The sequence below is a fragment of the Medicago sativa genome, chromosome 2 (assembly GCF_051527215.1).
Source record: "Medicago sativa cultivar Bolivia chromosome 2, Bolivia_mono, whole genome shotgun sequence".
Lineage (NCBI taxonomy): Eukaryota > Viridiplantae > Streptophyta > Magnoliopsida > Fabales > Fabaceae > Medicago > Medicago sativa.
The window spans coordinates 63,566,783-63,634,712 of NC_140750.1; the positions used below are offsets into that span (position 1 = coordinate 63,566,783).

Consider the following 67,930-nt stretch of genomic DNA (forward strand, 5'->3'; position numbering starts at 1 on the left):
ATGTTTTGTGTGATCATACTAATGCTTGCTCCTTAATTTTTCTTTTTAAGAAAACTTCATAAATTAACACACGGGTCATCGGCGTTGATGATTCTTCATCATATATATAAAAACATAGTGAATCTGGGTCCCAGTCATCACCATAAAATTCATGGAACGAGTTGATAACACAACCGTGTCATCAAATCTTGCTCCAACTGAATTTAGCTTACTCTTCACGAGTCAGAACCGACCGATACCTATAGAATTCCATTTAAATTTCAAGAATGTCAACTTCAATCACCCATATGCGCATACTTTTCTAAAACCATATAAACTTTATGATTTAACATCATGAAGAGCCTTAACAAGTCAATCAAGTAAAACATAGATTCGAGGGGTACTCATAACTCTACAAAATTCAAGAATCTTGTGATTCCACATAACTCTTCACTACTTTACTTCTTATCTCATGTCTTCACGTCCGTAACGTCCATTCCATAAACCGGAACCTCTAAACTCTTGGTCTAAGCTCCTTCTTAACTCTTGACACATTAACTTCCAAAGTCACCTTAAACCGAATTGATTCCATTAATGGTTGTCCATGCCTTTTTCCTTTGGAAACCTTAGGTTGTAATGTGCATTCGTTACTTGATGTTATAAAGGGTTTTTTTATTGCGTAGAAGATTGTGAAGACAACCCCCAATAGTCACTATGGACCCTAGGGACGAACTGACAGTTTTCGGAAAAACTGAAAATTTTGCCCCAGGTTCGCTCTCAGCGAAATCCTCTGGAGTAATTTCGCTAATAGCAAAAATTTCGCTATTGGCGAGTTTCTTCAGCTCAGTTTTCCAAAAAACATACTTTGCATAAAAATCTTATTTCTCAAATAACTCACTGCACATTATTCATTCCAAACATCATAAAAAAAATACAGTTCTTAACCTTGCATGACAACATTAACATCAATCGATACAATTCTCGGCACATTAGAAATTATTGCCTTAGTCGTTCTAACTCTTAACATAGATCCTTAACTTCTTCCGTTACGAATAGCTCATCTCATTACTTATACTACTATCTCTGAGAGCTTACTGGTTTCGTCAACATATGTCGACTTCTTTTTATCTTATAGCCTTGCTCTTACGTTCCTGAATACAATTCCTTTCTATATTACAATCCCGTTCCAACAACGACTCTTACAGAAACTCCTGGTCAAACTTAGATATTTCCAAATTCTTCTTTTCCGGGTATACGAAGTATCATTAACATCTCAACCAACGTTGTCGGAACATTCTATCTTAACATTGCTTTACATTCCCGAAGGACTCAAACTCCTACTGCCTAGTTCACCGGCCACCTTCTGGCACGATCAAACTCTTATTATAACTCACTCCGAGTTTTCACTTCTTAGTTCATCTTCATCACATACTTCATTCCTCCTGGGTCTTATTCAGCTCTCAGGCATCCTTCCTAACCGTCGAATGTTAAATTGAGTTGATCAGGCTCAACTAACAACAACAATTAGAACATTTACCCAGAACACAATGGTCCCACTACCTTAGTTGTAACTTAATGACCCATGGCACGATCTGAATCGACCTGCTCTGATACCAAATGTAACACCCATACTAAACGTACCTAGGAAGTTTAGCATGCGCGTTATAATCAGTACTGGATACATTAAAATTTACAACTTAAACTACATACGAATGAATATTATATACAACAATCACGTTCATACAACAACAAAACAATACATCTCGTCCATACATAATGAATATATCCTTAAGGGTACATGATATCCTGCCGCGGGTACGAACGTGCACTTGCTGAAATATCCATCCGGCTACCAGCTTGCAAAACTGCCCTGCTTATCTGAAACAAATAAGGATTGGGATGAGACATAATGTCTCAGTGAGTTCTACCTAATCCTAGGTTATAGGTAACCTCGGGGGAAACCTACGGTCACCACGTGTCTACAATACAACCTGCCGGTTGATTATACGTGTGTGGTCATGCTTTCCTAGACGGGCGTGCATACTAGCTCCGTCATAGGTTCTTCTTACTTGTCATAGGTCTTTACTAACTTCTTATGTGTCATGGCAGTTAAGGGGATCCTAAGACCGCTATGCCAAGATACACTAAACGCATCGAGGCCTAACATTACTTATTCATGACTCGATCCTAAACCGGACGATTAGGGAAACCTAAGATCGTCATCGGCATATCATTCATAGCTTGCTCTATTTGCATAAACTCGTATGTGTCTAACACCATATCATATCTTGACATACTAAGGGATTCATGCTATCATGCTAGTTCTCGACGATCTTCGTCAATGCTCTATTGCATATTCGTAATCATACATAGTCATATTTGTTCATTCATTCATTATGTTAGCGTTGAACAAACAATCATTATCTGAGTTCATTTTACGGATTAATCTCGGGTAGAGTAACCCAGAAAGTTAATCCCTTACTTGACCGATGAAAACCTAGCTAAGGCACATCGGACTCCCTCAGTGACGTGCGGGCCTACCTTGCAGAGCGTATCCTGTTCCCCTTGGAGAACCTCTCGTATCCCCCCTTGGATGGATAACGGAAAGACACGACACCTACTCAGTGACATGCGGCCTCCTTGCGGAGCTTATCCCATTCCCCTTGGAGAACCCCTTGAATCCAACCTAATGTGGATTACAAGAGATATGGCACCTACATCTTGTTTAATGGTCTTGACCATATATGATATTTTGTCTTAATACTTGATTACTTAATCTTGCTTAATCATTCTTGAAAGATTAAACCTATACATGCTTTCTTATTTACCTCGGATCCTTAATCGATCCGACTAGAGGTAAACTATATACTTGTTCGTAGTGAAGAGATTAACTTATCAATTCACGACTTAGCATGTGTACTTAAACCTTCTTGACCATATGCTAAGAGAATATACTTCGTGTCTTATCCTACCTAGGATTCTTACTTAACATTCTAGTTCTCGACAAGCTATGTCGAGGCTCTACATTCATTCCCTTTCTTAGTTCATCGCTACCCGAGTAATTCGGCTTAAACTCTCTTGTGCCATTCTTGCCATACATGCTAAGATTACCATGATTTTCATTTCAAGAATCATTTGATGTTATGTGCATTGCTTAGATGTTGTTTTGGGGTTATAAAGTTGTAAAACAATGAAAGAAAGGCTTCGGAATGCACCACCGGCCCTAACAGGAGCCAACAAGCCAAAAACTTGCTGGCTGGACAGAAGCATTTCGCCATAAGCAAAATTCATATGGGCTGGTTCTGTAAATTTCGCTATAAGCGAAATTATTTCGCTTATAGCGAGTTTCTTCGGGTCTGTTTGCAATTTTGACCCAAAACTCGTCCAAATCGATCCTGCAATGCTCCATATACATCCAGCAACATATAGTGACATTTATAAACATAGTTCATGTCAATTTAACATCTAATCAACAAGAATTGGCCAAAGGGGCTCTAGGGTTCTAAACCCCTAATTAACATAAATCCATGCCTTCTCACAAGAATTTACACATCCCAAAGGTAGGAAACTATCTATAGAACTCACCTAAACCAGTTTCTTGCAATTCCTTCAAGCTTCAAGCTCAAACCCTAGCTTTTGCTTCATCCATGATTCTTGTCTTTCCAACCAAACCATGCTTTAATCCCTTCCTCCACTTGTTTCTTGCTTGCTAAGCCACCATAATCCATGCTTGATCATATTATGAGGAGGTTTGGAAGATTAGGAGAAGAGAGGGAGGCGTGGGTTAGAGAGAAGTTAGAGAGAAATTCTTTCTCTCAAACCTAGAGAGAGAAAGTGGAATGGAAATGAGGGAAAAATGGCCCTTGTAGCCTTAAATACCCTTACGGCTTAATCGCGTCTGACAATTTCAAAAAATGAGGCATAACCTCATGCTTGACTGATATCATTTGATAAACATTCTCCATCACTAATGGCTCAACCCGTATTCGTCTGACATTACATATTAATATCTTCCGTCGTAGTTAACATTCTTCAACACTTAACCTCTGATACATCTGATGGGTAAAATTCTTATCGCTGAAAAGCGGGATGTTACAAATTTGGCTTTGTTCGATATATAGGATTAGGTTGTAGTAATTTGAATTAATTGACACATGTATTATTTTTTTCAATATTCTAGCTGCAGGTAAATAAATTCCATTTTTTTATGCAATCATGATTTGAAGACTTTTTTGGGTGGAATATGTACGATTAATGTATTTGCAATGCCTTCCTTCTTCTACCATTAATGTAAAGTTAAGGTGCAAAGCTTATGCATATAATTAATTTGTCGAAGTTGCTTCAGAATAGAAGGATACATTGCCATAATAACATATTTGGTATTATACAAGGGACTGTGGATTAGGGGTAGCATTGGGTGACATTGTGGTGTGGATTAGTGCATATATTATTGATTGTCTTGAAAGTACTAGCTGGGTTGTAACTTAAATCTTTTTTATTAGAGTGCAAATTGATGCTTCTAGCAGTATCACTAACACTCAGTTATTGTAATAAAAATCACAAATACACAGTTTATTATAATAAAAAATTGTTTCAAATTGATGCTTCTTGAGGTCTCATGTGAATCAATTAGATCATTACAGTGAGTCGTTGCCAATGAATTTTAGCTATATAATAATTTCTATTTCTTCTTTATTATTTCTTTTATATATATCATTTCCACATGTATTTTTTTATTGAACAGAGAAAAGGAACTTAGTAAAAAAAAGACATTGAAAATTAATAAAGCATGTTATAAGAAGAGAAATTCTTATTTATCCATTAATAAACTGTGAATTTACCTATCCGAGTTGACACCAATAAAAAATCATTAATTTTTGTTAGTGAAAGACTTAATAATTTTGATTGGTGTCACTCAAATGGATTGTAACGCCCGCACTAAACATATCTAGAAAGTTTAGCATGTGCATTATCTTTAGTACTGGATACATTAAAATTTACAACAATAAGTCTTCGAATGAATAAATATATACAACAATACGCGTTCGTACAATCAATAATACAACACTATCTATCCAAAACATAATAGAACACTCTTAAGGCCCCGTTTGGATAAACAGCTTATATAGATGCTTATAGCATTAGGGCTTATAACATTAGAGCTTACATCATAAGCTCTTATACTTGATAAGCTATTTATGTTTGGATATGTACACTAAAAAGTACTTACATAAACTGAAGTGTTTGGATGTGACATTACATAAGCAATTATCGAAATTTTAAATATTTTTAATTTAACAAAAAAATCAAAGAGTCATACCACAATTTTCAAGATTTTTTTTGATAAAATTAATTAAGATGTAAAAAACCATATTATAATATATTAATTATAATTATATATATAGTATAATCAATATTCATCCTTAAAAAAAATATCAATATTCATATAAGACAAAATTAACATTAGATAAGTATATAGTTACATAACAAAAAAATATTCATATAAGAGAAAATATTAATATTCAATTTCATTTTGTTACGTAACAAAAAAAATAGTAAAAATCTTCCTTAAAAAAAATCTTAGTTACGTGTATTAATTTAGTAAGATAAGTATATAGCAATTTTGTTACTCATGTACCGCCATAGATAACTAACATTATAATTAAAATATATGTTTTGAAAAAGTGGATCTAGAGAGAATCGAAGGAGGTTACATAAATTCATAAGCTCCTTGCTAAGTCGGAGGGTAAGCTGAAAATTTAGGCTTATTAAAATATGACATAAGCAGCTTATAAAACTATGATAAGCTATTTTTATTTATTTATCCAAACACCTTTAAAAAGGCTTATGGGAGTAGATATGCCCACATAAAGTTCATCGTATCATAGGCTATGAATCTTGTCTTTAATTCTACATGTCATGGCGGTCAAGGGAACCTAATAGCGAGTTTCTTCGTACCAGAAGTGCAAAAAGTCCAATTTTTTATGTTTTACCTCAATTCCAAGTAACCTAATGCACCACAATCATCCAGAATACATGAAAACCAAGGAAAATGGAATGCATGACAATATAAACATGTTTTCAAGCAACAATTAACATATAAGGGGTACTAACACAGATACACATAACTAATATTCATCAAGGTTTCACACTCAACTAAAGCATAATCCATGGGAAAAGAGTTCTAGCTAGAGAACTCACATAGATTTCTGGAAACTTCAAGCTTCTATGCATCTACAACCCAATCCTAGAACATGCAATGATCTCACAATCTTGAGAAGTTCTAACTAGTTTCACTTGCCATAATCTTCAAGTACATCCATTATTCATGCCTTGATCTTGCTAAACTTGTAAAACTTGAAGATTAGGATGAATGAGGGAGGGTTTGGGCTGAGCTTCCTAGAGAGAAGAGGGAGGAATTCTGATCTAAGAGTTTAAGAGAGAGAGAGAGAGAGAGAGAGAGAGAGAGAGAGTAACTTGAAAAATGAAGGTTTCTACTTCAAACACACTTAAATACCCTTCATGTGAAAGTACCATAACACCCTTCTTCTTGAACGTGCATAATTCGATACCGGTAATTGAACGTGTGTTTGATCGTCACTACATGATCACATCTTTCGTTAGATAGTTTTTCATGGACATTTATTCTCTTCCACACATTCGACTGATACAATTTCAATGCTGACGAGTGGGATATTACATGGATAAATTCTCCTTTTGTTAACGGATAAGAATATAAGAGTGGGAGCGACATTATAATTTGAAAGATAAGGGGAAATGAATAATATAAGTTTAGGAATTTTCTTTTAGGGGAAAAATAAGTTTATTATGAATTAAAAGATGTTGATGGCTAGGGAAAATTAGGGAGTTGAGTAGAGAGACAATGCGTAAAAATTGTAAAATAAGTGGGATCATGTAACATATGACACAAAAAATGGACAATAAAAGGTTACGGGTCATGCTAAGATAGACTAGACACATTGGTTATTTAAAGATCTAAAAAGTTATTTTTTTTTCCTTATAAATGTGTTATTTAAAGATCTAAAAAGTTATTTTTTCCTTATAAATGTGACTGTGAGGGAGTATACCATATGGGCACATGTTAAGGTTTCCACAAATAACAAATATTTATTAAGAAAAATTAAGTTTCAACTCTTTGCAAAATAAATTGGAACAATTTCTATGATAATGTGCCCTAAAGGTTATTAATATAGCATACAAGAAAATTGTTATGAATATGTTGATTCTAATGTTGCCTTCCAAGATCTCTTTGTAATAATAATAATAATAATAATAATAATAATAATAATAATAATAATAATAATAATAATAATAATAATAATAATAATAATAATAATAAATGACTTTGTGGTGAATTTGAAAAGATAACGAAGTTTCTTCACAAAAAAGTTAACGAAGTATTAGTAAAAAAAAGTTATAGGAGTAGATAATTAATAATTAAATGATAAATTTAGGTTTTTTGTCGATGAACTAAGAGGAATGACATATATCCATGGGAAACTTAAACAATAATAATTTTTTTACACAATTGTTATTTTTAGAAGACAAATGTATCTTTTGACATGGGACAAATGCTTGAAGGTCGTAGATGTGTTTGAAGAAAGTCAAAGCTTAGTAGAATTTAAGTGAAAGAGCGATGCAAATAGTATTTATTAGAATAATTAAAAAATATAATTAATGTTGTATTAAAAATTAAAAAGAACAATTTTGAAAAAATTTCTTTTTGCAAATTTATCACTAATTTGGGATGGAAAAAGTACTTGCTCTCAATGTTTATTGTCAAGATTATTTTATACAAAATAATTAAATACTCTTGAAAAAGAATGTAATATTCTAATTAAATTTAATATGTGTGTGTGTACACACATATTAGGGGAGATAATTAAGTTGTGAGGTCTTAAGACATAGCCTGAATTGTCTTGCCTTTTATACGGAACCAGGTTCTCTCCCATGAAAATTTAACTACATGAGGTCGAGTGGCAATCTCAACCACTCAATCTTTCTTTTTTTAACTCATAACTTCTTGCAACGAAAATAAATGGATGTTTGTGATTTAACTGGATACACTTTTCACGGAAGACTATCTCCACTCCTTTTATATGGGTTTGTTTTGATTTTTTACGTTGTTAGAGAAGCTAACCCTATTTGTACTTTTATTTTATTTTTAAAAAATACTTTATCATATTTTTGTAAAAAAATAATTATTAAAAAATAATAACATACATCAAAAACAATTTATGTTTTTATGAGTGAAAGCTAACTCGTGTGTGGCCCGAGTTCGAACCCTATGTTTTTCATTTCTAAAGTATTAATTTATCTCAAAATAAAAAATCAAAATAATATATAAATGACATAACATTTGTTCAATTTGCTACAAAATTGATTAGACGATTATCTACTTGTGATTGACATGCTTTTATTTTTATAAATAGACATAAAATATGCATTGTTTAATACTAATTTTCCCTTTCATATGTACATAGTATGGTTTTCCAATTCTAGAGCCACACATGACATCAAGTAGTAGTTTTGCATCTATAATGTTTGCCATTCTTGCAACTCTTGATGTGGAAGACCGTTCACGTTTTGTGGCTATTTTGTGGAGTATTTGGCGCGCCCGTAATGCATGCTTGTGGGAACAAAAATCTGTTAATGCTAAAGCATCTTGTGTTTTAGCTTTAGATACGGTTCAAGACTATATGTGGTGCAACCGTCTTAATACTGATGCGCAAATTGTTGATCGAACTTGGACTAAAACGCCGACAGAATGGATCAAATGCAATGTGGATTGTGCTCTTTTTGAAGCTGAAGGTCAATTTGGTGTCGGTATTTGTTTCCGTGATAACCTTGGACGTCTTCTCCAAGCTCACTCCATGACTTTTCCATATGTTGCAACAGCAGCCGAATGTGAAGCTACTGCTCTTCAACAAGCCATTCAAATTGCTCTTGACAAGGGCTTTAATCGAGTTGCTTTCGAAACTGATTGTCAGGTAGTTGCGAATGCTGTCCTCAACAACAATTTATATGTGAACGAACTTGGAAGTTTATTGTCTACTTGTAGGACTCTACTCTCATCTAATGCTAGTTATACTCTAGCTTTTATTAGGAGACAAGCTAATAGAGTCGCTCATAGTCTTGCTAGAGCGTCTATATTACATGCTAGTCCCAGTATTTTCTATCATCCACCTTATTGTATTCACTCTCTTATTATGGATGAAATGAAATGAGCTATCCTTTCCTCAAAAAAAAAAGTATGGTTTTCCAATAAAAAATAGATGATTGAATCTATTTTTATATTTTTGATTCTAGTATTACAATTGAAAAAAAAAACTTAAGTGTTTTTTTTAGAGAACCTTAGGTGCATTTATTAGTTTTTGTTTTTGTATAGTGATTAAAAAAAATTAGAAGCGGTAATTTTATAAATAATAGGGATACTAATGACTAAATTAGAGTTGTCTTAGATGAGATTTGAACTTTGTTATTTGAGGTTAAAAAGTCAAATTATATCCCTTAATATAATTATTAACTTAACTATATGTGATTTCTTTTAGGGTTAAATATGTTTTTGGTCCCTATAACTATGTCAAGTTTTCGTTTTAGTCCCTCAAAAACTTTCCTTCTTCACATTTGGTCCCTCTTTTAAAGTAAACTCATATGTAGATTTCATATTTTTGAATAAAACTTTCTAGAAAAATTCATAATATTATAAGAATCTCTCCAAAAAAAATTAGAATTTTTTAACAAAACATGAATTTAATATGAATTTGTATATTTTTTACGGTTAAAAATTCATATCTAATTTTTTTTAGAATATTTTACACATTTCTGAACAATTTCATTAAAAAAAATACAAAAATTAAATTAAAAATAGAGGTCAAAAGTAGTGATTGAAAATTTGATAGGGACTAAAAGTTAAAGGAAATTTTTAGAGGGACTAAAACGAAAAGTTGGTATATTTATAGGGACCAAAAACATATTTAACCCTTTCTTTTAATCTACTGTTGTCTTGAGTTTGTTATTGTTCTGGACCAGACCTCATGATTCAACGATCCAATAGTGACTCATCAAAAGCCTTACAACGACCCATCTATTTAAGATATGCAAACGATCACAACATTTTTCGAAGGTGCTCGCACAATACATTAAAGGCTCATCACGACACAATATCTTAATGACCCCATCAATCATCTTATCATCCAACGGTCATTACTGGCCTTCGATATCTATACAAGCATGACACCTCCGCCGCACACAAGTTACAAGATCATTTTATGCAAACTCATAAAGTTAAGGCTAAACTGTAAACACTTTTCACCCTCTCTTGAACAAATACTAACTTAAGTGTCGGAGCATGTGTCTGTTTTGCAGGTATTGTCGTCGCTCGCTCTAACCATCACCATGAAACTCATTGGAGCATCTTCTCCACTGTATCAGTCCTCAATCGCTCGAGTATCGTAACCGATTCATCCTTAAACTCTGTTCTCGAAAAGATCAGTTAAAATAACCATAAAAATTCTTATTTTAAGTTAAGAACCATGTGAAAAGCAGTTAAAATTTATATCACTTCAAATATACAAAATACTTTTTTCAGTAAAACATTTCCCGTGTTGGCACGGGTTTCAAACTAGTAGACAATACAAATTTGAAAGAGGTTCCGAAGATTAATAGGCAATACAAATAGGCAATAGTAATTAAAATAAATTATGTCCACAATAAAATAAGAAATGTCAAAGACAAGGGTGTACACATGTTTTATTCGTTTATTGTCTTATGTAAAGTTATGGTGTGGAGCAGACCAACTTCAAATACAGGGTTTTCCGTAAAAAAAACAAAAAATATAGGGTTTGAAAATTTTAGTCCGCCTTTTTTTAACTTCAAGGTACTGAGTTGTCTCGTGAATTTTTTTACCAATTTTTTTCATTGTTTAGCAGTGATTAATGTCTTGCGATTAACTTGTGAGGGGTAGGGTGAATTCTCTATTTTCAACTGATTTTTTTTTTTTCATACATAAGAGAATATCTAACCACTTGAACTTATCTATTGTTAGTGTCTAATCATTTTTTAAAATGTGTTAACCACTTGACGAGTTTGACTCGAGTTAACTCGGTCAAACTCGATAAACTCGTGTAAATTCGACCGAGTTTATGTCGAAAAAAAAATTAAGAAAAATTGCGCCGTTTTTTTGACCCATTTTATTTCAAAGCCCAATTCATTTAGAGAAAGAGGGAGGAAAAATAGTATGGGTAATAGGACTGATATTGGGTAAAAATATGGAACAAATGTTAATGGTGATGCTAGAAAAGTAAAATATAGTTTTTGCCAAAAAGTCATCTCTGGTGATTCTAGAAAAGTAAAATGATGTTATGGAACTTTAAAAAGATTGATCTTTTGAAGAAATTAACTATTTTATTTTTTGGATAGTTTTATTAACAACTTTAGGAACTTGTGAAACTTGCTTTTTTGGATGGTTAAGACTTAAGAGTCTTATGAAACTTATGATTTTGGAAGTTTATTTTGTATTTTGATATTTAGTTGAACATGATGTTTCATAAGACTCTTAAGTCTTAACCATCCAAAAAAGCAAGTTTCACAAGTTCCTAAAATTGTCAATAAAACTATCCAAAGGGTCATGCTAACTTGTGCCCTAAAGACACATGTTAAAGTTGTCAATAAAATTATCCAAAGGGTCATGTTAACTTGTGCCTTAAAGACACATGTTAAAGAACCCAAAAAGAGCAAATTTACATTGGAAAACATAATAGTTTGACTTTTAAGAAGTTGAATGCACGATTTTAAATACATATATTTCTATAATGAGTTCCTTAACATGTGCCCTTGAGGGCACAAGTTAATATTATATTAGTTTTTTTTTTGTGATGGCCGGGGTTTGAACCCCGGACCTTGCATATATTATGCATTGTCTATACTAACTGAGCTAAGCTCGCGAGGACATATTAGTTTACATATATATGTCATGTAAATAATAAATTTTAGCCTTAATTTTATTTCATTTTAATTTAAGGTAAACTCGTACGAGTTCTCGAGTCGAGTTTACCTAGGCAAAACGAGTTGAGGTAAACTATCAAGATGTAAAACCTTGGTTCCAATTTTGAACTTTTTAACTACACAAGCATTTTGTTTCTTTTTTCTAATTGAGATAAAAGAAATTAAAATAAATCATGTCCACAACAATAATAGTAATTATATTTATTTTTCCAAATAGGCAATTACAAATTGGAAAGAGGCTCCGAAGTTTTATCTCATTGATTTGTTAAGTCAAATAAACCAATGGTGAAAAATCAAAATATGAGCAAGTCTTTCTCATTCTAAATATAACAAACTCCATAATTAGTTAATTACCACACACAAACGATTGGACCAAGATTCTTGCACGCTCCTATATAAGACTTGGTAATATCCCATTGTTTTTCATCACAAGGGGAAATCAAAAAGCAGAACAATAAATCACCAAACAACAATAAATAAATAAATAAAATGGCAAGGTCATTTGCTGTCGTTGCTCTCATTGTTTCTGCTTTTTGCTTCTCATCTGTCTTGGCAGCTCGTGTTGCACCAAATGCTGTACCAACAACTAATGCAGCAGCAAATAAAGATGATTTTTTCATTGTTGTTGGCCAAATCTACTGTGATCCTTGCGGCTTCCAATTTGAGTCAAGGCTTAGCAAACCCCTAGCAGGTAATAACAACAATATTTTCTAGCCCATAATTTATCATCATATATATATATGTATATAATATATCATTATTCCTAGAAAAATGTTGAAATAAAGAGAGAAATTATAGATGAAAATGATAAAATTGATCAGCAAATTTAGCATCTCTAACATTTAGCGACGAAATTTGAGATGAATTTAATCTTTTTTTGTCTCTGAATTTCCGTCGTTATTTCAACTTTTTCCAGTTAACATTATGATTCTAGTAAATAAAAAAACTCAGATTCTCGACCGTCTAATCTTGATTAAATGATGTGCAGGTGTTAAGGTGACTTTAGAGTGCACAAAGGGAGACAACAATGTGACATTCGTGAAGGAGAGCACCACCGACGAAACTGGTACCTACAACATTGAATGTAAAGGTGATCACGAGGAAGAGGTTTGCAAGGTGAACGCCGTAAATGAAAAGGGAAATTGTAGAAAGATTATGGACAACGAATCCGACAGAATTGTCCTCACCAAGAACATGGGTGTTCCTTCCTTGGTTCGTTTTGTTAATGCCCTCGGATTCATGACCGAGACAGTTGATCCTCAATGTGGAAAGGTTATCACTGAGTTGGGTTTGGACAAGCTTGATGATTGATTAAACAATCATTCAACTATTCATTAAACCTAATCGAAAATTAAAATAAAAGCCACTCAATGTTGTGAACTTTATATTGGCACAATTGACCTGTATCTGTTTAAATTATTATTTCTCTGCAAAAATGTGTTGTTGGTTATTATGTGTAACTATACAAACTCATGTTTATTGAGTATTGAATGAGAATTTGGAGAGATTTGGTATTTTATGTCTTTGAGTGTTATTTTATTATTATTTCTAAAGAATTCTTCTATTATTCATTATTGACAATTGTGAACATTGACTAAATAACTAATTAATTACTTCCTCCAGTCGCTTATCAAAAAATAAATAAAATTTTAGCATCTTCGTTGGCAAGTTTATAAGGAATTGAAACTTGGTTTTATAACTATTTTTTAAGTGACTCACATAATGCAACATCACTCTTATGCAATTGAAGTGTATAGTTTGATCCAATAATAAAGGAATTAAACAACTATTGTGAAACTCACACTTTTAAAGTTTTTTTATATTTAAAAGTTTGAATTTAAAAAATAACTAACTTTTAGTTTGATGTTACGGTTAGGGTGTGAGCAGTAAGGACAAAACCGACTAAATTGAAAGTCCAAACCAAACCAAACCAAAAAAATATCTGACATTGTCTGGTTTGGTTTAAAACCGAACCGAACAAATCTAAACCGATCTAGTTTGATCGGTTCTCGGTTTTTCATTTCAAGATCCAAGAAACTGATGAATTGAACTGATGATAACTCCACTCTCTATTTTACTAATATTACTAGTGTATTGACCCAGTATTATCTGAGTTAGACATATAATTAAAGGTGACCTAAATTCTGTATGCATAGTATCTGCAGATATAATTCACCATGGGCCGGTACAAGAGAAATATCTTAATGGGTACACGCAAATAGAATGAAATAAACAATATGTTAAATACTCGTAAATCAATAAATGCATAGACGGAAGAAATTAATTGAATTTAGTAAAATTATTAACACATATAAAATAAAATAAACATATTTAAGTACCCGAACTCGTAGAAATCCATACCTGTTATTGAATTAGTAAAATTATACTATTGTCATATTACTTAAAAACTATATATTATACTATTGTCATATTACTTAACTAAAAATCTTCTCATCCTGAAATAAAATATAACTTGATTTCTATATTAATGATTTTTGTTTGATGGTAATTTTTTTTTTTGAGGGATTGATTGGTAATTAGTTGTTAAAGTGAAAGTGTGTGGTATAATATTTTTGTCTACATAAAATAGAAGAAATAAGTCTAAGAGGTGTCAGCTAAATGGTAAGAACTTGATTTCGTAACTTTAAGAGACGTTGTCCAAATCTCACTTGAAATAGTTGTAAAATGATCATTAGTGCCACAATTATTAATAATAAAATTAAAGGAATAAATACTACATAATTACAATTATTTTATAATAATGAACTTTTTTGTATAAAAATATCATTTTACCTTAATATCCACTATAGTACTCGTCTAACGAATATTCACACGAATGTGAGAACGATAAAAATATCAATTTCATCAAATAGAGAAAGTTAACTATCATGTATATATGTGGGCATCCATTATCATCCCTGGTAGTAGTAGTAGTAGTAATAATAATAATAATAATAATAATAATAATAATAATAATAATAATAATAATAATAATAATAATAATAATAATAATAATAATAATAATAACAATAACAATAATAATAATAATAATAATAATAATAATAATAATAATAATAATAATAATAATAATAATAATAATAATAATAATATAATAACAACAACAACCACTACTAGAAAAAGAAAAATTTGGGACGAAAATTAGTGAAGGAAAAAATAAAATCTCTCGCAAACTTCTTGGTCGCAAAATTTAGTGACGAAACTAGAGAGGGATTTCATGTTTTCCCTCACTAATTTTTGTTTTTTTAGTAGTGAACAACAACAACAACAACAATAATAATCCTCGGTGATACTTCCAATAAAATAAAATTACAAAGTTGGTCAGCTACCGTTTATTTATTTGGGTCTTCCTATTGGTGAAAATTTGTGTCGGTTATCTTCTTGGCATCCTCTGTTGGATAACATCCGTAAAAGGTTATCTGGATGGAAGAGTAAAGATCTTTCAATGAACGGTCGTCTTGATTTACTCAAATTTGTCTGTTCGTCTCTCCTTATTTATCTACTTTTCGTCTTTACGGCTCCCGCATGTATCATTTCTTTAATAGAATATCTTTTTAAATCTTTTTTTGAACGATAAAATCAAAGTAGATATGAATTATTTGTTGAGATGTTTATCCTAATGAGTTTTGTAAAAATAAAACATAGATGTTAATAAGAGAGTGAACATGGGCATAAACAACTGTCATTCATAATTGGATTACCTAAAAAAAGAAAAATTAATAAGAATGTAGTTCTATTGCATCAAACAGGCCTAATGTAAGATAAAAATACATGAACATCATAAACTTAGTTTTAGTAAATGTGAATCAAATATAAGGCTAACTTTTTATAGATTAAGAATGATGATTTTGACATTCAATAATTGATAGATTATTATTTAGAGACTTTCTAAAAAAGCATGATCAATTTTATGTTTGTTTATCGTAATAACAGTCATTTCTTTGAAGGAAAAAATTAATTTGTTTAAATACAATATAAAATGATTTTTTTTTTTAAACCAAAAGTAGGCAGCTAAGATACTGACCTACCAAAATATATTGATAGAAAGAAAGGAAGCAAAATAAAATGGAGGGGACCAAACCAAAACTCCATTAGAAATATTTAAATCTGAAAGAAGGCAAACCTAATTTGTTTTTTACAAAGTTAGTTCTAATAAAACTTGGTATTTCTTGCCAAACTGTTAGTTGTTGAAGAGATAAACCAAAATTAGCTAAAGTGTCTGCAACTTCATTCCCTTCCCTGTATATGTGAGTAACCATGGAATTCATTTGTTTCAGCTTTGTCTTCATATTGTTCCATCTGTTTCTAAGGGACCAAGGAATCCGACCCTCTTTATGAAAAGCTAAGACAACCAAGGAGGAGTCCGTTTCTAGCCAAATATTATGCCAATTGTTTTGATAAGCCAACTCTATAGCTCTTAAGGCACCACTGATTTCAGAAAGGTAAGAGTTAGAGTAACCAAGCGGTTCAGCAAAACAGCAAAGAAAATCTGCTTCATTGTTTCTAAAAATACCTCGACAACTTGAATTGCCTGGATTACCAATAGAAGCTCCATCAATATTGCACTTAATCCAAGAATGGAGAGGAGGACTCCAAATAACTTCTTTAATAGTAGGTGCCCTAGGATGATGGGTGGAAACATTGAAATACTTGATAATTGAAAAGTCCCGCATAGAATTAGAGGAAGCTTTGTTGGTTGCATTTCCAGCCAAAGAAGTGCTAGCAATAATCATTGAAATGGCAGACTTCCAGTTGAATATAAAATGAATTTATTGTTACAAAATTACCTTAATATTTTGATCCTTATTTTATCCCCCCTCTGAAAAGATATATTTTTTAAAAATCCATCCTTACTATATTTTCATTTGAAATTGTTTTCAGATTCTTTTTGGACATCCTCTTTTTTTTCCAAAAAAAAACCTATAACAAATAGATATAATATTTTTAAAGTGTTTTTTTCAAAGTTATAACAAATAGATAAAATATTTTGCCATTCAATAATTTAGAGATTTTTTTGTTTATATATATTGTGTTTGTTTATCATAATAAAATCCTTTTTTTATAAATAATTTAGTTCGTTTAATACAACTATTTAAAAAAAATTTGTGTTACAGAATCAATTCAATCTTCTGACCATTATTTTGTCGCTCCTCTAGATAGGATTTTTTGTTATAAAAGACACAAAATGATAAAAATATGTTGATGTGTCAAATAATTATGATAAGAAAAAATTATGTTTTTGTTGGCCATTAACTTTCATAAATAGATAGCAAATGATAGACTATTGCTTGATATTATTGATGATTAGAAAACTTTAAAATATAATGTGTAGTTTGTTGAGCTATTTATGCTACATAAATATTAAAAATATATTAACAAGGTAAATAAAACATTTAGTTGATAAGATCAAAGTAATATATGAAGTTTGTTGAGATATTTATGTCAAATAAAATATATTTTTTAGAAAACAGAAAAAATAATAAAAATATTAAGAATAAACGTGGAAGTGACATGTTGCATTAAAAAGCTTACTACACACACACACACACACACACACACACACACACACACACACAACTAAAAAAATATATATACACACACACTATTGATTGATCTCTCCTCACACATACTTATGATTAGGCCCAAAGTTAAAGTTCATCGTAAGATACTCCTTAATTCATTCACTTTCTCTCATCATCATTTCATCTCATCACTAAGGCTCTATTTCATATCTACTAAAAGAGAAACCATAGTCGTCAACCACACCTAACCCATTGTTCCTCTCCACCGTTGAGATCATTCATCTCTTGGTTAGTTTTATCATGTTTATGCCTTCAAACATTTGAAAACACATTGTTTTATCCATTGATTTATACTCAATATATGCCAATGTTTTCTATGAAATATGAAATACAAAGATCTATGAAATATCTTAGTATGATGTATGCCTGAAATACAAATCTGTGAAAATGTGATTTTTTTTTAATTGTATTTTCAAACAAACCGATCAACCGAACCGATTCAAATTGAAATCGATTAGGCTATCCCTATCTCTTAATATAAGACTTCTTTGTAATCTATAGATAATAATAAAGCAAGCTTAGTATTATGGCAAGTGTGACATTTGTCACCTAATTAGAGTGTTTGTCATTTCTAATCTTTCTATTATTAGTAAGCTTTCATATATTTATTTCTTTAATTTTTTTACCTTAATTGTGATTAATTAATTTATTTTTAAAAAATTGTTTGGGACCATTTTTTATTCAAAAAAAAATTGTTTGGAACTTAGAATGGCTATTATTCTACGTGTGTATTCAATTTCTTTGGCCTCATCAAGAATGTTCAACTCTCCTAATCACCCATTCCATCCTTTCGTCTGTTTTCTTATGCGAGCTAACCTTGGAACTCTAATTTCTAGGGACTCCAATTCCTGCCTATTATTACAGTTTACTTTCATCTCTGTTATTAGAGATAACTTGAGCAGCAAGTTATCCATTAGAGTAGTGTTCTTCTAGTTGCTAGCTTACATTGCTTAGCATACAACACACTACTTGTATAAATAACATTGTATTAATCTCATTCCAATTAATGAAAACAAGAGATTCATTCATTTTCTCTCTATTGATAATATGGTATCAGATTTTCTCTCTCATGAGAGAGAAGTTACGATCCTAACCGTTTTCTGTTACGGTCGCTTCCGCTCCAATCTTCATCTTCAACCACTGTTTTCTCTTCGTTTTTCCTCCATTGTTGCTCACTGAAGCTTTTCTTTTAGCTTCTTTGTTCTTTTTTTGCATCAATCGGTGACTTTTTCTTCATTTCTATCTCTTCGTTCTTCTCTTTGATTTCTGCGTTTTTTACGCGTTGATTTCTTTCTGTTTCTTCAATTTGCATCATGCCTCCTCGTCAAGCACCTATCATCATCCAAGCTGCACCAAATCAACCAGATGTTGAATCAATTTTCTACGTTCATCCGAGCGAAGGTCCAAATTCTGTTACGATCATCCCGAAGCTCAATGGCTCAAATTACTTGGCTTGGAGTCGCTCAATGAAGCGAGCTTTGGGAGCGAAGAACAAACTTGCGTTCATCAATGGCGCTCTTCCACAACTTGATGCTCAGGATTTGAACAGAGCAGCATGGGAACGGTGCAATCATTTGATACACTCATGGATTATCAATTCAGTTTCTGAATCCATAGCTCAAACTATTGTTTTTCATGATTACGCTTCAGAAGTTTGGGAAGATCTGAAAGAGAGATTTTCCAAAGCTGATAGAATCAGGATTTCTACTCTTCGTTCTTCCATCAATAATCTCAAGCAAGGAGGAAAGAATGTTTCAGAATATTTCACTGAAATGCGTACACTTTGGGAAGAACTGAATTCACACAGGCCTCTTCCAAAGTGCTCCTGTCTTCATCAATGTCGTTGTGAATCTTCAACTCTTGCTCATGAATACAAAGTTGAAGATCAAATCATGCAGTTTCTTGTTGGTTTAAACGACCAATTTTCTGTTATCAAGACTCAAATCTTGCTTATGGATCCTCTTCCTACTCTGAATAAGGTGTATTCCTTGGTGATACAAGAAGAAAGTAATCATGCACCTATTCTTTCCCTTCCTTCTGATGAATCCAATGTTTTGGTTAATGCTACTGATTCAAAGAAATCTTATGGTCGTGGTAGAGGATCTTATGGTAATCAAAAGAATTCTTCTAGACATTGCACTTTCTGCAATCGTTCTAATCATACCATTGACACATGTTACCTCAAGCATGGATTCCTTAATGCTAATAAACCAGCAAATTCCAATACTTTCACTCATGGATCCACTAATAGTGTTACAGTTGAATCTGGAAATACAAGTAACACTAAGCATGGGAATGGTCATTCAAGTTTCAGTATTTCTCAAGACAGATATGAGCACCTTGTGAGCTTGCTTCAACAAGCAACTTTGTTGCCTCAGACTGTGTCTCCTTCTGCCTCTACTTCTAACCAAATCACTACTTCTCAGGCTATTCCCATTGCTCCTCATCAGTCAGGTATACAAAGTGTTTTCTCTTGTTCTTTTCATGTTAATTCCATACCTGTTTGGATCATAGATTCAGGAGCTAATGATCATATTTGTTTTTCTAAAACTCATTTCACTTCATTCTACAAAATCAAACCTGTTCTTGTTACTCTTCCTAATGGTAACTCCATTTATGTGCATTATGCTGGCAATGTCTATTTCACTCCTCATCTATATTTGACTCATGTCTTATATTCCCCTGAATTCAAAGTCAATTTGATTTCTGTGTCCAAAATGTGTGAATCTTTGTCATGTAGTGTCAATTTTGTTTCTAATCAATGTGTGATACAGGATGTGACATCACAGAGGATGATTGGTTTGGGTGAAAAATCAGATGGACTCTACAAATTGTCCCTGCAATATGTTACTCAGAAGTTGCAACTTCAAAATAGTTTTAAGTCTTTACCAAATAAAGTGGCACAGAGTGCTTGTAATATTTCTGATTCTAGTTTTTCTAAGTCTCCAACTGTATTTGATAGTTCTAGAATTCCTAAATCTGCACTATGACACTTCAGGCTTGGTCATTTGTCTAACCAAAGATTATCTTCTATGAGTAATTTGTATCCATCTATCATTGTTGATAATAAAGCTGCATGTGACATTTGTCATTTTGCAAGACATAAGAAATTGCCTTTTCCTCATAGTTCTTCTCATGCTACTAGTAAATTTCAATTACTTCATTTTGATATTTGGGGACCTCTTGCTATTAACTCTATTCATGGTCACAAATATTTCCTTACCATTGTTGATGATCACACTAGATTCTTGTGGATCATATTACTTAAAACTAAAGTTGAAGTACCCCCTCCATATTAAAACTTTCATTGCCATGATTGAAAACCAATTTCATACAACACCCAAAATCATCATAACTGACAATGGTTCTGAGTTTCTTCTTCATGATTATTATGCCTCCAAAGGTATCTCGCATCAAAGGTCTTGTGTTGAAACCCCCCAACAAAATGGGAGAGTGGAAAGAAAGCATTAACACATCTTAAACATAGGCAGAGCTCTATTGTACCAATCCAAATTACCTTTGTCTTTCTGGTCATATGCTTTCTTATATGTTGTCTTCTTAATCAATAGAGTTCCCACACTTGTCCTTCAAAATCATTCTCCTTACCATTTACTCTATGACAATGCACCAGATGTCACTACTTTTAAGGTTTTTGGTTGCCTTTGCTATGCCTCATCTGTCCAAAGTCACAGAACCAAACTTGACCCAAGAGCCAGAAAGTCTGTTTTCTTAGGGTACAAGTTAGGTTTCAAAGGTTATGTTTTATATGATCTTCATACCAGAGAGATCTTTATTTCCAGACATGTTGTTTTTCATGAATGTGTCTTACCATATAAGTCAAATTCATCATCTCAAAGTCATGATTGGGAGTATTTCATATCTTTTCCATCTTCTTCAGATACTCCTTCTGATATAGATACTTCTTCTCCTTCACCTATCACTGACATTGTTCCCTCTTCTTCATCTTTCACTCCTACCATCACTCAACCCACTAATGACATTTCTCCTTCTCTCCCAATTAGAAAATCCTCCAGAAATAAAACCACTCCTTCCTAATAAATCATCTGCATCTGTTAATACTTATCATAATATTTCTAACCCTCATTCTCATTTCATTTTGTCTCTTCATGCTCACACTGAACCTAAATTCTATGATGAGGCAAACAAGTTTGAATGTTGGAGGCAAGTTATGCAAGTAGAGCTCACTGCACTTGAAAATACTGGAACTTGGAAAATCATTGATTTACCCCCCAATGTTAAACCTATAGGATGCAGATGGATTTACAAAATTAAGCATCATGCAGATGGCACTATTGAGAGATACAAAACTAGATTGGTTGCTAAGGGTTATAATCAGGTTGAGGGATTGGACTATTTTGATACTTACTCACCTGTAGCCAAGCATACCACCATCAGATTAGTGCTGGCACTTGCTTCATTAAACAATTGGCATCTTCATCAACTTGATGTTAATAATGCCTTCTTACATGGAGATCTTCAAGAAGATGTCTACAATGATATTCCTCCAGGTGTTTCCATCAATAAGCCAAATCAGTGCTGCAAGTTGCTCAAATCATTATATGGCCTAAAGCAAGCCAGTAGGAAATGGTATGAGAAACTGGCCTCTTTGTTACTTGCTCATGGTTATACACAAGCTTCAGCAGATCATTCTCTCTTCATCAAACAAAGTGTCCATCGGTTCACTGCCCTTTTGGTATATGTAGATGATATTATACTGGCTGGTAACTCCTTGGCTGAATTCACTTTCATTAAGAACATTCTTCACAGTTCTTTCAAAATCAAAGATTTGGGTCAACTCAAATATTTTTTGGGTTTGGAAGTTGCTCATTCAAAACTAGGTATTTCTTTATGTCAAAGAAAATACTGCTTGGATCTGTTGTCTGATTCAGGTTTCTTGGATTCTCAACCTGTGGCCACCCCTTCAGATCCATCCATCAAATTATATAATGATGCATCACCTCCATTGATAGACATTCCTGCTTACAGAAGACTTGTTGGCAGATTATTGTATTTGAATGCAACTAGACCAATTACACAGCAGTTAAGCCAGTTCTTATCAAAGCCAACTCAAACACACTACAATGCAACTTTAAGGGTACTCAAATATCTCAAAACATGTCCTGGCAAAGGTCTTTATTTTCCCAGATCTTCACTTCCCTACATTCAAGGATATTCAGATGCTGACTGGGCAGGTTGCAGAGACACTAGAAGATCCATTTCTGGACAATGTTTCTTTCTTGGGGATTCCTTGATCTCATGGAGGACTAAGAAACAACTCACTATTTATAGATCCTCTTCTGAGGCTGAATATAGGGCACTTGGAGCAACCACTTGTGAATTGCAATGGCTTTTATATCTGCTAAAGGATTTGCAAGTTACATGCACAAGAGTTCCTGTTTTCTATTGTGACAATCAAAGTGCACTTCATATATCAGCCAATCCAGTGTTTCATGAGAGAACCAAGCATTTAGAGATTGACTGCCACATTGTTAGAGAAAAGCTTGCAGCAGGAATCATGAAGCTTCTTCCAATTTCCTCACAAAATCAATTGGCAGATTTCTTTACTAAATCTCTTCTTCCTCAACCATTCAACTCTCTATTGTTCAAGTTGGGTTTAGTTGACATATACAAACCTCCAACTTGAGGGGGACTATTACAGTTTACTTTCATCTCTGTTATTAGAGATAACTTGAGCAGCAAGTTATCCATTAGAGTAGTGTTCTTCTAGTTGCTAGCTTACATTACTTAGCATACAGCACACTACTTGTATAAATAACATTGTATTGATCTCATTCCAATTAATGAAAACAAGAGATTCATTCATTTTCTCTCTATTGATAATACCTATCGCATTTTCATTCCCCCAATATATTTTGCCACATCATGCTTCACTCCCACATCAACATCAACTGGCGTATTCTTTTTTCTTCGAGGAACTCCAATATTAGTTACTCTAGCATGTAAATTAATCTTGGAACAAGATAGTACCTCCAATGGCTATTGTGCTTTCCAATATTTTCAAATCATCTTTTTATTTTTCTTTTCTTCTTCCCCTTTCTATTTCTATTTCTATTTGTCTCTTTAATTAGTTAATCTTGGTCTTCTTTTTGTGACTAACTCTTTTTTCACTTTCTTACTTCTCTGTTGCAGATTTGTGCCCATGCAAGTTTGTCTCACTAAAAGAAAATTGCGAGCAGGGACGGACGAGGAGATAGATAGATCTACAAAGCTAGACTAGATTCATTTGGGTTTCTTATTTTTTTTTATTAGACTTTGTTATTGTTGGTGTTGGATATTAGTGCAAGTTTTCTTTATTGTATAGATATTGTTACTATTTTGACAAATTATGTTGTGAACATAATGGTTGGCAAGATAAATAAACAATTTAAAGTGCTGAGAGTGAGAAAGCTATAGTGCTCTATAATGCCAATGTGACACTTCAAGAATTGACAAAGAAACTCAACAATGTGATATAATCAAAACAATCTGCAATGGAAGCAAGTGAGCCTCTGAAGAATCAAGTGAGGCTCTACGTACGGTTCTTTTCTATTGTCTTTTACCAATAAGAGAACCACTAAACACAAACCAACTTACAAAAAGATGATTTTGTCCTATTTATACGTATGGTTCTTGGCTCTACGTAAGGTTCTTGGCTATTCTTATGATGAAGGAAGGCTGGTTATATACTTTTGCTGTAGTTTCCATGATTGCTCTCCATTACTATCTTCATCACTTTTTGTTGTTTGCTCTCAAACTGCCACATTTTGTTTTGCATGTGTTATCTCTAGGAAAATACCAAAAGAATCTCTATTAGGTTTTGGGACAATAATATTAGCTCTAAGACAAGTTTTATTTTTGGACTTAATTTGTTCTTTGTTTTTCCAATTTATATTTCTTTTTTCTTTTCTTTAGTTGATTGCTATATTTAATAATCTTTGATCATGTCTAAAAAACTAGGTTTTTATAATTTTCTGTAGGTATGCATGTTTTCCCTTCTATGTCAGTTTTAGTGATAATTCTTTGGAGGTGACTCCTTTTATATCTTCCCATATTTCTATTTTTTTTCTTTGTAGAATTAATGTTTAATCAGGTTAGTGTATGTTACTTGATGTCACAACTTTATTAAAATGAGCTAATCTTTATGAGTTGTTTAAGTGAGAAAGATTTGTAGCAGAGGATGATCTTGCATTTTTCAAAATAGATAGGATTTGGCTATCTATTGATATGAACCTACTATTGTAACATATGTCTCAAAGTTGTCCGTCATATTTGTTTTTTAAATACAAAGGTGCCGTTCATTTTATTATTTTTTATAGAGGAAAATCAGGTTCAAAGCTATGGTAAAAATCAGTAGTCTAACGTGATTTTTTTTTTTTTGAGGTACCATTTTTTTGTTGTTGAAATGAGGTGCCAATTTTATGTGTTGTCTAATATTGGGTAGTAGTGTTAATTGTTAAACCATTGGCGGCTTTAACAACATGACGTTCGATCTTTTAAACTGTTGTTATTATTCTTAATATTAGGCACATATTGTGCTATGAGTATTAGAATGAATTTTGAAAATCTTCTTATTTTTGTGTGTGTATAGTATACTCATTTATGTCATATTTAAAGAAATTCAAGATAGGGAGTGTTAAGTAATTTACTTTTTAATTGCATTCAAAAACAATTTTCCCATGCCTAGCACGGGTATACACACTAGTAAAGAAAAGTATAAGACTTCTTTTCCACCAAAAGAAAAAAGTATAAGACTTCTTTATCAAATTCATCCATATTATTATAAAAAAATATGGTTATATTATATTAGTAGATAAAATAATGATTTTTTAAAATTTGTATTAATTTCCCAAAACCACCTATAATCGTTCATATTATTATTAAACTACTTTTTCTCGGTTGTTTGGTAAATCTGGAATTTTATTTCGGATCATTGTGCATCTTCTTTTACTTGGGTTTCTCATATCTTGTGTTTGTTGTTTCCTTAACGATGCTAGCTGGAAGTTGTGCCGTCGTGGTTTCACTCATATGGTTATGTTGCAAGATGGTAGCTGTTCACATCTCTAGTGACTAGTGTTGCTTGGTTGTTGTTTTAGTGTCCGTCTGTCACAGTGCCGGTGGGCGGTGATTGATCGTTTCTTTAGAATCGTAGGTTTAGATCTTTCGATTGAAGAGTTTGGGGGTGGTTCGTAAATCCATTTCGATCCTTCATGATTGAATTTGGATAGAGTGGCTGAAATGACATTTATTTTGATGTTTTCATAGTGAGTTGTTGGTGTTTGGACTTGTTATTGTGTTGGTCGTCGAGTTCAAACATCATTATCAAATATCCAACTTGGTAACGTAGATGATTGCTCTAGATTAGGATTTGTGGCTACTTTACATTATAGGGTTGTTCTGTATCACGCTTTTGGGTTGTTGTTTGTATTAATTACGTTGTGTTAGGTTTTTTTTTTTTTTTAGGGAATTGCGTTAGGTTTTGTGTCTTCCAAAGTCATTCAATTCCTAAGATCAATTCATGTGATTGCAAGATGCTAGGAACCTAGAGATAGGAAATTGAGGGTTATGATACATGAATTAACGTTCCAATATTGCTTCCGCGGTTATTCAATCACGTTAAGAGATTAATAGGGTTATAACTTAGGAAAGGGCTTTGATGCGAGAGATTGATCAAAGTCACTTAGTTAATTTATCGTAAAAACTGAGTAGTAATTGAGAATAGAGAGAGGTAGACTTTTTCATATAAAGCAATAGTGGATTCACCGACTTAACCATTCATCTCGACATAATTTTCTTTCAAACTCTTTCAACTTTAATCAACTCTGATTAAAACAAACTTTTTCTGCCTAGGGCAACCAAATATAAATTTTACACATCCTAACGTATAACGTACTTGTTATAATTGAAACTAACACAGTCCTTGTGGATCGATATTTATTACTACTTCGATAGTTTTTGGTACACTTGCCAGATATTTATCAAGTTTTTGCTTTGTACTTTTTAGTATTATTTAAATCTACATAGGGTGATGTAGCTTCTTTTACACCCATTTTCACTACATTTTAGCAATATATATCTATATATAGACACACAAAGGTGATGAAATAAACTATAATGCTAATTCCATACAAGGGCTAAATTTTTTGTGACCCTTGATTCAATTAGAGGTCATTAAGAAACCGAGCAAGTCTTTCTCATTCCAAATATAGCAAACTCCAAACGATTGGATCAAGGCTCTTGCATGCTCCTATATAAAGACTTGGTAGTATCATATTGTTTTTCATCACAAGGGGAAATAAAAAAGCAGAACAATAAAATACCATCAACAAACAACAATAAATAAATAAAATGGCAAGGTCATTTTCTGTCGTTGCTCTCATTGTCTCTGCTTTTTGCTTCTCATCTGTCTTGGCTGCTCGTGTTGCACCAAATGTTGCACCAAATGCTGCAGCAAATGGTGATGATTTTTTCATTGTTGTGGGACAGATCTATTGTGATCCATGCGGGTTCCAATTTCAGTCAAGGCTCAGCAAACCCCTAGAAGGTAATAACAACAATATTATCATACAACTTATATCTTCTAGCCCAGAAATTATCATCATATGTATTATGTATATAATATTAATATATTATTAATGCTAGAAAAATGTTGAAATGAATATTGAAATTAGAGATGGAAAAGATGAAATTGATTACCAAAATTGGCATCTCTAACATTTAGCCACGAAATTTGAGATGAGTTTAATACTTTTTGTTGCTGGGTTTTCATCGTTATTTCAACTTTCACCATGTCACATTATGATTTTAGTTAATAAAAAACTCAGATTCTTGACGGTCTAATCTTGATCAAATGATGTGCAGGTGTTAAAGTAACATTAGAGTGCAGAAAGGGAGACAAAAATGTGACATTCGTGAAGGAGAGCACCACCGACAAAGAAGGTGTCTACAACATTGAATGTAAAGGTGATCACGAGGAAGAGGTTTGCAAGGTGAAGGCCGAAAATGGAAAGGGTACATGTACAAAGATTATGGACAACGAATCCGACAGCATTGTCCTAACCAAGAACATGGGTGTCCCTTCCTTGATTCGTTTTGTCAATCCCCTTGGGTTCATGACTCAGACAATTGATGCCCAATGTGGAAAGGTTGTTACTGAGTTGGGTTTGGACAAGCTTGATGATTAAACAATCATTCAACTTATTCATTCATCCTTATCATTAATGCACAATTGATTTGTAACTGTTTGAACCATTATTTCTCTCCAAAAATGTGTTGTTAGTTATCATGTGTAACTATAAAAACTCATGTTCATTGAGTATTGAATGAGAATTTGGGAGAGATTTGGTAATTTATATCTTTGAACATTATTGTATTATTATTTACTAAAGAATTCTTCTATTATCCCCGTGAACTTAACTCAGTTGGTAGGGATATTTCATATTATATGAAGGGTCGGAGTTCGAACCTCGGACACCCCACTTCATATTTAATTGTGTGGGCTCTAGCCATTAGACTATTTGACCAAAAAAAAAAGAATTCTTCTATTATTCGGTATTGACAATTGGGAGGGTTGACCAAATAACTACTAATTAATTACTCCTCAAGTCACTTATCAAAAAATAAATAAGGATCCTCTGATCATATTTATAAGAGCATCTTTGATGACAAACTTATAAGGAATTCAAACTGGGTTACGTAACCTATCATGTAACTTATACAATGTACCATTAAACTTTTTCAACTCAAGTATATTTTGCTCCAACATTAATAGAAAACGAATTAAGGAATCAGATTTGAGAGAACTTGAACCTAATTTCTAAAATCCTTAATTTCTAAAATAACCATCTTCATTCTCCTTCTTCCTTTCATGTCTCCTTTACATTGTTACCATCAATACTTTGCTCTCAAACAAAATCAAAGTAAAATTGATGAGTGCTTATAACAAACTTTTTCCATATGCTTGATGTAGCTTTTGTACTCCATTGGTGCATAAAATTCATCCAATTTTTTTGTGATGCTTTAGCTGGTAGAAACAATACAAGCTAAAAAAGAAGTGATAGATTAGAATGTGAATAATAGACTTGTTGAGATAAATAAATATGTAACACTGTCCAATTGCTAGTACACTTAAACAACACAAAGAAATGAAAATGAGTGAGGACACCACCATATTGTGTTTCGTTGAAATATTTCAAAATAGCCGAACGAAATCTGTGGACTAATAAATATGCCTGTAACAAACATACCTGCATAGAAGAGGGGGATTTTATAAATTAGGGATTTTAGAAATTAAGGTTCATTCTCCAAATCTAATTCCATTTTATAATTTAATTCATTTTCATTTTTTTAATTATTAATCAATTAGTTTTTATTATGTATATATTTAAATATTGCTATTAATGACATAGAAAATAAATAACAACACATAGATGTCACTTTATTATGAAGGTGACAAATCACCAACAAAAAAAATGACGAGGGACTAAAAAAACCCAAAAAATGTAAAATATGGGGACCAAAACAGTGGTTTTAAAAATAAGGTGATTAAAATTTTGATTACGTTTTTTTTTTACAAGAAATTTTGATTACGTTAAAATAGGGGGGACCGAAATTGCATTTAAACCTAAATAAAATAATACATTTTTTTTTAAATAAAATAATAATACATTTTTTTATCAAGTTCTTGTTCTTGCACTCTTTTCATCCATTAATATATAGTTAGTGTTATACTAACGAGTATTTTAAAGACATTGTTTAAGAAATTTGTATACTATCAACGAAACAGATTTCACAACTCGTAATAGTAATTCCATAACCCATCAATCCATTATTTTGATTGATTGAGTCCATAAGTGAAGAATTACGGATTTGAGTTTTAATAATGAGAACAAAGGTGCTAGAAGAAGAATTACTTACCCCTAAGAAGATTAATCCCATATTACTAAATACAAGAATACCCTAGTTAGTCCATTCCTAGTTCCTTTCCTATATAAAAAGAATATCAATATGCATTGCTAACTAACCAAACCATTCAGTTGCAAGCAATTCCAAACAACCCAATAACTTCCTAAACAAGTCTTCTCTTCTCTTTCTCTTCTTCTTCATCATCAAGAAAATGAGGAGATTCTTCATCTTCAACCCATGGATCAATGTTGCATTCATTGTAGTCCTTCCCGTTCTTCTCTCTCAGAAACCCACGAGGAGAACCAGAACCAGAAAACACCATAACACAAACAACTTCATCTTCTTTCTCTCATACTTCTTTTGGTACAGTCATGTTAGCAGCTGATGAAGGATAGAAATGGTTGTAATTTTAGTTTTGTATTTTTGTGAATGCTGGATAAAATATGATAATAAAAAGTGAAGTGATAGAAGATTGGCAAGTGCACCAATAACTATCGAAGTAGTAAAAATATCGTTCCCACGAGGACTGTTTTTAACTTCAATTATTCAATTTCGTTATAAAAGTAGGATGTATAAAAGTTTATTTTGTTTTGCCACTAGGCAGTAGATTTGGTTTGATTTTAAGAAATCAAATAAAAAAGTAAAGATTTGATTAAGAAAATAGGAGAAAGATGAGATCAGGTCTTCGAATCCTCTATGTTTCCCCTAATTGGTTACTGCACCTATTATTACTAATGATTCTCTAGTTTCACGATAGTTAACAAATTAGCCCTAATCAATCCCTTGAGTTAGGACCCTCTTTTTAAACTACAACCCCTAATTCCTTAGGTGGTCTAATAATCATCAAAGGTTTAAGCACGTTAACCTAATATCACTAACAAACGATTATCCATTCCTAGACTAACCATGTTTATTAGAACAATTCAATTAGGTCTAAGTCGAAAGCTATGGTCAGTAGTCATTCGATCTCACAAAATCATGTTTATATTTGATCAGGATATAAAAAGCAGTAAGAACAATTGAATTGAATGAAAACTAGAATATCATTAATAAGTAATAGAGTTTCACAGCAACATATGATCAATTAGGGTTACATAGGTTCATCTCTGACCTAATCTCTAAGAGATTTAGCCACTCATAATTGAGTTTACAAATAGCATAATCAATGAAAGAATTAAAACATACATAAACTGGGTTAGAGACGATGAAATCCTCTCCGCTGCAGCCTTCTGGGTGTTAAAATCGCACTTTCGTTCCCCAAAATCGTCACCCTCGTTCTTCAGATTGAGTGCAGTATTTATAGAAGTCATGGGCCTGACCCGTCAAAATCGCGCCGCGCCATGTATATAGGCGTGCCGCGATTTCCCTCAAACAGGGAGGATGTAATTTTGCTTCAAAAATCGCAGCACGGCTTGAAATTGGCGTGGCGCGATTTCCTTCGAACAGACTTCAACATTTAAGCTTTTTGCACTCCAGAACAGTAGAAATTGCATAAGAACTCTATCAAAATGTCACAATAAGTCCCTAATATTACGTAATGACAGAATGTCATCACAACCCCAAACTTAAACCATTCCTTGTCCTCAAGGAATTTGCTTGCAACAGTGACAAACGACAGTAAAATAACAGTTACCTGACAAAACGATAGTAGCCAAAAGTTCATTCTCCTTCTAGCTAAAGATGAGCTAGTTTGACTTGTTCGCATCCACCAGTTCACAACTCCACGCATCAATATGAAATAGGGTTCTACCAGTCGACATGCAGGTCTACATATTACCATACGCTTGAAAAGTTTCTAAACATCAATCAAAGTCAATATCATTACACACTTTTGAGGTCTTTAGGGTTATAACGGGGCTTAGGTGAAAGGTGGGATATATTTGGATAAGTAGGCTACACAAAATTTGAGTTAGGCATTCCTACGGAAGTTAAAGCACAAAATTTCAATCCATCAATCATTCACCTTGTGGAAATACAATCAATGCAAAGGTACTAGAGAATATTTTTAACATTTTAGGGACAATCGAGTTTGAAGTTACTCGGATTTTCAATGTTTTGTCCCTTTTTCATCATTCAATTTCTTTCTTTTTTTTTTTTTTGATACACCATTTTTATGTGTATATTTTGCATGACAATCTCATATTTCTTTCATTTTTTTGTTCTCTTATTCTCTAGTACCCCCACCCCAAACTTAGTTGGTTGCAAATTCCAATAGCAACCCCAAACTTAATCTTTAGCAACATTCTACAATGCCTTAACTCAGAAATTCATTAAGGGACAAGTCCTAAAAGTCTCTAGGCTTGTAATGTAGTTTGTCACCGAACAAAAAGTTCTAATCCTACCGGCTCACAATTGGTTAAGAAAGGATAAATTTAACAAATTAAAACAGGGTAGGCTTCAAAAAGGCTCACAGGACCAAGCACTTTTGCCTCAGTGTGTAATTGACAAAGACCAATCAATAATAGAGAAACAATGCAAGTTCTAGAAATGTAGTTGCATGGAAAACTAATCTAAATATAAGTAAATTGAAAAACAAATTTGGCAATGAACCTTATGGCTGAGATTTCTGGGAGTATGTGACAACCTAGCAACGCCGTACTCTTCGCCTTTGAATCAAGTCACCCCTCCTTAAGAACTTTTGGAATACCGTTTCATCAAACAACTGTTACTAAACTGGAATAGGTCACATGAAACAAAACAAATTCATTAATAATAAACAAGTGCAGGAGCAATTACAATAGGGAAATAAGTTCAATGGACTTTGACATTAAAAAGAAAATAAAAAGAAAATACATCAAAAGAAAAATGACTGAAAAATAAAATACAAAGCAGAAAATGCTAATCCATCAGTAGATCAGCCCATGTCTTGATCATCATCCGAGTGTCCAGCCCCCGGTGTCCTCAATCCTTCAAAGATGCCATCCCCTTGATCTTGCTCGGTGGTATTGAAATCATCAGTGATTTCCCTCCTCATGCGCAGCCCATACTCTTCTTGATGTGTAAAATATTTCTCCATGCGCTCACGGGAGCCTCCAAACCTCTCATAAGACCCACTAATCGGACCCATATGCAATTGAGCCTCCGCAGCAAACGCAGCTGAGAACCTAGGACGGTTCACCCACAGCTGGTCCGAAGTCTCATTCATCCAATTAGCTTGCACATGCATGAATTCCTCAAGCTTTGGGTGAAGAGGAGCATAACCCCCTTGGCTACTACTCCCTCCTTGCTCCATTTGTTGTTGCCTTGCTGCCTCCCTCTCTCTCTCCTTCATATAGCCTTCATATTTCTTGACAAACCCATCCATGACCGAGTCGGTGATCGGCTTCATATTGCTTGTGTTGAGATCACTATCATAAGCCGGCACCAACTGTTGCTCACACAACCAATTAATTAAGCTTCCATGTCCCAATTGTGTGGTGTTCCCGGTTGCTAGATCATGAAGACTATTGGCCAAGAGGCGGCCAATATCTATAGGGTGCCCCTTGATGATGGCATAGGCAGCAAGCACCCTCTTGAGAGGAATTTCAGAAGTGCAAGATGCACTCTCAAGAGTCTGGACCACATATGATACCCACGCCTTGGGTACCGGCAGCATCTCCGCATAAGTAAGCATCCGGGACTTTTTCCAAGTCGACCCAGGCCTACACATGGTGGTGATGATCTCATCAAAGGTATCCTCCGTAATAGCAGATCTCTCCCTCCTCAATTTTTCAACCCAACACTCCTCCGGTGCCTGAACATTCAGCCATGCGTTGAGAGCATCCGGGCTGAAATCAATGTATTTTCCTCGAACAAAAGATTGAAAGGGTGTATCGGACACCCTTGCATTTGCAAAGAATTCGACGATCACCGTTTTGTTGTTTGCCTCGTCGATCATCTCATTCAATCTCGTCCACCCCCTCCTTCGTAATTCAGACTCAAAGAAAGGATATTTCACAAGCTTTGTGAAATCAAACTTCCTCTCCCCTATGACTTCAAAACTCTTCATAGATTGATGGAACTCTTGGGCTTGGTCATTGATGAAATGGATGGCGTTTTCGGGTGGTTCGGATGCGGCACGAGGACGTTTGGATTTGCTTGTGGATGGCTTGGGGTTGGTGGCTTTCTTTGAGCGAGTGTTTCTTTGGTTTGAGGCCATTTGTGGTTTAGGAAGATGGTGAAAGGGAAGTTTTGTGAAGTTTGGGAAAGTTGGGAATGATAGTGGTTTGATGGTGGTTTGGATTGATGAATTGATGATAGGATTATGGGTAGATGATGTTTAGGAAGTGAAAAAGGAGATGAAGATGATGAAAATTCGTGAGTAGAAGTTTAGGGAAGTTTTGGTAGAGAAAGTTAGGAAGAATGGAATGAAAATGGTGATGAACAGTGAAGGATTTTATAGGCCTGTTTGGGCAAAATCGCGGCACGCCAAAATGCAAGGCGCGGCGCGATTTTGTGTTGCAACGGCTAGTAACGGCTAGTTTTTAACGGTTGGGAAGTTTGGTGGGTTTGTAACGGCTAGTTTTTGCAACGGTTGGGAAGCTTTGAAGCAAAATCGCGCTGCGGCCAAATACAAGGCCACTACAAGAAATCTTGCATATTGCCAGGGAACAATGCCAGGAGCAAGAACTCCTGGCAAATTTGCCAGGAGCTATGCCAGGGAAAACTCCTGGCAAAGTTGCCAGGGGCAACCCCTCACAAAAGCCGTGGCAAAATGTATGCAGCAGAAAAGATTCTTTTGTGGTCAGAAAAAGCAGAAAGGTACAACACTTTGCCAGGGGTTGTGCCACCAAAAACCCCTGGCAAATTGCAAAACCTGCAAATTTGTCAGCAAAGCATGCAAAGGCTACCTGAGTAGCTGTGTAGCTGCAAATTATTATTTTTCTCATTTTTTCTTCTAGTGATCACATGGACCACACAACTTCCCTTCCCCTATCCCTTTCTCTCGTCAGACTCCCTTTCCCCCTTCTAATTCATTTTTCATTTTTACTCTCTCTCCTCTGTTGAAATAACACTAAGCCTCCTCCATTGAAACACCACCACCCTCATTTCTACTAGTTATTATTAATATTATAATATTATTATTACTACTATTCTACTCTGGCGTTTTCTGAAGAACAAGTTGTGTCGTGTGAGATATGTTAACAACAACAATAGCGCGGTTGTTTTCTCAAAGGTTTCAATTTCTGGTAAAGTTACTGTGTTTTACTTGCATGTTCATCCTTTTACCCTTTTTTGCTATTTGGGCTGTCAAAATTTTGATAAGATCATGATTATGTGCTTCTTTGCTTGATTGGTTCGTGTTTTTATTGTTTTGTATTGAATTTGGTTTCTGGGTATGCTGGAAAATGATGCATTGAGCTTATTGAAATCATGTGAACTCAGAAAAATTATTTATTTTTTCTTTTCTTTCTTCCATATGAATATGGCCATTGGACTCTTCCCAATCTGATAAAGTTCATTTGGTAACTAAATAGTGCTTTCTGTTTCAGTTTTAATTGTGAATTTATAATGTTGAATTGTTTAATTGATTTTGTTTTTTTGAATTTTGAGGTTTGATGAATTAAGGGATTGGTTAGTTTTTGGAACTTGGGGGGTTTGATGAATCAACAAAAAACATAACATAACGAGGTTTCTATCATTATGTAATGCCTCTTGTTAGTTGAAATTTTTATAAATTTGAAGACAAATTTTTTATTTAAAATTATTTAAAATAACTTTTATTATTAAAACAATTTTTAAAAAAAGAAATTAAAAAAACAATTTAAAAACGTTTATTTTAAATATTTTAATAACGTTTTTAAAAAAAAATTCGTACACAATTTGCCAGGGGTGAACCCCTCGCAATGTCCCCGGCATGTTTTGAAAATGACTGATGTGATGCTGACACAGTCTGCAAAAGCCTGCATTGGTCAGAATTCATGCTGACACAATTTGCCAGGGGTTGAGCCAGGGCCTATGCCAGGAGCGCATTTTGCCAGGAGCTGAACCCCTGGCAGGACAATTTGCGATGAGCAGATTTGCTGGTGATTCTGCTCCTGGCAAAACCCCTGGAAAACGTCCAGTTGCCAAGGCTTTTTGCATTTTACCAGGGCTTCTGCCCCTGGCAAAATGCAATATTTCTTGTAGTGGGCGCGGCGCGATTTTATTAAAACAGGGGGTTAGGCTATCTGCTCTTGAAAATCGCGCTGCGGCCATATATAGGCGCGGCACGATTTTGGTCAAACAGGGAGCATTCTTTGCTTCCTCAGGCCAAAAATTTTGTTTTCTTGAAAAATGCCTGAGTTCCTTGAATTTTTGAAAAACTTTTGAGGAGAGAATCATGCAAGACATCAGTACCTTGCATGATTTTTTGGCAAGAGGTATCTTTGAACAAAATTTTTTTTTTTTTTTTTAAAACTTTCCTGCCTTGTATTAAAAGAGAAGAAAAATATTTTTGTGTTTTTATTTTTTAAAGCAATAAAATCATACCTGAAAAAAATAAATAGTGGGTTGCCTCCCACTCAGCGCTTCTTTACCGTCACTAGCTTGACTGATGACTATCCCTAAGGATCATTTGATGTGGCTCCCTCTTCATTGTTTGGGAGTCCTCCTTTACGGTACCGTTTCAGCTTTTGTTCGTTACCCTTGAAAGTTCCTTGTGCACCAGACTTCCTTAGGTCCACAGTTTCATCAACAGGCTTGTTTCTTGCCAACCCTTCGTCACAGTACCTCCTAATTCTTTCTAAAGTATCAGAGAGAGTTGAAAGCATACACCATTGAAAAGCAGCCGGCCCATTACGCATCCCACAGGGAATCCTCTTATAAACCAATTTACCACCTGGACCAGTGGTAGTAGTCTTTATTTCATTTTTACCAGTTGTCAATCCCCCATACTTGTTGTCACGGATGTCTCCTGATGATTGTTGTTGCATCTGTTCTTTGCTTACTTCCAGTTGCTTAACACCCTCTATCATCCCAACATCTTCAATCACTTCTTGTCTATCTATAGATTCCACACTTTCCACCTCCTTAGATTGAATAGGTTGAGATTCAAGGGTTTTATCTTCGACTGTTTCTTCCACAACGTCAATCCGGTAACACTTTGGATTCTCATCTTGGTGCTTCATTGCCTCAAAGATATTGAAGACTACCTGCTCCTTATGAAACCTCAACATTAGCTCTCCACATTCAACATCAATCAAAGCACGACCAGTTGCAAGGAAAGGTCTTCCTAGAATGAGTGGCATGTCTTCATCTTCAGCCATGTCTAGGACCACAAAATCTGCTGGAAATACCAAGTCATTAACCTTGACTAGCACATCTTCAAGTATACCGAAAGGATAAGAGATTGACCGATCAGCTAAAGTAATGGTCATTCTTGTTGGTTTTGGTTCCCCACACTTAAGCTTCTTCATCATTGAAAGAGGCATCAGATTTATACTTGCTCCCAAGTCACATAAAGCTCTTCCAATGTCTACCGGTCCAATGGAACAAGGGATAGTGAAAGCACCAGGATCCTTCAGCTTGGGTGGCAGCTTCTTTTGAAGAATAGCACTACAATTTTCAGAAAGTGCTATGTTCTCATCATCCTTAGGCTTCCTTCGTTTGGTTAACAAGTCTTTCATGAACTTAGCATATAACGGCATCTGATCAAGAGCTTCGCCGAAAGGAATGTTCACCTGAAGTTGTGAGAAAAGTTGCATGAACTTCTTGAATTGACCTTCATCCTTTTCTTTCTTCTTTGAAAGGTGAGGGTATGGAAGCTTCACATATGATGGAATAACCTGTGGTTTGTCTCCATCTTTCAAAATTTGACTCTTCGACTTCCTCAAGATTGAATCTTCATCAATTAACTTCTCACTTTTTTCTCCCTCTATTTTTTTCTTCCTTTCGTTTTCAACTACTCCATGATCATTTTCTTTTTCAACTCCACCCTCATCATTTTTTTCAACTACATCATCCTCCTCTACCTCAACTACATCATCAACCTTCTTTGGAGCTTTTGGAACTAAAGGTGTCAAAACCTTTTTGCTCCTCAATTCAATAGCATTACAAGACTCATTCTTAGGGTTATCTTTAGTGTTACCTGAGAATCCGCCTTTACTTTGTTCAGCCAATTGCTTAGCTAATTGCCCCAGTTGAGTTTCAAGCAGCTTCCTAGAAGCTTCATTGTTCTTTCTTTCAGCTTCTTGACTCTTCTTCATCTCTTCAAAGTTGCCTTGAGTCATCTTCATGAAGTTCATCATAGTTTCCTCAAGAGCTGATGGCTTCCTTTGTTGTTGTTGAGGAGGAGTGAGCATCTGAGAGTTCAAAGCATTGTTATTTGAGTAGCTTAGATTGGGATGCTTGTTGATGCCTGAATTGTAGTATTGATTCTGCCTTTGATAACCTCCCATGAAGTTAGCTTCTTCATTTGACCCTTCTGGAACACACTCACCGTTGGGATGTTCTTCACCACATAAGTCACATTTGATTGCAGCTACTTGTTGTTGCTTATGAGCCAAAGTGAAGCCTTGAAACTCCTTAGTTAGAGCTTCGATTTGTTTGTTCATAGTTGCTTGGTTCGCAAGGATAGCAGTTTGTTCACTCACCCCAAACACTCCTCTTTCTTTCTTTTTAGCTTGATCACGATACTCATTGCCAGCCATGTTTTCAATTAGAGCTTGTACTTCATGATCAGTTTTGCTTTTGAGACTACCTCCCGCGGAAGCATCTAAGAACATTCGAGTGTTTGGTGTTACCCCCTCAGTGAAGATTTGGAGGTATTGCTTCTCGGTGAACTCATGATTAGGGCATCTCTTGAGAAGCAAATTGAATCGCTCCCAAGCATCATACAATGATTCACCTTCTCCTTGCTTGAAGTTAGAGATCTCCATCTTCTTGTCCCAATACTTAGACATAGGGAAGTATTTCTCCAAGAACTTCAGCTCTAACTCTTCCCATGTTTGGACAGTCCCGTTTGGAATTGTTAGCAACCAATCTTTTGCTCTTCCCGTCAAGGTGAAAGGAAATAGCCTTAGCTTCTTTTGTGCTTCAGTCACGGTGGCTGGTTGCACACAAAACTCGCAGGTTTCAGCAAAACGGCTCAAGTGTTCATGAGGACTCATAGCTTCAGTCCCATCGAATTGCTTGTCCCTCAAACCGTTGAGGACAGTTGTCTTGATGTCGAACGCTACGGGGTTAGCTGGTTGAAAAGTGTGGGTCAGTTGACCGCGATGAGTGGCTAACCCGTAGTCTCCAAGCTTAGGTCTTGGTGGTACAACTCCTTCTCCTTCCATAGTTGCAGATTTAGGAGAAGAGATTGTTTCAGATTCACTTGAGAGTTGCTTCGGTACTTGTTCTCGAACACCCGGTGGAACGGACTGAGCTAACCTTTGCGATCGGACAGCTTTCCGAAGTGCTCTAGCAATCCTTTCAATTTCCGGATCGTATTCTAGGTCGTCTGAGCTCTGTTTACCTCGCATAAACAGCAAAATACCTTAGTAGCACTGCACAACGCAAAGTAATCAAGTGAATATGAAAACAGAAAAATAAAAAATTAAAAACAGAAAAATTAAATTGCAAAAACCCTAAATTATAACGTAATTGCCTTGTTGAAATAATTCAACAGTCCCCGGCAACGGCGCCAAAAACTTGATAGAAGATTGGCAAGTGCACCAATAACTATCGAAGTAGTAAAAATATCGTTCCCACGAGGACTGTTTTTAACTTCAATTATTCAATTTCGTTATAAAAGTAGGATGTATAAAAGTTTATTTTGTTTTGCCACTAGGCAGTAGATTTGGTTTGATTTTAAGAAATCAAATAAAAAAGTAAAGATTTGATTAAGAAAATAGGAGAAAGATGAGATCAGGTCTTCGAATCCTCTATGTTTCCCCTAATTGGTTACTGCACCTATTATTACTAATGATTCTCTAGTTTCACGATAGTTAACAAATTAGCCCTAATCAATCCCTTGAGTTAGGACCCTCTTTTTAAACTACAACCCTTAATTCCTTAGGTGGTCTAATAATCATCAAAGGTTTAAGCACGTTAACCTAATATCACTAACAAACGATTATCCATTCCTAGACTAACCATGTTTATTAGAACAATTCAATTAGGTCTAAGTCGAAAGTTATGGTCAGTAGTCATTCGATCTCACAAAATCATGTTTATATTTGATCAGGATATAAAAAGCAGTAAGAACAATTGAATTGAATGAAAACTAGAATATCATTAATAAGTAATAGAGTTTCACAGCAACATATGATCAATTAGGGTTACATAGGTTCATCTCCGACCTAATCTCTAAGAGATTTAGCCACTCATAATTGAGTTTACAAATAGCATAATCAATGAAAGAATTAAAACATACATAAACTGGGTTAGAGACGATGAAATCCTCTCCGCTGCAGCCTTCTGGGTGTTAAAATCGCACTTTCGTTCCCCAAAATCGTCACCCTCGTTCTTCAGATTGAGTGCAGTATTTATAGAAGTCATGGGCCTGACCCGTCAAAATCGCGTCGCGCCATGTATATAGGCGTGCCGCGATTTCCCTCAAACAGGGAGGATGTAATTTTGCTTCAAAAATCGCAGCACGGCTTGAAATTGGCGTGGCGCGATTTCCTTCGAACAGACTTCAACATTTAAGCTTTTTGCACTCCAGAACAGTAGAAATTGCATAAGAACTCTATCAAAATGTCACAATAAGTCCCTAATATTACGTAATGACAGAATGTCATCATGAAGAATGGTGGAAATAGACAGAAATGGTAACCAAACAAATTCCCAATCCAAGGAAGATGTTTAATTTGGTAGAGGATCGCCACAAGAAACGTTGTTTCTTGATAAGATCAATGCATGGTTCAATCCAGAACCAAAAAGAAGCAAAGCTTCCAAATTCACATAAAGTGACTTTTTTTAATCAAAATTCTCTACTTTGGAAACAATAAAAACCAACGAGATTGTCCCTTGAGCAGCTTGTGACTTAATACTCCACTTCATGTATCAAATTATGCAATGATGAATCAAATGACACTAGAGATTTAAGCCATGAATCTTCAACTAGTTAATACCAAAGCAGTGAGAATAATAGCTCATAGAAGAAATTATTCAATTAGAAAATATGATGCTGACTTGGAATTAAATGGACTAAAAAACAGAATAAAATATTATTTTTTTAGTGCATTTTTTTATATGCCTCCTTCCACATGCTTAATGAACTCATGATCTCATCAGCAGCCAATACTTTTCCATTTGATTTCAATCAGAAAATCAGAGATGGTTCCAATCTTCAATATAATTTCTATAGGGATTCTTGCCCTCAAGCTGAAGATATTGTTCATTCCGCTGTTACCGATATCTACATTGATCATAAAGACCTTGCACCTTCTCTTCTTCGTCTCTTCTTTCATGATTGCTTCATCCAGGTAAATAAACTTAATCTTTTTTCGTTCGTCTTTAATTCTTTATTTTCTGCTTTGATTATATTTACTGCATAGGATAGATCTTTGTTTCATAATGATTTTATCTATGTTTACTAAATCATCTTCTTGCTTTCATAATGGTTTTGATTTTCTGTTCTAACTACTTGAGGTGTTGCGAAATCAGGGATGTGATGCTTCCTTGCTATTGGAAGACAATGGTGATAGAAACGGTTCCTATGAGAAGCAGGTTATTCCAAATCAAACATTGAAAGGTTTTGATAAAATTGATTAAGGAGGAGGTGGAACAAGCATGTCCCGGCGTTGTGTCTTGTGCTGACATACTTGCTCTTGCCGCAAGAGATTATGTTCTTTTGGTTTGTTCCTAACACCTATAAGTTTATAACATATATCTTCTGTTGAATGCTCTTAATTCTGATGCATTTTCACTTTATTTTTGCACCTATGATTTATTTATGGACATTGACATCGCAGGGTGGTGGTCCTTTCTATCCAATCTTAACAGGCAGACGAGATAGCCTGCAATCGTTTTTCCAGGAGGCAACTGATCGGATTCCAAGGCCTGACGATAACATTACGTACACACTGCACCTCTTCAATCTTAGAGGATTCAGCGCATGGGAAACAGTCAGCCTCCTTGGTAAATTACTTTACATTTATGCATTTAAGAATATAATATGATAAGGTATATTTCGTGGCTTCATTGTGAACTGTTGAGCCTGATGCAGCCTCAACTGTGGTCACAAAAACCCGGATGTCGTAGCTGAGATTATGATCTCACACATTTTTTAAATTCTTGAATAAGGCTAATGAGATCCGTTGGTTTCTGGATAATATACAGGAGGACACAACATTGGAAAAATCGGTTGCGATTTCATTCAGCAAAGGTTGTACGACTTTCAAGGAACATGGCAATCAGACTCGAGTATTCCTCTTGATTTTCTCAGTCAGATGAAACTAAACTGTCCTGAGAACAATAAGAATAATATCAGCAGCAACGGCACGTTTTCGACGTTTACAGTTTCAAAGCGAGTGAATGTTCATCACTCTAGTAGTGATAAAGGGATGTCATACATGCAAGCACTGTCATCTGCAGTGCCATCTGGAGCATCTTTTGACAGTCACTATCTGAGTTTTTTTGAGAGGAAGAGGATTATTGTTTGCTGATCAACAGCTGATGGCTCAAGAGAAGACTGCCAGATTGGTTTCTGCTTATGCTTCAGATGACGGATCAACCTTTCGGATGGATTTCGCAAGGGTTATGTTGAAATTGTTTAACCATGATGTTTTGACTGGAAATCAAGGTCAGGTTCGTCTGAATTGCTCCCGTCTTGTAAGATCTTAAGTGAGGTGGTTCATATATTTCATTCTAGTTTAGCAAATTTGTTCTCTTCCTATGTAAGTTTCTCATACACATTTTAGGGTAGTTTTGGCCATGTAAAGTGACAACTGTTACAGAATTTATTGATTTTGGTGGCACTGTGTTAAAAAATGTTTACTCTAGTGTTGCAAGGCTGCAATAAATATGAACAAATTAAAGTGTTCTGTTATGCTTTATTAAAACTCGAATTCCAAGATATTGAAGTATATTTTTGTATAATCTCCCTATTCAACTCTTACAATTTGAGATCAAGGAATGATTCTTAGGTATGATATTGCAAGGTACAACTGCTTCTCTAATTTAGCCATAATGTTTAATGAATACATACTAGAAAGCAACAGTCCATCATGGACGCAGTTGCGTGGATATAAGGAATCAACTTTCACATCGAAATTAATGTCAAATGTAGGTTTAAATTTAAACTATATATGAAAATAAGAAAACTTGACACACCCAGATTCCCCAAGTGGCTGTTAATCACTCATGTTATGCAGGTAGAGGTCAAAGGGAAATGTTTGATAATTATGAGTAGTTAGTAAAGGATGCCATGGGACCAGACGAAGAAGACCCAATGGAAGAATCTCCTAACAAAGAAGCACAACGATTCTTTGAATTGTTGAAGGCCGCACAATCTCCTTTATGGGATGGTTGTTATAGATATTATGTGCTATCAGCTTCTTTGACAGCATTAAATTTGAAAGCAGACTATGGTTTTTCCGAGGATTGTTTTAATGCATTGATGCAGTTTATGGGAAATGCATTGCCAGATAATAATTGTATGCCAAAAAGTTGAGTTTGCTCCAAACAGTTTATTGGTTTCCTAGTATGTGATACTTCAAATAATATACTTTGTTTGTGTATATTTCAGTAGGATGAAATGATTAATATTCTGTTAAGTATTGAGTAGTATATCTGATGCTTTTACACACAAACTCACTGTAACTTTTACTCTTATTAATTGTTTCCCCTTTTTGACCTATAATATATACCATGAATTTGGCCAAGCAGCAATGCTTCTGTTTGTTGGGCAAAAAGGCTTATCAAATCAAATCACTTTCTCTACTAATTCGAGCAATATCAACACACTTTCTAACAATTATTATTTATTTTGTCATCCCTCTAGGTTCTATAAATATGACTCATGAATATTTTTGCAGAATTGATAAAAAAAAAGTGTTCATTTCTGTATATTGATTGTTGATGTATAGTCTCCAAAGTATTCGTTCATTTATGCCTTAGGTTGAATTAGGGGCATGTCTTCCGCCATGGTAAAATTTCAGTCCTTAAATTTGATGTGTCATTTATATTTAGTTAGCATAGAGCATACTGAACCTCAAGTTAAATGAGTACAAATGTTAAATACATTTGAGACGGTTTACACACCAACTAGAGGAATTTACTCCCTCCAAGCATCCTTTTCGGCCTAATAACCATTCCCACCAAGTCATTTTAATATGTGACACTATGCCACTTACATCCATTGAGTTTCCTTAAAAAATAATTTGATTTCTGCCTAGCCCATTCACACCAGCAGTGAGAATTTCCCGCCTTTCTTACCATATTTAATACCACTGTGTCGCATGCCAAGCCATCCATGAACTTGATTCCACACAACATTGTTGGACACGAAAATGTTGGGCAGATTCTGTGTTTGAATTGCAGAAAAAACTCGGCTGAGTTGGTGTTGAGCCGTCAGTATGCCTGTCTCGAACAAATTCTCCCTTGTTGCCAACCTGTCATGCAAGAGCCTCCGGTGGAAAATAAGAATTTTGCTAGGGACTGCAGTATTCCACAATTTCAACCGGACCTGAACCTGGATGCCTTCATTCGAGTTCTCCCTAGAAAGTAGAAACGCCTTCCTTTGTCAACCAGAGATAGCAAGATTTAACGGAAAAGCCTCTAGCAACGTCTGGCAACCAAACCCAATAATCTGGTGTATTTATTGTTGGTGATATGCCTGTAATAATGTCATCCGACATAGATACCTCACCTGCCTACTTATCTAACAAAGCCCTGCTTCAACTTAAGTTCCATTTCCAACTAAAACCAAACCATCCCCTTGATTCTGCGATTGTCACATTTTTGTCCGCTGCAAGCGAAAAAAGGCGAGGACGATCTTCTAATAGTGTGTAGTACTTATTATTCTAGCCTTTTCTTCATTGTCTTGTACCATCATATTACAATCTTCATTGATATGAAATGATTCTAGAAGAACTATAATGTCACAAGATGTGTCAGTTAGTTATTTGCAATCCCTTTTTGCAATGATAAGTAATTGTTTATTCACAAGGGTTACTTTATGTGTCTCGTACTTTTGTCGCAAGGTTGAGTCTTATAACAACCAATGTGTTTTCATACTACATGCGATTGATCGCATGGATCAAACAATTGCATAACATTGTGTCATTTCTTGTATGATATCTACAAATAGGTCATCTAATTTTAGATTTCTCTTGATAGTTTCCAATTTATTTGGTCTTGCACTTCCTCTAACACAGTTTAATCTGCATTTCATTTTTAGAATCTGCACCACTTTGTTATTGAAATCTATTGTGCATATTTTCAGAAAACATTTAATAAATAAAAAATTAGAGGATTCTGATCCTTTACACTAGCTATTTATTTTGCATTAACAAACCTATACATCATTTTTTAATCGTATTAAATATGTGGAATACAGAAAATTTCAGCTAAATTTAGATCGTTGAATACAAAAAACATAGAACTAAGCAAATTTCTGTTGTAAAAGTTTTTATCTTGATTTTACAAGATCTTAATACTTCTGGTGTGTTTGTTTCAAGTTTACCAAATTTATTTCTAGGAATAATATTCCTTGGAACATAAAGATGGGAATATTATTCCAAGGTATTTAGAAAAAAAATGTTTGCTTAACATTATAATATTCCTGGGAACCGTAAAAATAGAAATTATAATAGGAAATAACTCATGAATTTATTCCCATCTCCATGGGAACTTTATTCCCACCCTTTTCTTTGGAAAATGTTTTCTATTCACAGGAACGTTTTATACTCGGGAATAAAATTTAGTAAACTTGTAATAAACATAGGCATGTGTATTCTTATCGTTTTATTCTCAGGAATCTACGAATATAACTTTAAACAAACGCACCCTTATTAAACTACCAGCAGTACTTAGTTCATCATAAAGTATAGCATGCATTAAACTTCAAAGCAACACATATGCCTAAAAATATGTCCGAGTTTTTTTTGATAAATAAGGATACTAAATGTTATATTTTGACTCAAAAATGAAGGTTCCAAATCGTGACACGATTTGTGTACCGTGTCACGATTTCGCAGGGCCGTAAGCATGGTTTTCCGAGGGTTCAATCGTGACACGATTTTTGGCATGCTTTGCACGTTTTCAGGATAAGGTTGGTCATACCTTGGGTCGTACGCATCAACCGTGTCACGATTTTGGCAACCATGACACGATTTTGACAGCTGAAGACTGCTATATAAGTATTCTTGTTCAAATTTTGAGTGAGATCTTCAAGAAAGAAAAACTTGGGAAATCAAAGGAGGTAACTTTAGGGTTGAGGGTCTTTGATTAGAGTTCTCATGGGTTGGGTAACATTGTAGACACCTTGGGTGAGTGAAAATCATTGAGTGTCTTGTTCATTGGTGAGATTGGAAAAATGGGTAGAAATTAGGTTTGTTCTTTCTGAGCTTGTTGAAGCTAATTTCTTGTAACTCATTTGTATCTCTTTGTAAGAACTCATTGATAGTGGATTGGAGAGATCAATCTCTCCCTCAGAGTAGGTCAAGTTGGACCGAACTGGGTCAACAATCTTTGGTGTGTTTGTTTCTCTTCTCTCTTTATCTTTTGCTTGTGGTTTTGAGCTTTTCACTTTGATTCCTAGATTAGATCTAGGTGCTTTTATTGTTGTTATTGTTTCTGTTTACTTTGATATTGGTTACTATTTTCCTTTTCTCCACACATATTTGTTTTCATTGGTGTAATTTGAGAAGAGGGAATTCACAACAATTGGCGCCTACCGTGGGGAATAGAAGTGAATTGGTTTAATGAGTACCATGGGTTCCAAGTGGGATATTGAGAATTTCATCGGAAGTAACAATTTTGGGTTATGGAATGTGAAGATGCAAGCGGTGTTGATACAACAAAAGTGTGAGAAAGCGTTGAAGGGTGAAGGTGTGTTGCCGGTCACCTTGTCACAAGCGGAGAAGATTGAGATGGTGGACAAGGCTAGGTGTGTCATTATCTTGTGCCTCGGGGACAAAGTTTTGAGGGATGTCGCGAAGGAACATACCGCAGCATCTATGTAGTCAAAGTTGGAGTCATTGTATATGACCAAATTTTTGGCTCATAGGCAATTCCTTAAGGGTTAGCACTTGGGTGCCATAGTTTTTTGGTGTCATTGGTGCCATTGGTACCTTTGTGTCTATCTCTATCTTAACAACTCATTCTCTCTCATCTAAATAATTTATTGTAATCAATCATTCATCATTCTCTCTCATCTAAAATGAACCTATGTCACGAATGGCACCAAAAAACTATGGCACCCAAGTATTTCCCTTCCTTAAGCAACAACTCTACTCATTCAAGATGGTGGAGTCAAAGACCGTAACGGAGCAATTAACGGAGTTCAACAAAATCCTTGATGATTTGGAGAACATTGAAGTGCAACTTGAGGATGAAGACAAAGATATACTCTTGTTGTGTGCTCTACCGAGATCATTTGAATCCTTCAAGGATATCATGCTCTATGGCAAAGAAGGCACTGTCACCTTGGAATAAGTTCAAGCGGCTTTGAGAACTAAGAAATTGACCAAGTCCAAGGATTTAAGAGCGGACGAAAACAGTGAAGGCCTTATTGTCTCAAGAGGAAATGGTGGAGGTAGAGGTAACCGAGGAAGCTCAAAAGGCGGTAACAAGGTAAAATATAAGTGCTTTAAGCGTCACAAGTTTGGTCACTTCAAGAGTGATTTTCCGGAGGACAATGACAACTCCGTGTAAGTTGTCTCCGAGGAGTATGAGGATGTGGATGTTTTGGTGGTTTGTTGTTGGGAGGATGAAGAAGGTGAGGTTTCTCACCTTGGTAATGATGTCTTGTAGAGCAGTGATCGTCTGGAGAGACGTTAAACAGTCAACATCAGCCTGGAGAGGCGGTGGGAAGAATACTCAAGGTCAGTCTGGAGAGGCGGTGTGAAGAATACTCGTGATCAACCTTTGAGGTGGGGTTGAAAGGGGAAGGCATAATGTGTGTGTACTCATTTGGAAGTTGAGGTGGATAAAGCTCAGCTTGAGGTGAATTTGATGACACCGGGAATGGTACAACTATGGAGGCCTTGGGTGCTATGCTCTAGTTGTGGGCATGGTAATTCTTCATGAGGACGAAAGGCATTCTGCGGTTTCAAGAATGTATGGTGTGGCTTGTGTGATTACCTAAATGACCAACGGTGATTGGATGCAAGTTGATCTTCAAGGAAACGAGAGACGTTCTGTAGTTGAAGAGGGTTTGGTGTATACTTGTGGAGCTACTTTGTGTAGTTAGAAGCAAGGGAAAAGAAAAGGATCATGGTGGTTGATGTTTAAATTAGCATCATCATCATTTTAGAGTCAAGGTGGAGAAATGTTGTATTTTGACTCAAAATGAAGGTTCCAAATGGTGACACGATTTGTGTACCGTGTCATGATTTTGCAGGGCCGTAAGCATGGTTTTCTGAGGGTTCAATCGTGACACGATTTTTGGCATGCTTGGCACGTTTTCAGGATAAGGTTGGTCGTACCTTGGGTCGTACGCATCATCCGTGTCACGATTTTGGCAACCGTGACACGATTTTGACAGTTGAAGACTGCTATATAAGTGTTCTTGTTCAGATTTTGAGTGAGAGCTTCAAGAGAGAAAAACTTGGGAGATCAAAGGAGGTAACTTTAGGGTTGAGGGTATTAGAGTTCTCTTGGGTTGGGAAACATTGTAAACACCTTCGGTGAGTGAAAATCATTGAGTGTCTTGTTCATTGGTGAGATTGGGAAAACGAGTAGAAAGTAGGTTTGTTTTTTGTGAGCTTGTTGAAGTTAATTTCTTGTAACTCATTTGTATCTCTTTGTAAGAACTCATTGATAGTGGATTGGAGAGATCAATCTCTCCCCCAGAGTAAGTCAAGTTGGACCAAACTGGGTCAACAATCTTTGGTGTGTTTGTTTCTCTTCTCTCTTTATCTTTTGCTTGTGGTTTTGAGCTTTTCACTTTGATTATTCTTAGATTAGATCTAGGTGTTGTTATTGTTGTTATTGCTTGTGCTCACTTTAATATTGGTTATTACTTTCCTTTACTCTACACATCTTTATTTTCATTGGTGTAATTTGAGAATACTGAATTCACAACAATAAATTTATAAGGTCCATTCCCAAGCATCATCGTGATAAGTACTCTACTCACCTTCTAAGAAGGTTACAGATCCCACTAAACCATGTGCTCGAGAGATGGACAAGAAAATACAGAGTCCATAAAATACACCAAATTCAAAGGATGCAAAAACAAGCCTCTAAAACACCAACATAAAATCAACTTACATCAAGAAAAGCAACGACAATACCACTTATTTGTGATTAAGTTGCATTTATTGTTACAATACCACTTGTCGGTTATAATATTCTTTGATGTTTGTGATAATATCTTATTTATTACTCCCTCCGTCCCTATATCTAACCACCTATTTGATTTTATTTTTGTCCCTAAATCTAAACCCCTTTTCAAATTACTAGATGACTTTATTATTTTTTTCCTAAACATACCCCTAATTAATACTACTAACTTATCTTGAAATTTGAAAAGTCAAATTTAATACATATACAAACAAAGGACAATTTGGTAATATTAATACACAAAACAGACATATTAATTACACCGACAACTTTTCTTAAGAAATGTGAAAAAAGCAAAGGGAGGTTACATTAAGGGACGGAGGGAGTACCTGATATGCATATCTTGTTTAGTGATGGAGTTTTGATAATTCATTGATGCAAAAATCAATCAAAACGCATGAAGATCCACCTTCTAACTTTTTTTTCTTTCTAACACTCACTAAAGATGCTCAGTTTTGTTTAAATTTTTTTTTCTGCAAGAGCGAGTGTGTGCTGTGACAACTCTTCTTCCATATGAAGGTTAATTTATTGGCTTAATTAATGATTTGATCCCTTAAGTTATTTGTTGGTTACATTTTGGTCACATAAGTTATTAACGTTACAATTTGGTCCCTTAAGTTACTTTTTGGTTTCGTTTTGGTCTCATAACTATTAAAAGTTTCGTTTTGGTCCCTTAACTTATTTTTTGATTTCGTTTTGGTCTCTTAACTTATTTTTTGGTTTCGTTTTGGTCCCTTAACTCTTCCTCCGTCAACCGCTTTGGTCCTTTACGTTAGAATGAATGTATTAGAGTTAAGGGACCAAAACGAAACCAAAAAATAAGTTAAGGGACCAAAACGAAACCAAAAAAATAAGTTAAGGGACCAAAACGAAACCAAAAAATAAGTTAAGGGAACAAAACGAAACTTTTAATAGTTAAGGGACCAAAACGAAACCAAAAAGTAACTTAAGGGACCAAATTGTAACGTTAATAACTTATGGGACCAAAATGTAACCAACAAATAACTTAATAGACCAAAAGAGTAATTAAGCCTAATTTATTTCACTCCATTCCAATGTTATTAGAATTTCTTTGTTTGATTTAATGCCTTTCAGTATTGATCATCATTACTTCAACACATTTTTAATAGAACATATTATTTTTGGGACACTTACTTACGCAATCAAATACAAATCGTACGAGTGTCTGACATCTGAGCTACACATACACCTAATCTCACAATTGTCCGTGCTTTAGAGATCCCACCGTTAGATAAGAGAAGTGTGATCAAATTGAAGGGTATACCCATAATCATAGTGAAGATGCATGGCAGCATATACTAGAGGTAGAAAACCACATTTTTTTTTAACTTGACCGTTTATGGTAATAAATAAACTAGATCAATACAAAATTAATAGAAGAAAATTAGTTTAGTAGTACTTTACTTCACCTTCTCAATTTTGATTTCATTTTCAGTTTTGTGCAACCAATCAAGCAGGCGCTGAAGAAAATAGTGATCCTAATGCTGATTTTATAGAAAGCTACTCTCTCATTGTTTTACTATTATACTAGTGTATTTACCCGGCGTTGCTCGGGATAGACATATAATTAAATATGACCAAAATTTAATGACTATTACTTTTCCCACCCTCCTAATTTCTCACGCGCCCTGCAAAATTACGAAAAAGTCCTCCGGATTATACAATCCGGACAACTAATTTCCCAGAAATTTCCGGATTATATAATCCGGAAATAACTTTTACCAGTTTTACACACTTTGCTTTATTTTTATATTATTTAGATGCTAAAATAATACGAACACTTTGCTAAATTCATAAAAACAATCACATTTTATTAATATAAACAGAAAAACAGAAAAGAAAAATACGAACAGAAATAATACTCAAAACAATCTCATTTTATTAATATAATTATTCATGCAATTACAATGGGGTAAAACCAAATCTAGCTTTACCCCAAGAAGGTTGGTCGGGGGAGGCTACTGGGTAAGGTATGTTTCTGGGGTGAAAGAGAACTTGATGGTCAACCTTGCACCCGAGACAGATCAACCTGATACCCATACAAACCGTGCTTCTTTGCAGCGTGTTGCCTTCCCCGTTGATCAGTCATATAACCCATGAGTTTCCGAAGTAGCCTCTTTTTATGAAAGGCCAACGATGAAAAACACATTTTGCATAGAATGAACATGAGGAGAGGAGGAGAGAGTTTGAGAAATGGTGTGAGAAATGTTAAGGTTTTGGAGGCTATTTATAGAAAAATAATATGCCTAACCATTAATTTTGGTCAAAAAAATGTGTTCAGAGGAGTTTTACCAGCCATTAATGTTGGTAAAAACCTTTGAAAACGTGTTTTTTGTGGTGCAGGCCAACGTCCAAAACAAACTGACACAGTTCAGATTTCATAATCCGGACAACTCTCATGGCTTCGGGATTATGTAATCCGAATTTTTACGATATTAGATCAAGTTGAAGGATGTTGCGCACCTTCTCTGGGGTGAGGGACATTCCGGATTATGTAATCCGGAACATGATTTTTTTCATGTGGTCCACATTGCACCGACAGTTTCTGTGGTCCAGGACACCCAGGGACCTCCATATACAAGTGTCCCTCTTTTCATAACCAGTAAACCAAACCAAGAAGAAAAAAACCATGGAAAACTTTGTATTTAATTCGAACACCAAGCTGACTGCAGTTTACTACAACGGGGAAAAACCACCCCATATGTTCAAGATTCGCACTGATGCCACCCTCTCCGGGTTGAAGGGTCAACTAAATGAATCAACCTCGAACTCAACCACAGAGACACACGGAGGATGGATGGTGTTGAGTATCAACGTCCGTCGACCGACTCATCCAGGAGTCTGCAGTTAAGTCGGATGAAGCTCATGAACGACGACGACATGATAACCATGTTCTCCATTTTTTGTCAGTACAGTACTAGAGGGATGATCGAGTTGGATGCTTCGTTGGTCAAATCTGTTAAAGAAATTCAAAAAAGTTTGATCCGATTCTGGAACTACGAAGAGATCAGGGCACTACTAGAAGCATCAGACGAAGAAATTAGTTTAGATGATCTGTGATCTACTATGTTTTATTTTATTACGTGTATTATATTATTTTTATTACGTGTTTTATGTTGTTTTTTATTACGTGTTTAATGTAGTTGAACGAAGTTGTTATATATTGTTGAACTAAGTTGTTTTGTTATGTTTTAAATAATATATGTATTATCTAAATTTTCATTATGTGTTGCTTTACGCCAAAGATGTGCAATTAAACGCTAAAATAACCAAAGATATGCATTCCGAATTATGTAATCCGAATTTATATAGGGCGTAAGTGTAGTTCGGATTACATAATCCAAAATCCATCAGCATAAGATTCTTTTGTACGGACCACATTGCACCAAGAGTTTATGTGGTCCACAACATCCAAGGACCTCTATAAATAAGTGCTCTCCGGTTTTCAGCTTTAATTCGAGCAAAACACACAAACACACCAAAGAAAACCATGCAAATTTTTGTCATTAAGCTGAGGATCTTTCTCACGTAATCGCAAATAGATAGCTCTCTATTTGACCGCGTGATGAAGATCTTCAGCATGCTGTCAAAAATACAAACAAACACACCAAAGAAACCATGAAAAAAAATTCATTTTGCTGAGGATGTTTCTCATGTTGTTTTAAGTAGATAGCTATCTATTTAACGGCATGATGAAGATCTTCAGCATGCTTTCAAAAATATATATAGATTCTTACTCTACATTTGAATACCAAGAGGTTTGCTATGAGCTAGATCTTGGTGCCTTGGCGATAGAAATATCTCAGTTGGCAAGGCAGCAGGATCTAACTCAAAACAATCCTCTTGAAACACCTTGTCTTCCATCGTTATGTTGCAAATCTGAATCTGAAAAAGTTTTTATGAGCTCGATCAAGTTAGCCTACTGATATAAATATGTCAGTTGGCAGGCCAGCTGGATCGAGTTCTTTGAATACCATGAGGTTTGCTATGAGCTAGATCTTGGTGCCTTGGCGATAGAAATATCTCAGTTGGCAAGGCAGCAAGATCTAACTGAAAACATTCCTCTTGAAACACCTTGTCTTCCATCGTTATGTTGCAAATCTGAATCCGAAAAAGTTTTTATGAGCTCGATCCAGTTGGCCTTCCAATAGAAATATGTCAGTTGGCAGGCCAGCTGGATCGAGTTCAAAAGCACCTCTTCGAACATCATCCTAGAGTATTTTGTTGTTTGCGTTGTTTAATGTTGCTTACCTGTTTTTTGTGCATTTATTACTTATTTTCCAAGAAATCTATCTAAGAAACCATCCAAATAGGCATTCTGGTGCTGTCCAGATTATAAAATCCGGAATGTTTTTGTCATTTCGGGATTATATAATCCGGACAACCTCAGTTATTTTTGGACGATGTGTTTCACCAAAGGTTTGGTCGGTTAGTGGAGTTTTAATGCGTTTTTTGGTCGGTTTTGAATGACAAACACGTTTTCATTGACTGTACTTATGACCTAAGACTTGTTTTAGGTTATAAATAGGCTTGCATGTTCAACAAATTCCTTCATTCTTCACTTCACCTCTTTTCTTACTTTTTCTTCAACATTTTTTAGTTTTGTAGGAGTGTTTGTAATGTCATGGTCATTGTTGACCGTTCATATAACCCCTGCAATTGTTTTGCAGATTATGCGAGAGTTATATAACGGTCAAGAGAGACCTTTACATCAAAGAAAACACCAAAAATCTCATATCGAAAGTGTCCAGATTGTATTTTCTGGATATCTCTAACAATCTGGTTCGGATTACATAATCCGGACTAGGGGTATTTTTGGTTTTTTGCATGGCGCACGAGAAAAAGGCAAGGTGGGAAAAGTAATAGTCAAATTTAATATGCATGTATTCGCAAATAAAATTTACTATAGACCAGTACGGATATCTTAATGGGCATAGACAAATAGAATAAAATAAATCATGTTTTAAGTACCCATAAATTAATAGATGCACAGGCGGATGACATAAAATGGATTTAGTAAAATTATTAATACATATAGAATAAAATAAACATTTTTGAAGTATCTAGACTCGCATAAATCCGTAACCGTTATTAAATGAGTAAAATTGTACAATTGTCGTATTACTTAAATAAAAGTCTTCTCGTCATGTAATTAACCGGATTTCCTAATTAATGATTTTTGTTTGATTAGTAATTTGTTGTCAAAGTGAAAGTGTGTGGTATTGTGGTATAAGTTTAAGAGGTGTCAACTCAGTGGTAAGAGTTTGACATTGTAACTTCAAAGAGACATTGTCTAAATCTCACATTAAACAATTGTAAAATGATCATAGTGCGACAATTATTAATAATAAAATTTAAGGAATAAATTCTGCATAATTTCAATTATTTTATAATAATTAATTTTTTCTATAAAAAAGAGCATTTTACACATTGATGTTTTCAAATATTTGTAAATACTTTAATATCCATTAATACTCGTTTAACGGATGAGAACGACATAAATATAATTTTTATTAGGGTAAATTACACTAACCTCCCCCGAGGTTTCATTAAATGACACAAACACCCCCTCTAGTTTTATAATAGACATTAACCTCCCCCAAAGTGTCATAATTAGACGGATACCTCCCTTTACAACTTAACACCGTTTATTATCCGTTAAAAGTAAAGCTGCTACTTTTCTTTTTCTACTAATGATAATCTTCATCTACTAAACCATAGAATATATGTAAAAAGTTCTAAGCTTTTCTTTTCCGTTCTATCAGCCATTTTTCGTAACCTTTAGTCAAAAGGTTTTTTGGCTTTGATTTTTGTCACATTTCTTCCCAACAATTCACAAAAATTTCAATCAATTGAAGGTTGTTATTATTCCAAAGGCAAATGGGTTTGGGACGAAACTTAATATTCAAATAAATTGTACCATGGAAATTGCCCTTTTTTTGTTCATGGATTCCAATACCAGCAAAACAAACCGGACAATAGATATCCACAAAAGCATGATGTACTAGAATGGAATCTATCCAATGGACAAGAACCAAAGAGAAAGACATGAGCTTTATGTTTTCTTCCATGGAGGAATGCAAATTTTGGGTTTGGAGGAGATGAAAAGACAACGTTAACATGAGTTTTTTTGTTTTTTTTTTTTTTTTCCTTATTATAATTTGATAGAAGTTAAACAGTGTTTAACACCAAGGGAGGTTAGTGTAATTTACCCTTTTTATTAAATAGAGAGTGTTAACTACTATGAATACTTGTGGACATCCATTATTATCCCCGATAATAGTATAATAACAACAACATCAATAACAATAACAATTAAATAATTCTTGTAAAAAAACAACAATAAAATAATTATTCTTACAATAATAAAAAATAAATAAAGTAACACTTCCATTAAAAAGAAATAATCTCGAAGTATAAAAAGAGAAAAAAAAAATATTGACGGAGTTCAAAGCATATAATACAAACCTTACGATAATTTATTCAAAAATTATAAATGTTTATTTGACATTCAAAATATTTTTTTATGTAACCCAAAAAAATAATAAATGTAGCAATTTGTTGTTAATATATAAGGAAATAAACATATAAGAAGAACAAATAAAAAAACAATGATAAATTTAGCTTTTTCTTTCGTTGTTTGATAAATGACTATGTTCAACACCATTTCTTTTTTTTTTCTTATATGCCACAAAAAATCATAAAATAAAATCAAAACATACTAAAAAATAAATGAGAATCTTTCACTTTTTATTCTCAGTACAAAAAAGAAATACCCATAAAAAAAATAAAGAATAATGAGATTAAAAAAATAACATAAACATATGAAACGTTATACTAAGAAAGAAATAGTCTAAGATAAATATTATAGAGTAGGAAAAAAAAACCGTAATAAATAAAATGGTTGAAGAATGTTGTGGGAAAAAGAAGGCAACATAAAAGAATAATAATTTGTTTATGGAAGAAGTAAGAAAATATATTAAAACATGAGTAAAACATGTAAAAAAAAGTATGAGAATAATATAAGTTGTTAGTTTCCATGGAAAAAAAATCATAAGTGGTTATATATATATATATATATATATATATATATATATATATATATATATATATATATATATATATATATATATATAGATAAAATTTATGAAGTTGTTCCGTGAAAATATAAGAATTTAACGAAATAAATTATGTTAAAATAAAATTAGAAAGTAATCAAAACAAACGAATAAAATATTTGGATGGTAAAGTCAAATTAGATATGGATTATTTGTCGAGATGTTTATACTATATAGGAGAATGAATTTTGTAAAAAATAAAATAAAAATGTTACTAATATGGGAGTGAACATATGCATAAACAATTATTATTTGTATTGGATTAACATAGAAAAACTCATAGGAAGGTAGAACTATCGCATCAAATAGACCCAGTGTGAGATAAAAGTACATGAACATCATAAACTTAAAGTAAATATAAGGCTCGGTTTTATAGATTAAAAAATGATTTTGACATTCAATAGTTTAGAAAAAAAATTTAAAGACTTTATGAAAAAGAATAATCCATTTGTGTTTATTTTGTCATAATAACAATCACTTATTTAAAAAAAAAATTTAATTTGTTTGGATACAACTATATAAAATGGATTTTTTGTAACAAAATTACCTTCATCTTTTTTTTTTTAAGAAAATTACCTTCATATTTTTTTCATTTGAAACAGTTCTGAGATTTTTTCTGTAGATCCTACTTTTTAAAAAACACTATATATACAACGCTCTTTAAAGTATTTTTTTTAAAAAAAGTTATAACAAACTGCATCATAGTCTAAAGCATGTTTTTTACGGATTAGAATAAAAATGATTTTGACATTCAATAATTTAGAGTTATTTTTGACATTTTATAATAAAAAATCAGAATCTATAATGGGTTTGTTTATCGTTATAAAATCATTTTTTAAAGAAAAATTACTTTGTTTGATACAATTATATAAAAAAAAAATGTTACAAAAACACTTCAATAAGTTGGCAGTTATTTTCTCTCCTCGTAATACGATTTTTTGTCACAAAAGATACAAAAGAGTAAAAATATGTTGAAGTGTCAAATGATTAGGATAAGACAAAATTGTGTTTTTACTGGTCATTAACTTTCTTAAATAGAGAATAAAAGATAGACTATTTTATATATATATATATATATATATATATATATATATATATATATATTATTGATGTCGGTCAGCTATTTTTTGTTTTAGAGTTATCTCCCTTAGGGATGCTTTTATCCTAATTTCGTCGACAAACTCGAGTTCCTCACGTAGGTTTGCCGCGTTGGCTTGGAAGTCTGTATCGGTGCCAGTCCGCCAGCTGAGTTCATTTAACTCATTGGGGATGATCGCTTTCGTTCCGTACGTGAGTCGAAAGGGTGACTCGCCAGTAGTAGAGTGAGGTGTTGTTCGATAGGCCTAGAGGACCGTATGAAGTTCCTCAGCCCAACTAGTTTTGGCTTTCTCGAGCCTTCTCTGTATTCCTCGTAGAATCACTATGTTTGCTGACTCGACGAGACCATTAGCTTAAGGATGTTCGACGGAAGTGAAGCTTTGTTTGATGTTCAAATCTCTCAGGTAGTCCTGACATATACGATCAGTAAACTGAGTTCCGTTGTCGGAAATCACGAGCGCTGGTTCTCCAAATCTTGCTAAAATGTTTCTTTTGAAGAAACGAAGTACGTTCTTGGTTGTGATTTTTGCTAGAGCGCTTTCACATTCGTCGGTCCATTCAAACGTCGTTTCCTTCCTTAGAAGTTTGAAGAAGGGAAGAGCGTGTTGAGAGGACTTGGCAACGAAGCGAGACAGTGAGGTTAGCATCCCGTTAAGTGTTTGAATGCACTTTTTTGGATTTGGTTGTGGGGAACTCCGTAAATGCTCGACATTTGTCAGGATTTGCTTCAATTCCTCATTCTGTTAAATAGAAACCGTGGAATTTGCCTGCTTTTGAACCTCAAATGTGCACTTTTCAGGGTTTAACCTCATGTTGTATTTTTTTGGTTTGTTCAAACACTCGTTTGAGATGGGCGGTATGATCGATTTCATCTTTGGATTTTACGATCATATCGTCCATGTAAACCTCAAGAATGTCACCCAGCAAATTTTTGTCGTATACTTTGTTGATCATTCGTTGATGTGTCGCACTTGCGTTTCTTAGTCTAAAGGGCATTACTCGGTAGTAATAGTTCCCTATTTCGATCATGAAAGTAGTTTTAACTTCGTCATCTGCGGCCATGGGTATTTGATTGTACCCAGAGTAGGTGTCCATGAATGACAAGAGTTTATAACCAGACGAATTATCAACTAGTTTATCTATGTTAGGAAGTGGAAATGCATATTTGTTGGGTCGCCCCTATTGAGATCGGTATAGCAAAACATTACTTGCGCTCGTTTTTTGAGCTACACACAACCCGGTTAGTTCTATTTTAGATGTATTTTTTTGATTTATCATACCGAGTTTTGCTCATGATTTCCTTTATGTATGTGGTTTGTTGAATTATGCTTCTGATTTTCCTCCACGTCACCTTCACTCTATGAAATTGATTTTCAGCAATAGTTGTGAATGATGCATATGTATATTTAACTTCAGTGTCTATCGTATAACTGATGTGAAAACTTCATTGTCAAATTTCAAAGTGCGTCTATTACAACAGTGGAAGAGGACCTGATGTAGAAATCAAGAATTCACATCAGCCGAAACCCGATGTGAAAGGTTGTGGATTTACCACATCATGTCACCTTACATCGGTTGCCAACTGATGTGAAAAATCATTTCCAACTGATGTAAAAAATCATTTCTGCAGTAGTGGCCCAAAGGTGATGAAATAAACTGTAATGCTAATTCCATACAAGGGCTTAATTTTTGGTGATTGATTCAATTAGAGGTCTTTAAGGAACCAAGCAAGTTTTTCTCATTCCAAATATATCAAACTCCAAACGATTGGATCAAGGCTCTTGCATGCTCCTATATAAAGACTTAGTAGTATCCCATTATTTTTAATCACAAGGGGAAATAAAAAAGCAGAACAATAAAATACCATCAACAAACAACAATAAATAAATAAAATGGCAAGGTCATTTTCTGTCGTTGCTCTTATTGTCTCTGCTTTTTGCTTCTCGTCTGTCTTGGCTGCTCGTGTTGCACCAAATGTTGCACCAAATGCTGCAGCAAATGGTGATGATTTTTTCATTGTTGTGGGCCAGATCTATTGTGATCCATGCGGGTTCCAATTTCAGTCAAGGCTCAGCAAACCCCTAGAAGGTAATAACAACAATATTATCATACAACTTTTATCTTCTAGCCCAGAAATTATCATCATATGTATTATGTATATAATATTAATATATTATTAATGCTAGAAAAATGTTGAAATGAATATTGAAATTAGAGATGGAAATATATCTTCTATCCCAGAAATTATCATCATATGTATTATGTATACAATATTAATATATTATTAATGCTAGAAAAATGTTGAAATGAATATTGAAATTAGAGATGGAAAAGATGAAATTGATTACCAAAATTAGCATCTCTAACATTTAGCGACGAAATTTGAGATGAGTTTAATATTTTTGTCGCTGAGTTTTCATCGTTATTTCAACTTTCTCCATATCACATTATGATTTTAGTTAATAAAAAACTCAGATTCTTGACGGTTTAATCTTGATCAAATGATGTGCAGGTGTTAAAGTGACATTAGAGTGCACAAAGGGAGACAAAAATGTGACATTCACTAAGGAGAGTACAACCGACAAAGATGGTGTCTACAACATTGAATGCAAAGGTGATCACGAGGAAGAGGTTTGCAAGGTGAAAGCCGAAAATGGAAAGGGTACATGTACAAAGATTATGGACAACGAATCCGACAGCATTATCCTAACCAAGAACATGGGTGTCCCTTCCTTGATTCGTTTTGTTAATCCCCTTGGGTTCATGACTCAGACAATTGATGCCGAATGTGGAAAGGTTGTTACCGAGTTGGGTTTGGACAAGCTTGATGATTAAACAATCATACAACTTATTCATTAATCCACAATTGACATGTAACTGTTTAAACCATTGTTTCTCTGCAAAAATCTGTTGTTGGTTATTACGTGTAACTATAAAAACTCATGTTCATTGAGTATTGATTGAGAATTTGGGAGAGATTTGGTATTTTATATCTTTGAGCATTATTTTATTATTATTTACTAAAGAATTCTTCTATTATTCGTTATTGACAACTGTGAGTGTTGATCAAATAACTAACTAATTAATTACTTTCTCAAGTCACTCATCAAAGAATAAATAAGGATCCTCCGGTCATATTTATAAGAGCATCTCCGATGACAAGCTTATACGAAATTCAAACTTGGTTACATAACCTATTATGTGACTTATACAATGCACCATTACACTTTTTCAACTCAACTATATTTTGCTCCAACATTAATAGAAAATTAAGAAACTTTTATGAAACTCATATTTTCAATGATTTTTTTTTATCTGAAACATTTAATTTTATAAATAAATAAACTTTTAATTTGATGATACGGTAACTTATTTAAGTCACTTCAACTATTCCTATGATCTCCTTCATTCCCTTTTCTACAACTAGATTTCCCATTTCTGACATCAAAGTTGCATCAAAACATTCCAAGACTCGACCTTCGGCTACTCACAGTCTTAGCCAATCTGCAAGATCAACACCTCCCTCCTCACTAGTTATCACATCACAAGCACACCTTCCGGTTAAAAGTTCAAAAAGCATCACACCGAAAACATAGACATCTGACTTGAAGGAAGGCATTGGCTTCTTGGAAGCAGGCAGTTAACTCCGGAACGTGATAACCTAAGACACCAGCATCAAGAATCTGTTCAATAGTACCAGCCTGAGTCATAAGTCGATGAAGACAATAATCAATAACACATGCATTCATACCGACGGTATCTAACAACACATTTGTAGCTTTAAGGTTTCCATGAGGAACAGCTCGGTCGAAATGGAGATAGTTCAGGCCACGTGCTACATCGACTGCTATTTTGATCCTTTGAGCCCATGTTGACGGTGGACCGTTTTTCCCCGGTCGATCTGAGAATTTCAATGTATAGGAAAGTGTTCAAACTATAAATATTTAAGAATAATAACAAAAAGATATAAATTGGTGAAACCATATATGTACACAATCACACACAGAAACAATATATTTTAACTTAAAGTAAGAAAATATGGCATGTCTTGCAATATTATATGCACACAGCACAGGCCATAATGCACTATTGCTTGAGTGACAAACTTCTGATAAAAAAAAAAAAAAAAAACTCCTGGAAAGTGAAAACCAAAATCTTGTCTAAGGCTCTATTTGGTCTTATATTTTACTTATCTTTAAAAGAAGTTAGGTCAAACAGCACTTTTTAAAAGATCTTAATTACAAAAAAAGCTTATCTTTTATATACTGGGATCAAGTCCATAAGTCCATAATTAAAGCATACGTTAGAAGATGAATTACCCCTTTAGAAGATTAATCTCATGATCACTAAATACAACAAGGATACCCTAGTGAGTTCATTCCTATATAAAAATAGTATCAATATGCTAACTAACCATTCAGTTACAATTCCAACAAACCCAATAACTTCCTAAACAAGTCTTCTCTTTCTCTTCTTCGTCTTTTCTTTCATGATGGCTTCATCCAGGTAAATAAACTTAATCTTTTTTCATTCTTCTTTAATTCTTTATTAAATCATCTTCTTGCTTTCATAATGGTTTTGATTTGCTGTTCTAACTACTTGTGGTGGTGTTGCCAAATCAGGGATGTGATGCTTCCTTGCTATTGGAGGACAATGGTGATAGAAACGGTTTCTATGAGAAGCAGGCTATTCCAAATCAAACATTGAAAGGTTTTGACAAAGTTGACTTGATTAAGCTGTTGAAAGCTCTTAATTCTGATGAATTTTCACTTTATTTATGCACCTATGATTTATTTGTAGACATGGCCATCGCAGGGTGCTGCTCCTTTCTATCCAGGTTTAACAGGCAGACGAGATAGCCTGCAATCGTTTTTTCAGGAGGCAACTGATCAGATTCCAAGGCCTGACGATAACATTATGCGCACACTGCACCTCTTCAATCTTAGAGGATTCATCGCACGGGAAACAGTCAGCCTCCTTGGTAAATTACTTTACACTTACACATTTATTTATGAATATAATATGATAAGGTATTATTTGTGGCTGCATTGCGAACTGTTGAGCTTGATGCAGCCTCAACTGTGGTCACAAAGGCATCAAAAACCATGATGTCATAGCTAAGATTGTGATCTCACACATTTTTTAAAACCTTGAATAAGGCTAATGGGATCTGTTGGTTTCTGGATAATATACAGGAGGACACAACATTGGAAAAATCGGTTGTGATCTCATTCAACAAAGGCTGTACGACTTTCAAGGAACAGGGCAACCAGATCCGAGTATACCTCTCGATTTTCTCAGTCAGATGAAGCTAAACTGTCCTGACAACTGTAAGAATAATATCAGCAGCAACGGCACGTTTTCGATGTTTACAGTTTCAAAGCGAGTGAACGTTCATCACTCTAGTAGTGACAAAGGGATGTCATACATGCAAGCATTGTCATCTGCAGTGCCATCTGGAGCATCTTTTGACACTCACTACTATCAGAGTTTGTTGAGAGGAAGAGGGTTATTGTTTGCTGATCAACAGCTGATGGCTCAAGAGAAGACTGCCAGATTGGTTTCTGCTTATGCTTCAGATGACGGATCAACCTTTCGGATGGATTTCGCAAGGGTTATGTTGAAATTGTCTAACCTTGATGTTTTGACTGGAAATCAAGGTCAGGTTCGTCTGAATTGCTCCCGTCTCGTAAGCTCTTAAGTGAGTTGGTTCATATATTTCATTCTAGTTTAGCAAATTTGTTATCTTCCCATGTAAGTTTCTCATACACATTTGAGGGTAGTTTTGGCCATGTAAAGTGACAGCAGTTACGGAATTTATTGATTTTGATGGCACTGTTTTAAAAAATGTTTACTCTAGTGTTGCAAAGCTGCAATAAATATAAACAAATCTAAGTGTTCTGTTATGCTTTATGAAAACTTGGATTCCAAGGTACCGGAGTATATTTTTGTATTAGCTCCCTATCAACTCATAGAATTAGAGATCAAGGAATGATTCTTAGATATGATATTGCAAGTCACAACTGCTTCTGTGATGGTTCCTCTCCTATCCATAATGTTTAATGAATACATACTAGTAAGCAGCAGTCCATCATGGACACAGTTGTGCGGATATAAGGAATCAACTTTCACGTCGAAGTTAATGTCAAATGTAGGTTTAAATTTAAACTATATATGAAAATAAGAAAACTTGACACACCCAGATTCCCCAAGTGGCTGTTAATCACTCATGTTATGCAGGTAGAGGTCAAAGGGAAATGTTTGATAATTATGAGTAGTTAGTAATGGATGCCATGGGACCAGACGAAGAAGACCCAATGGAAGAATCTCCTAACAAAGAAGCACAACGATTCTTTGAATTGTTGAAGGCCGCACAATCTCCTTTATGGGATGGTTGTTATAGATATTATGTGCTATCACGTTGCCTGGAAATAATGGATATAATTTAGCACCTAAATTGATAATTGGCTATAGGAATAATGGATATAATTTAGCACCTAAATTGATAATTGGCTATAGGTTGATCTCCTCTCACGTTGGTATCATGATGGGTATGACATCCTACATCGGATTTGTTCTAAGTGTGGTGTGATACTCTGGTAGAGAGAACCCATTTAGTTTAGTACAAAGTATATCGTGAAACACATGATATTGGTTTAAATAAATGGACTCATTATGGGATGGCAGTTAAGTCCTGGAATGTTATTTTTTCTATTTACCTTAAGTTGGTCTAATGTTGAGATTAAGAGCTGTGTGAACTCATCATGAGTATATTGTTGGCCATCTGTCATGAAGGGCTGCAAGAAATTGTTGACATAATCAGGGCTGCAAGAAATTGTTGATAGCCCTTCAGTCGGACCAAGAGGTATCTCTCTGGGCATGAGAATACTGTTGAAGATGTGACTTTTTACCCTTCTGGTTCACAGGAATTGTGTAGTATTGGAGATGATTCTTGCCTCATTGCAGATTTAGCAGATGAGTGATTTGCTCTACAGACCAGAGGAATCGGTTTTTGCTGAGCTGCTAAGAGGTTTTATTCAAATCTAACGTTTGCTGAGGATGCTTCCTAGCCATTTCAGAGAAAATGAAATATGTAATTCAAAGATCAAGTGGATCCATTCTTATTGCACAGAACATGATGCAGGGTGGAGATTGGAGAATGCTTAGGCTCATTTAACTCTAGGCATGCTTTCTACTGTCAGAAAATGATATTAACTTATTTATCGTCTAAAAATAAACTTGGGGCGAGTTTTAACTAAATTACGGTGGCACTGTAATATTTGTTATAGTTTCAAAGTATAGTTTTTGTCAAAACTATAGTAATACACTGATTCTGTCAGAATTACTTTATCTTTCTCTATTCATTTGCTCTCTTTTCCACTTACTGATCCAAACCTTCTCCTTATCACAACAAAAGTGAGCATGGTCTTGTTAACGAATGGACAAGACAGTCCCCTAGACTCATTCTCACTTGCCGAAATAAGATAGTAATCTGGATTTGATTAGGAATGGGGCGATTTAATCAACTGAGTCATGACCTCAACGTCCCAGCCACCAATTTAATCTCCCACCCTATTTTGAAAACATAGGTTAAAAACTCTTTTTTAATGACAAATGTTTGTAGTTGGTGGTTAGATTAATATTTATTCCTCATACGGGTTTAAACTCAGGACCTCCAACTATTTAACCCTTAGCTCAAATCAATTGAGATACTGAAATAGAGAACCAATGCTATATTCACTGCTCCCTCCAATTTCAAATATAAGCAAAAGTCAATCAAATACATTAACTTTCTTTGGCCAACCTTTGCTTCTATTTGAGAGCGGAGTAATATATTTTTACAATAGTCAATATCTTCCCTCTATCCTTATATCCTCCTATATCTAACATATTTTGTCGAGGGATCAATTGATTTATATGGATTCAAAAGTGGTTGGTTTCGAGTTCAACTTATATGTATATATATAGTGCATTGGTTGAAAGTACAACAAAAGCAACTAAAATATATAGCAAACTGAAAAACAAGAATATGGTATTTGTATGAACACGCTTTATGCTTTCTGCATTCCAAGTGGTGTGTTCCAAGTGTGGTCTGCTGTATCCATTTTCATCCATCTTACTTGTATTGGCAGATTGGAATTGTATTATTTCTTTTTACAACTGTTTTCATATTTTTTGAAAGTTTTCCTTTTACAATTCTAACACAAAGCCGATACTATTATTATTCCTCAAGGAATGAGCTCAATCGAAATCATAACAGTATAATTGATAACAATTTTCTGCATGATGGAGATTATCCCCATCTGGCACCCTGTTAGTAACAATAAACTACTACTGTTGAAGTTTTGCTACAGATATTAATGGACAGTTTGTAATTACAAAAAAGTATGTCTATTAGAAAATTGACATTTGCACCTGTTCTGAAAGAGTTACAGATATTCAAGTCCTATGTTTTGGACTCAGATATATTTGGTTGATATTTTCCATTCTAACAGTGGCCATATCATTTAAACATATATACCGTGTTTTACCATCTGTAGATTTTGATTATGTATTATTTCTGTTCCAACAAAGTTTACATTATCTTCCCTTGTTATCGACATGTTCCTTGAAGAATAATTGAACAATATGCTCTCATTTCATTTTATTTCTTATTAACTTGTATTTTTGAGCAAGGGCTGATTAAAAAACCAGAATTATGAGGTGGCATACCTGTGCAAAATCTGATATATGTGCCAATTATACAATTTTCAATCTTCTTGATGTGCCCCTATTATTAGTATTAGAACTCTAAGGATGTGCAATTTTCAATCCTCTTCATGTACCCCAATTGTTAGTATTAGAAATCTAAGGATGTGCAATTTTCAGTCTTCATGATGTGCCCCAGTAACATTGTTTTGGTTCTATCTATCTTTGTTTAGCGGAATAGTCAAATATGTGATTATCAAACTTACAAATGATAGGTATGGAATTGCAGTATGATTCAATTATGCAGCCAAGGCTGAAAGTACAATAAGCGGTGTCTTGATATCTGTAGTTTGGTCTTCTAACCACCTGAATGAACACAATACTACATTGTTGCTTGCTTTACGGTCCATTGTTATTATTTTGTAACTGACTTTACTATGAAACTCATGTTAATAATTCACATTGTTTCTATCTGCAGGTATCGCGCCATCACAAGTGCTTACTATCGTGGGGCAGTTGGTGCACTTCTTGTATATGATGTTACATGCCATGCAACATTTGAGAACGTCGACAGATGGCTGAAAGAACTGTGAAACCACACAGATTCCAACATTGTTGTGATGTGTAATATTCCAAAAGAGAGTGAGATACAAATTAGAAAATGACTAAAAAAAAATGTAATGTAATTTTTCATAGCATGTTAGACTCTCTATATAATCTTAAAAGACAAGTTTCAAGTTTATTACTATGCTGCATAGTCTATACTCTCTAGTGTTATAGACTTATAGTTGTTTTTGAAATGTTTTCATCTGCAAATTGATTCAAGCTTGGAAGTAATAGAATCATCCTTCTACCAAAGTTTTCAAATAAGGGAGTGACTACGGTTCAATCGCTTACGGTTCTATTGAAAAATATCCACACTATAATATAAAAGGAATTTGCCCTTAGCAGCATACCAGGATACTTTTTTTTTTTTTTTTGAAAGGATACTAGTATACTTTTTCTAAGTTTAAAAAAGTTAAAATGCAGTAAATCACAAAAATTAAATGAAAAGAAATATTGATTGAATTTCAAATACATGAATGTAAATTTGCAGAAATGAAAAGACTTGGTAAATTAAGTAGAAAATTAAAACTTGAGGAACTGTAAAATAAAATTAACTGAAAGTAAAGTTCAGATGAATTGAAGTGCGAAAGATTTAAAGTGTTTCTTTTTATTTGAAGGAAAAGATTTAAAGTGAAACATCAAATGCAAAATATACATGTCTATATATATATCAATGTGTAACATATTTAATGGTCTTATTGTAAAATCAAGTTTAAAGAATGTATCATGTTAGATTTCAAAAAGATTTATACCATGCAAATAAAGCTGAAACATACCAAATGCAAAATAGAACTTTAAATAGCTTAACATGTCATAACAATGTTTTAAAAAAAGGTTAGACTAAAAAAAACCTTATACCAAGTAATAGTGGATCTTGAATATTTTGAACAAGTCACACATATTTACATAAAACCTAACACGGTTTAGCTTATTCTCACCCGTAATGGTAAACTCCTCTTGACTTCGAGCTAGCTGAGATGCTTCATACTAGGAGTGTACGCAATTCAACTTGGATAGATTTTGGCCAAACTCATTATTCGATCCGATCAAATTTTATGAATTCTGGTTGAGTTGAAAAGCTTGTAAATTTTCTACTAAATCAATCCAATTAACCCGGTGATAAAGTAGTTTCTTTGGTTCAGTCATTGGAGCATAAGGCATAAGATACTCTTACAATTCAAAAAATAATTAAAAGACATTCGCTTTAAAAATTTTAACGGTTAGACTACAGTTCCCTTGTAGAAATATATAATCTAAACATACTTTTAACATATTTTTTAAGTAGACAAAATGACAACAACCATTAAAAACTTACACACAAGGAGTTGGGGTTCGAACTCCAATTACGGCGTTCGGTCTAAGAATTTCGACATTTTTCCGATTGAATTAGGATTTGTTGGAACTTTAAACATATTTTATCCATCAAATATCTAGACTAAAATCCGAGGTTTAGTTCACAAGAGATATATATGT

General features: G+C 34.2%; 4 protein-coding genes, 1 non-coding gene and 2 pseudogenes across 6 annotated transcripts; all 7 read left to right on the forward strand.

The window, feature by feature from the left end:
• Nucleotides 1-8,510: 8,510 nt before the first annotated feature.
• LOC146949596 (uncharacterized) lies at nucleotides 8,511-9,227 on the forward strand. Its single transcript, XM_085748540.1, has one exon. It carries the CDS (start codon nucleotides 8,511-8,513, stop codon nucleotides 9,225-9,227), a length of 717 nt encoding a protein of 238 aa, XP_085604666.1.
• A 3,202-nt stretch (nucleotides 9,228-12,429) lies between these two features.
• Nucleotides 12,430-13,525, forward strand: LOC146949597 (pollen-specific protein-like At4g18596). Its single transcript, XM_085745555.1, has 2 exons — nucleotides 12,430-12,697; nucleotides 12,995-13,525. Exons 1-2 carry the CDS (start codon nucleotides 12,496-12,498, stop codon nucleotides 13,315-13,317), a joined length of 525 nt encoding a protein of 174 aa, XP_085601681.1. The 5' UTR covers nucleotides 12,430-12,495; the 3' UTR covers nucleotides 13,318-13,525.
• A 13,332-nt stretch (nucleotides 13,526-26,857) lies between these two features.
• On the forward strand, nucleotides 26,858-28,035 carry LOC146949598 (pollen-specific protein-like At4g18596). The gene is made up of 2 exons (XM_085745556.1): nucleotides 26,858-27,168; nucleotides 27,486-28,035. Exons 1-2 carry the CDS (start codon nucleotides 26,973-26,975, stop codon nucleotides 27,806-27,808), a joined length of 519 nt encoding a protein of 172 aa, XP_085601682.1. The 5' UTR covers nucleotides 26,858-26,972; the 3' UTR covers nucleotides 27,809-28,035.
• A 1,704-nt stretch (nucleotides 28,036-29,739) lies between these two features.
• Nucleotides 29,740-42,381, forward strand: LOC146949599 (putative Peroxidase 48; annotated as a pseudogene).
• Nucleotides 38,268-38,374, forward strand: LOC146949600 (small nucleolar RNA R71). The gene has a single exon (XR_015029524.1). It is a non-coding gene; the product is annotated as a small nucleolar RNA R71 (small nucleolar RNA).
• Nucleotides 42,382-58,977: 16,596 nt separating the features above from the next.
• LOC146949601 (pollen-specific protein-like At4g18596) lies at nucleotides 58,978-60,153 on the forward strand. Its single transcript, XM_085745557.1, has 2 exons — nucleotides 58,978-59,251; nucleotides 59,676-60,153. Exons 1-2 carry the CDS (start codon nucleotides 59,056-59,058, stop codon nucleotides 59,996-59,998), a joined length of 519 nt encoding a protein of 172 aa, XP_085601683.1. The 5' UTR covers nucleotides 58,978-59,055; the 3' UTR covers nucleotides 59,999-60,153.
• A 1,349-nt stretch (nucleotides 60,154-61,502) lies between these two features.
• On the forward strand, nucleotides 61,503-62,973 carry LOC146949602 (putative Peroxidase 48; annotated as a pseudogene). The gene is made up of 3 exons (XR_015028076.1): nucleotides 61,503-61,532; nucleotides 61,786-62,144; nucleotides 62,359-62,973. The product of XR_015028076.1 is annotated as a putative Peroxidase 48 (transcript).
• Nucleotides 62,974-67,930: the final 4,957 nt, after the last annotated feature.

What these genes read in the sequence shown, in the direction of transcription:
- LOC146949598 (XM_085745556.1), top strand. Translation starts at nt 26,973, where the DNA reads ATGGCAAGGTCATTTTCTGTCGTTGCTCTCATTGTCTCTGCTTTTTGC. An exon ending in GCTCAGCAAACCCCTAGAAG is followed by an intron (nt 27,169 to 27,485) that starts GTAATAACAACA and finishes AATGATGTGCAG; the next exon opens with GTGTTAAAGTAACATTAGAG.
- LOC146949597 (XM_085745555.1), top strand. Translation starts at nt 12,496, where the DNA reads ATGGCAAGGTCATTTGCTGTCGTTGCTCTCATTGTTTCTGCTTTTTGC. An exon ending in GCTTAGCAAACCCCTAGCAG is followed by an intron (nt 12,698 to 12,994) that starts GTAATAACAACA and finishes AATGATGTGCAG; the next exon opens with GTGTTAAGGTGACTTTAGAG.
- LOC146949601 (XM_085745557.1), top strand. Translation starts at nt 59,056, where the DNA reads ATGGCAAGGTCATTTTCTGTCGTTGCTCTTATTGTCTCTGCTTTTTGC. An exon ending in GCTCAGCAAACCCCTAGAAG is followed by an intron (nt 59,252 to 59,675) that starts GTAATAACAACA and finishes AATGATGTGCAG; the next exon opens with GTGTTAAAGTGACATTAGAG.
- LOC146949596 (XM_085748540.1), top strand. Translation starts at nt 8,511, where the DNA reads ATGACATCAAGTAGTAGTTTTGCATCTATAATGTTTGCCATTCTTGCA.